This window comes from Cupressus sempervirens, chromosome 4, assembly GCF_028749045.1.
Source record: "Cupressus sempervirens isolate cs-2001-9-10 chromosome 4, ASM2874904v1, whole genome shotgun sequence".
Taxonomy (NCBI): Eukaryota; Viridiplantae; Streptophyta; class Pinopsida; order Cupressales; family Cupressaceae; genus Cupressus; species Cupressus sempervirens.
The window spans coordinates 730,945,355-731,016,219 of record NC_143121.1 but is presented as its reverse complement, the minus strand read 5'-3'; the positions used below and the strand labels follow the sequence as shown (position 1 = coordinate 731,016,219).

General features: G+C 34.5%; 1 pseudogene; it reads right to left on the bottom strand.

The window, feature by feature from the left end:
- Positions 1–10,923: 10,923 nt before the first annotated feature.
- On the bottom strand, positions 10,924–33,596 carry LOC149563434 (pyruvate decarboxylase 1-like; annotated as a pseudogene).
- Between the last annotated feature and the right edge of the window lie 37,269 nt (positions 33,597–70,865).

Genomic DNA, 70,865 nt, shown 5'->3' with positions numbered 1-70,865 from the left:
AAGATTAAAGCATAATTCAGATCTGAGATTGCGTTGATGAAGAGTGACATGATTGCTGAAATTGTGAGTGCTTTAGGTGGTGTACCTAGGCATATGGGTACTAAAGATGGTTATGAGAAAGTTGCTGTAGACTTTGAAATTATTGGATTTGGTGGTGAGGACAAAACTGATCATGTGAAGAGACCTATTGGAACTAGGGCTGGTTAGTTTGCTAGACCTGGATCTTAGTTGAAGTTGAAGCATAAGATGGAGGTTTCTAATTTCTCAGGTACTTTGACTCCTGAAGACTTGATTGATTGGATTGGTGAATTGCGAGACTACTTTGAGCTTGAGGGTATTGAGGATCCACTTAGAGTGAGGTTGGCACAAACTAAGTTGAAAGAACATGCTGCTCTTTGGGGGAAAGAGTTGCAAAGAGACAGAGAAGATGAAGGTGAAATGAAGATCACTAGATGGAGGTTGATAGTGACTAAGTTGAATGCTAAGTTCATTCATGCTAATTATGAACTTGAGTTGTTTAAGAGGTTGCAGAATCTGAAGAAGAAGGATATGTCTATGAAAGATTATACTGAGGAGTTCTACAAGTTGACTATTCAGTCTGGGCATAGAGAATTGTCAAAGGAGGAAGTAGCTTGGTACATTAATGGTTTGAAATTCAATATTCAAGATGAGGTTGGTATGTTGAATATTTATTTGGTTGAGGATGCTTATTAGTATGACTTGAAGGTAGAAGATAAGTTAAAGAGGAAAAGTCAAGGTAATGTTAGAGGAAAGGAGAAGCAGGATAGCTCGGCAAAGGCTAAATTGAGTGTAGAAGGTGAACCAAAACTTGTTGATCAGAAAAGAAGGATAGGCAAAGGTGGGTTTAGTGGTAGTTGTTTCAGATGTGGTGAAGAAGGGCATAGATCTTTTGAATGTCCTCATGGTAGGAAAGTTTCTATTGTGAATGAGGTTGTAGTCCATGACAATCAACCTGAGCAAGGAGACAGTTTGTTGGCTCGGTGAGTATTGTTTGGTCTAAGGAAACTAGATTCTTGTCAAAGGACTAGTTTGTTTAGGACTTTTTGTAAGTCTAGTTGTAATGTCTGCAAGCTGATTGTGGATGGTGGTAGTACTGATAACCTTGTTGCTAAGGAGATGGTTCAAAAACTTGGTTTGAAGAGAGTGAGAAATCCTTATCCTTATAGGATTGGTTGGTTGCAAGGTGAGCATGCTTTGGAGGAGAGGGAGCAATGCCTTGTTGATTTTTAGATTGGGCAGTATAAGGATCAAGTGTTGTGTGATATTGTGGATGTGAACAGTTGTCATGTGTTGCTTGGTAGACTTTGGTAGTATGATTGCAGGGTTGTGCATAATTGCGTCAAGAATGTGTTTATTGTTAAGAAAGGTGGTTGGAAGCATTCCCCAATTCCTTTGTATAATGAAGAGCTTGGTACAAGGAACCTAAGTATTGGTAGCCAAGTTGAGTTGAGGGATTCAGACAAGGTTGGAGATCAACATAGAAAGTAGACCTATAACACACCTATGATGGATGCAAAGAAGAAGAAGAGCAAGGGAAAGAGTGTGCAAGTTGAAGACTTGGATGATATATATGTGAAGAACTAGTTTAGGATTTCTGTGCTGAATCCTAGAAGATTTTCTTCTAGCTACTGAGAACATCTTTTCAAACCTGGGGTGTCTGATGCAAGAGAATCCTAGCATTTTTAGCAATCCTACATATTGGAAGTATTTTGGCTAGGAGTTGTGGACTCATTCACCAAATAGTGGTGCTTAGTTGCTGAAGGGTGTAGTTGTGGCTGAGGAGCTTGATCATTAAAGAGGCTTGGTCATTGAAGGAGCTCGATAGATTCAGATTTCTTGGCATTCACTGTAGTGCTCAACACGTGTTGGTTGCTTGACACTCTCTATGTGCTCAACATGTATTTGGAGCTCAACATGCACTGAGAGCTTGGTGATGCTTGTGGTTTGGTTGATGCTTGGCTTGGTTTTTCCTAACACTCAATCTAGTCTTGGTTCCTATAGATGCCAAGTTGTTTGTGAGCCGACTTTGGGTATTTAATTCATGTTGTAGTTGACTTTGGGTATTAAATTTGTGTTGTAGTCAAGTTGTGGCTCAACATATATTTAATGTATGGGTTTTAATTTAATTTTTAATGAACTAGGCCGACTGGTGGCTTAGTTGGGTATAAGTAGGGAGTTTTGTAGAGTCTTAAAGGAATTATTGTGATCCGTCTTGGAGAAGAGGATGCAAACTTTGAAGAGCTAGTAGCCGCAACTTGAAAAGTAGGAGATTTCTTAATGTGCTTGTGAGCACAAGTTTAGATTTCCTTGGAGGTTTTTACCAGAGTGTGGATCTGGACTAGCTGAGGTTGGGATTGTATGTTCGATCTTATGGAATCTTCCAAAATTGTTTTGTAATTTTGTTGTATTTTGCCCTAGCTTGGAAGCCCTTACAGTCGAGCATATTGCATTCAATCAATTATATATTAATAAAGAGTTGTGGTTTGGTATCAAATCTTGCATTATTGTTGTGTTTCCTCTATGTGGTTATTTGCAGGGATCTAGATTACCCCAATAGGGGTACTCTTGAATTCTCACTGCATGACTTTCTAGTAAAAAACATATCATCATTTCCATTGATGTACATGTTTAAGAGGGAGCTAACCTCTCAATTCAAAGGAGGTTTATCAATTTAATGACAACTTATCCTAGTGTTAGTGAAATTTGTTCTTCTTATTATTGAAGGAAAAATATGGTTACTAATATTAAAATAAACAAACTATGATTTAGATAGAAAATAAAAAAACTTTAGAAATACTATATGACAGATGAAAATACATAATATTCATTTTTTATGAATATTAAGAAAAACATAAAAAAGATAATAGATATGTTGTAAAATCTTGTGAGGTAGACAAAATATAATTTAATTTTAAGAAGATATGGTGATTAATTGGAGAGGTTTATAGACATGTATGTGAAGGAGTATAGTGGAATTAAACTCTAATAAACAATCATGGATTAAAGAAAAACACACAAAAATTGAAACTAATGAAATACATTGCACAAAATTAAACTTATGCACTATGTTGTTGTAGGCAAAAAGTAAGAAGACGTGATACATAAACTCATACACAAGGTGGAGAGGGTTCTCAATTATTATTATTTTGAAATATACAGTACATGTAACAATAAATCTATTTGTAATTCTAATGCTAAAACCTAAGGCTTAATCATAATTATAAACCCTAGCCTCAACAATAATATTAACTATGATATATTCCTCATCATAACAATAATCCTAACTATAATATGAATTGAAAAGCCTAAACCTTAACCTTAACCCCATTACAAATAAAAACTCTAATGACAATATCAATCAAAATAGGGTTATGATTATGTTTTTATTATTCTCGCATTGGAGGTGGAATTTTATATAAGCATAATGATTAAGATGTTCCATTAAAGTTCAAGGTTAAGATTATCAATGTAGTTCAGTTGTAGTTATGTTTACTGTAAAGATTATTTTTATAGAAAAACATAAGTTTAACCTTGCCCTCAACTCTAAATCTCTCTAACACTAATTTGTAAATGGAAAACCCTTATCTTAATCCTATTCTAAATTATGTTTGTAAATGGTAAACCCTAATCACTAACGTCAAACCCTAAACCTAGCCCTTATTATTGACTTGTAATGCTAAATATTGAACTTTAACCCAAATTCTAACATAATTCATACTCTAACCATAACTATAATACTAGTTATGATGTAAACCCATATCTTAATCCCAAGATTTATTTTAAACCCTAAATTCTAAATATTAATCCTAACCCTACCCATATGTCCTAATCCTAGACCTTCTACTAATCATAAATTGTAAACCCCAGTCCTAAATGCTACACCCTAAGGGCCCATTTGGTTGCTGGAATAGGACTGGAATAGGTAGAGAAAATTAGAATATGTTTTATATTTGTTGTTTGGTACGCTCAATCAGAATTGGGAATAGGAAGACATATTCCAATTTTGCCCCTAAAATGAGCATATGTCTATGCCAAAAAATAGTTGGAACTAGAATAGCCATTCCTATTCCCAATTAATTTTTTTATTAATTAAAAAAAAAAAAAATTCCATTTCCATTCCATTTTTCTATTCTAATCTTCAATTCCTATGCCAGCAACCAAACGAGCCCTAAATGATACACTCTAATCCTAAGCTCAACTAGTAAACCCTAATTCGAAATAGTAAACCCTTATTCCTAAGTCAAACTATAATCCTAAATGTTAAATCATAAATCATTACATAACCCTTATGTTAAACTCTAATCCTAAATGCTAATTCCTAATTCTAAATACAAAACCACTAATGCTGAATCTTAACTCTAACCATAAAAACTAATCTTAATATAATTCCTAACCTTAACTATGATGCATACCCATACCATAATTCCCTACCTAATAATAACCTTAAATCTTAAACCCTCATCCTAATCTTAATTCTAAAAGCTAAAACTTGAATCCAAAATCCTAAGATAAACCTTAAGCCTAAAAGGCAAACCCAAATACAAAATATCAAACCTTAATATCTCATGCTAAATGCTACATGCCTAATATCCACCTTGAAAGCATATTTCTATAATAGAAAATGGTTACTGTAATTATAAATATTAAATCTTAATAATAATTGATAAAACCTAATCCTAAATGCCAAACTCTTAAATCCTTACTATAACTCTTATCCTAATAAAAATCTTACCCCAAGAAAAATCCCAATAAAATATAATGATATATTAATTACTCTAATAGATAAAGTATTTAATAAGTTTAAATTAATTATTGTAAGACGCAGGATTATAATAATGAGGATTAAATACTTAAAAAATAGTATAAAAGGGAAAATGATTATTGTACATCAATCATTAATTAATTGCTAATATATGAAAATCAAAATAATATTTTATTCAGCCATGAAGGGATATTTTCAGTTCGTATGCCATGCGTGATATATTCTCTGCTCAATATCTAGAGACTGTTATCATGCTGAATGTGAGCAAGAATATAAGCTCCCCTATTTCGAGACTCATTGCAGCTAATTTCTTCATTACTACCGATGTTAATTCTGTATTCGTCGCTACCAACAGCTGCCATGGTACACAAAATCAATTCGAACCAAACCCTGAGAAAGATAGAGCAGATCCACCCAACCTAATTTGTAATGCTTCTTGGTCTAAACAGTTACAGAAGTGCTGAAAAAATCCAAAGAACCAAGGAACACCTTATAAATGAGCTCAATTGTAGTAAGGAAGCAGATCTTATAAATTCTAAGGATTGAGCAAACCGTTCATCACTTATATAGTGGCTTCATGTAGGAGGCTTTAATTTAATAATTATGGAGTGATAATTTCTCTATTACTGGTACCTTTAAATGGTAGTATCTACTACCTTTAGATTTGATAGGATGATTTACTTTTTCTCCATGTTCCATATCAAATTTCATGATCTATCATTTCTTTTCTTTATTTTTCATTTCTATAAACGAATCACATAGTTTGATCCAAAATGCTGAGAGAAAAAGCTCACGAACTCAAATGCATGAATACTAAATACAACTAATGTCTAGATTGTAGATTTTAATTTCTTTGTGATCCTTTGAGATATAGGGTCTGAATTTTTTAATTTACTATTTTTTATCAAAATATAAATACATAGTTAAAAGAAATTTTGAGTTTAAATATAAATAAAATTTAATTTGGTGTAATATAAATAAAATTTGAATCTACCTTTAACAATCAAAGATAATATAGTCCAAATTTACACGACTTATTCAAGCACTAACTAAATTATTATACCTAAGAAGGTGATCATCCCCTTTGCATCAAATATTTATCTTGTGGACAAAGAAGTTGTATACTTGGATATTACATTTGTTAAGATAAAGGAGATCATATTTTTTTGGAATTGACATTACACACATGTCCTAGCTATAATATTTTCCAAGATATATTAATTACAAAGCTCCCTTTCTTCTATGTTATTTTCTAATCTATAGCTTTAAGAACCAAGATAGGTGGTGCCTATCCTTAGACAGGTCACAAATGATATTTAAATTTTGATATGGTATAAAAGGTGACTGTAATAGGAGAGCCTATTATTAAAAAAAAATATTGATTCCAACAATTGTGGCCCCATAAATATGAATTGCACTTTACATGAAGAGGACATGAATACATTATTCATGAACCTTCTATTTCTTGATCCCTAAGAGTTAGATGCCTAAATAAGGGAAGTTAGGATATTTCAAAAGAGTTTGATCTTTTGCACCCTTTAATGAAATGACCTTTAGGGTTTTAAAGTCAATCATTCATTCCTAGAGAGGTAAAATGAGAAGGAATAATCTTAGTGAAAAAGATAAATTAGGAGATAAATTCAAGTAAGAATTTGCAATACTTTAAATTCTCCATAACCAAACTTTTATAACATCTCAAACTCATTTCATTTAGAGATCTATTTCCTTTATGATGAATAAATTTGATCCAAAATGAACAAGGATTTTCCTTAAGATTCCCTCATAGTGAATAGGTGGTGATTGATATTTAGAATGGTGCTAAATTAGCCAAGATGTGCATCATAGTAGTGCGGACTTTTAGAACTCCTCTATTATTGTTGGATATTAGATGCAAAATGGTGATCCAAGTCAACAAGGTAAGATTCATTGAGATGGCCTCCAGTGAGCACTAAAAAGAATTGGGTTTAGGAACAAGGATCTCTAGGAAAGGAAACACATATGGTCTCATGACTCAAACTATAGATTTTAAATGTTTCAGAACCCTTGTGACACTCTAGAATTTTTTGTACTTAGTTGATATGATTAGAATAATATCACTATATGTTTAGACATTGTGATTTCTAGAATTAGACATTTAGTGATTATTTTGGTTGGTAGTACAATCAACTTTTGATAATCTTATGTTTATATATCTCAAATTATCGTGTTCTTGATTTGTTAGTAAATACTTGCTAGGCTAGATGATCATATGCTTATAGATGATTTGATATTCATAGTGATGCTATAGTTTACATGATATGATGCTTTGATGAGATCATTTTTATAATTTGTGTGTTATGATATGGTCCCCACAGACATCATGTAGAAATTCTATGCATGATGATAAATTCAAAGTTCACACTTTTTATCATTTTTAATGAATAAATAAGATATTAATAAATAATTAATTCAATAATAATCTTAAGTGAGGAATATATTCATGATACTTTGTGTGGTCTTATCACAATCTTAACCTTACCTTTTATCGTGTGATTAGATGATATTTAATAATAAGGTTTATTTTTTCATATTCTTCAATTATTAAAGTTAACATCTTAGAAAAATAATCAAACATAGCATTGATTTCTTAAGGTTGAAAATAATCTTGATCAATTTAATAACATTAAAGTGCCTACAAAAATTTTGATTAAAAAAAGAAAAAAATTTGGTTGTTTGGGAAATATGCATTTACGTAGAAACTAACTTCTTGTTTTGGATGCGAAGAGTAGTGGACAGTAGTTTGAGTATTTTTTTTTCTATTTTCAGAAAATTAGAAGAAGCATCTTTCACTTTTTGTAATGTTTCCTAGAAGGACAATTCCTAATTTAGGGGTAGGAGTATAACTTACTTTTAGTTCTGATTATATAAAGTGGGTTAGGGCTTGAACCCTTAATGAACAAAATATAACATCAAGTCTAACATATAACTAAAAAATGGGTTCACAAGAAGTGAAACCCAACAAAATAGCCACAAAAAAGAAACTAAACTAAACTAGCAGAGACCAAAAATCTCCCAAAAGCACATAGAACCCAAATAATCTAGAATTATGACCACTATTTTCCAAAATCTTTGAGCTTCTCCATAAATGATGCCTACTTGAGAGGCATGGAAAAAGCTACATCCTTTGGTGTCACATCATACTTAGTCACCAATTGAGGAGTCTCTTGGATATATGCAGGATCATGGTGTGCTAAAAAGTGGCGATGTGAAAAAAAGAGAGTTTGAAAACGTCTAAAAGCATTTCAAAATCCACTCTGAATTTTTCCCACCCATCCTGATACCAAAGCTAAAAGTTAGGACCAAGCCTTATTGGGTATCTGATTTCATATCGGATACTCGATACCTGTCACATTGACTTAAAAAAAAAACCCAAGGGCTCTTTTCACATTGCAGTTTTTTTGTGTTTAAGAGTTCCCTCTATTCCGGTATTGGATCTCAGGATGGGTATATGATAATAGTAAGTTTTTTTTTTGTTTTTTTAAATGTTTTGAATGAATATTATTATAAATTGATTATTTTAAATTGAATTTGTTAAAAATTAGGTTTTTTAATAGAAATTATTGAAATTTAGGTTGTTTTTAATAGAAATGATGTTTTGCAAATTAATAGGTATGGCTGACCCAAATGATGATACTGAGGAAAGAAATAATGTTCCTCGTAACCCTCTACCAAATGATCCAATTCCCCCTCAAAATTGTCCACCAAACGATCCCTTACCCCCTCAAAACCCTCTTCAAATTGAAGATTTGATATTTGAAAATCTTGCCAAATTGAGGGTTTTGCAAACCACATATAATACTATACTTGCATTGGCTCCCACACTAGTAAATTTAGGCTTAAATTTTGACGCAAAAAGGTCAAAATTTCGACAAGAGTAGGTCAATAAGGTGACCAAGCTTGTCGTCAATCTTTTTTGGTTGATTTTTTGCCACATACATTCTGTGTTGAAATTTCAACTACATAAAGGTCGACTTACTGACACAAATTTCATCGCTTTCCTTGGTCCAAGCTGAAGTGATATTACCTCATTTGCCAGCGGTGCTCGTTGAAATTTTGATGTAAACCTTCATAGTAGTGCATCGAAATTGCGACGAATCCAATTCACATTTCTCCTCCGGTGGCATACACGCGATGCCAAAGTGGACCAGTTTTGCATCGAAATTTCGACCAAAATATTGTATTTTCGTCAAAATTGCGACGAAAGCGCTTTACATTTTTCTGCCGGTGCCATACTCGTGACACCAAAGCGCACCAGTTTTGCGTTGAAATTTTGACCAAAATATTGCATTTATGTCGAAATTGAGACGAAGATATGTACAAATTTTGATGAGCTATCCCATTTATTGTAAAAGCTTTGCTCTCATAGGAACCTTCTAAACTGCACAAAACTTGATTCTAAAGCATAATTGCCCGGTGCATGAGAGTCAGGGTATCGTGCATATTTCTACCTCCACACCATTGTTTTCTTTGTCACATGATTTATTTCATACAAAACAATGAGAAGGAGAAAGAAATGTGCACGATATCCTGAGTCTCCACCGAGCAATTATGCTTTACAACTCAAATTTTGTGCAGTTTAAAAGGCTCCTATGAGAGCAAAGCCTTTGCAATAATTGGCACAACACGTCTAAATTTTGGTTTCTATAGGGAAGAATAAAATTAGGAAAGAATTATTTATCAGGAATGAAAGCCAATAATTTCATCTATTTTTCAAACAAATAAACGTGACAAAAAAAACTTACAGTCCCAATCACATCATCATAAGAGCGCATATATAACTATAACTATGTCTAAAACCAACATAATTTACAAATATCCACAATTCAAATATTATCCTTTGATGTTTTCTTTAATGCAAAGTTTTAAGTCAACTATGTTATCGCCTTGGATGTAATACCAAACTGTCATTAGGCTAAAGACTGCAGCAAGATTTACGATTTACAAATGCAAGGAGAACTACCCAACCAAAGTAGAAAATGACATGAAAAGTTAACAATCTATCAATTAACAATCTAGATGAAATATTTCTAGCAATTGAACTGTACATTATAGATACAAAAAATTGCCTTAAAATTGACACCTCACCAGTTGTTCATTTGCATCCGTAATGGCTTCACAAAAGTTGAAAGCTTACAATTTGTCAAGAACACAAAAGGCACTCGTAGTTCAGCTGCATCAATAAAACTAAAGTAATTCAATTGCACGGTGAGGGCAAGAGACTGTCAATATCGATTGTGGAGTTGCAGATAGGTAAGCAATAAACATAAAAAGGTAGTACAAGATTTTAATAGCAATTGTGTTTATTTTATTGTTTTATTGGATGAAAAATTTAGTGCTAATGTGTGTCATTTTTCTTGTTAGGTGTGTTGATATTTGATTCAGTTTAGTTTGGATCACTTTTCAGTTCATTATTCTTGCATATAGTTATTGCATTTTTTTGCAACTAGAAAGAAAGATTTAGTAAACTAACTGAACCTTTCATAAAATTATGAATTACATGGATCCTTTAGAAACTCAATAATTACAATTAAATAGCTGAAACTTGGACATCATGTATCATTCAGGGATTGCAAATGGATTTAGAAATTATTCTAAAATATTGTGTTTGTAGAAAAACACAAGAAAAGATGTGCAGTCAATAGACACTTAATAAAACTGATGTAAGTGCAAGTACTATGCAACCATTGAGAAATCCAAGTATGCTTAAGGGTTGAAAGTAGTAGGGAGGAATTATGTACGTAGTTAATAGTAGTGCAACATAGACTGGTTATGAGGGGCACTATGTTATACAAAGTTCTACGTTACGAGCACTTTGTGGAATAAGCAATGACAAAGAATTAGAGCATCATTTAAGTATTCTAGGTGGTACTGCAAAATTGCTAAAATTGTTGCCACATGGTCTGGAGAGAGAAAGAAATTCCACATCCTTCAATCTAACCTTAGTTCTCTTATGAAACTCTGAGTGGATTTGTGTGTTAAAGCTTTGCTAGCATTGATTGTAATAGCAAGAATGGATATTCAAAGACTATTGCAATGAAGGAAGTATGCTAGTAGAGATACAAATGGTTTTGGGGAATATCAATGAAGATGGAATACAAGCCTTACGATCCTCTCAAGGTGATGGGATTGGGCCTTAAACTCATCCTGTACAATGCTTGAGCATATCCTAGTGTAGCTCCAACAGACCAACCAATTGATCCATAGTGCATCTGAAACTCATACGTACAAAATCAACATTAGAATGAATCATTCAACATTGACACAAGCCTTAAGAAAAATAATGTCACAAACTACTGATTCTTCAAACCAAGGGCTCCCGGTTCATAGTATATATTACAGTTGGTTATTGAACAAGATCTCCTTTCTAAGGGAAACAATGTCACAATATCATTATAATAGAATATTGACTTTCACAACAACCCCTAGTAGTATAAAGTGTTTTGTAATATGGACCATGGTGCATTGATTGAAGCATAACAAGATTATTGGGAATGCAAGGAAATTTTATTCTACACAAGACCTTAATTAAATTTTAGATTCTTAGTCTTCGCATTAAAAAATTATTCTATTTATTCTTTAAACTAAACCTGATAACCAATTCCAAATAGGGGCATAAATAATTGCAATAAATTGTAGGAACTATTTCAGCGCAAATTTGTGACTTACAGGTAACAAGCTAGTCAGTCAGACAAATCATGTATTATAATTTTATGAACTTTGTTGTTCAAAATTTTGTTGTTCAATAGTTTCTTGGTTAGATCAAAATTTTAAATCATACACTATGATCCATCATCAAAATAAATGAGTCAGAAATTTAAATATATAAGCTTTTGCAAGAGATTTTGCATTACCTGCATTTCTCTGGGAGTTTAAGCTTCTAGAAGTTGAACCAAGAGTCACCAATTTCTGCAATGACAACTGTCTCATTTGATAGCATGGCCTACAAATAAGAAGTGTTTACTTATTAATCTATAGGAACAACAACAAAACCAAGGATTGAAGTACCAACTGAACCATAAGTCATTTTATGATATGTAGCGATTCTCAATAATTTTACCTGGATGTGTTTGAATAACAATTTGACTCTAAGAGCCTCATTTGGAGCACCTTTCAAGGGAACATCGTGAGGCACAAATATATGCTAATAATTATCGAAGGCCATTGTATTGTGCTTCAACTTCTTTGTGATGGCTTCTAAGAAGTCTTTCATTAATATACACCCAAAAGTAGGTCCATTTGTGATAGTTACCAGATTAGGCTGCACAATTATAGCTTTCTCCTTCTTCAAGAGTAATGAATATACCATTGAGCTATATTCATTAAAAATGGGCCCTGCAAATAAGTAAACATCTACAGACTCAACTATTTCAACACAAAATGCAGTATCGACTACACCCCAGTAAGTTCTTATGAAATGTGGAAGAGTCTTTGAAACTTTACCCTTAGTCGATGGCATTGCGGCCACAACATAACCTAAAGCATTTTTCAATTCTATAAATGCATCTTTTGCCTTAACAACCCTCAGCTCTGGACCCCTAACCAACACTTGCTTAACTGTTGCATTTAGGAACTCTATAGTTGTTTCCACAGCTACTTCCAAACTTCTTGGATTGCTTAGCCTATAGTTCATTCCAGCCAAAAAAACTATTGAAAAAACAAGTTATAAGTGGCTTCAAATGCAATGAGAAATGCAAGAATTTCATGACATACAAACCTTGCTTTCAATTTAATTAATGGATTTTGTGACCCACCAAGACCTTTGCAAACATTGGAAAACTATAAGAACATGTCATGGTGAAACAAAACAAAAAGCACACTTCTAAATTCATTTTGCAAAGGGTACACACACATTAAGAAACAATGAAAAGGGAATAAAGTTTACACATCAACCCAATGTCTTGAATGATAATTTAAACCTTACTACTGTCAAACAAAGTATTGGAAATACTGTGTGTGGTGAACCTTGCATGCTAAAAGATATACACTAGATCAACTAAGGAAGAGTTGAATATAGTATAATGAGAATAATAGTAAGTCAGAGCCACATCTTGGATATGCAGAGATAAATCTCTCAGGGTTTACTACTATAAATTATCTCTGAAGCCAAGCATTGAACTCATGGACATACACGTCAATTAGCAACTTAGCTTGAGCCCTAAGCGTAACTAGGGGAAAACTAATCTAACAACATTAAAAATAATATGAATGAAAAAACCCTCAAAAGTGTTTCATTGATTCTACAAATGAAAATGCTGATCAACCAAACCAAAGTAAACCTACAGACATTAAGATCTTGAAAATACAAAAAAGATAGGAGGCCAAAGACTAAAAAATCTTGATCACCCCTCAAAAGAAAATTTTCAATCGAAAACCAGAGGCCAAGATCCACAACATGAAGAACTAACACATTTAATACTTAGACATGTAGGACATTGTACAAGTACAAAAATTAAAACTAATTCCAAACTAATCAAAATTCCATAGTCTATTTGAATATTATGTATGGCTTTTCTATTTTGATTGTGTATGTATTTTGTATTTTTTAAAATCAATGGTTTAGATCATACTATGATCCATTGTTTGAGCATACAAAATATGTAATATGAGAAAAAACTTGCAATCTGCAACTACAAAAATACATTTTACATATTTTTATGTTCTTACATTTTGATGATGGATCAAAGAGTGAGATTCTAAATAATGATGCTAAAAAAAGTAGAATTAAAACAAAAAGTCCATGTAGAAGAAACTAATTTACCTAAAAGGAAGAAAAAAGCCCACTTGGGAGTGAGCCATAATGGAATAGGCTCATCACAGAATGTATGGTGTGGAATGCCAGGGAGATTATAGCTAATGCTCATATAAACTGGCTTACTCTCAATAAGCACTATAGAAATGGCATGATCAGTACCTTCACAATTTTTCTCAGTAGTTTTGGGTCATTAAATTGGATAGAAAATTGATAGTAAAATGTGAAAGAGAACACACATAATGTCACATCAAAATAAGTTTGCATCCTACATATGAGTATGCATCAAAACTAAATTTTTAGCTCCTCAATCTATCTGTATCAATAAAGAAATAAGACATTTTTGTAATACAAAATTCTTGAACCCTCTTCGACCGTAATCTTTCAAATCTACAAAATAAAACAAAAGCCATAAGAACTAAAATAAAAGGATTTATTTCTAACAAAAAATCACATATGCTTTGTATATACCTTAGGACATGATACAAGCTATTTCAAAAGCAACAATAAACATTCCAATTTTTTTCTCGTTTACTAGAGTGATGATAAACTATATGCAAAGTAGAAATAGTGCAACATAATAGATGATTAGTATCTAGAATTTTTAATACTGAAAATTATAAAGAATGTAATACTCACAAGTGTCGCTGCCTAAGAGAATGCAACCCAAGTTTATCATGATCTCTACAACATTCATTGCATTGGGAATATCATACTTATTTGCAAACACCAGTAACACTGCATCTCGTAGTTCATCTTGCAAGAACAAGAAACTTAAATGATAAAAAAAAATTCTACGGATAACATGAAAATAATTGTTAAAAGAATGAGGCCAATTTTACACGTAATAACCAAAGTTTTCACCCATGAGAAAGACATGAAATCTTCTTGATCCATTTTCCAATTGTGTTTATACAATCCTAAAATTTCACTTTGATAGTTCTGACTAATTATTGTTGGAAGGATTTTATTTTCTTCATCAAATGAGTGTATATTGTAGTCTTGGCTTCTTGTATTTTTCAAGATAGTATCATTACTCGTCTAGTATTGTTCAATCTGAAAGGATGATATTGATATGTTGTTTTTCTATAACAGCCAAAACAAGGGGTTGTTAACCTTTACACAAACAAGGGATGAAAGCATAAAAATAGGGCATCAACAACACAACAAAATAAACCTTTTCCTATGCACTTGGACAAAAGTCTAAGCAACGCTATTGTTAGGATTGCAACAAAGGAAACCCCACTACAACTTGTCAACAAGGCCCAAGAGTGATTATTTAAGAGTCAGCATTATCAATAGAATTTTGTTCAAAATATAAGTGGGAGCATTAAATTCAACAACATAGGCCACAAGGTTAGCGGGCATCGCACCTGAAATACGGTCTAACATCCAAAATTGTGACAAGAATGGAAGTGATAGAAGTCTAGCTCAAACCAACAGAATGCGAAGCATCAATATAATAAAAAAAAAGTTTCTTCTTCATTAGAAAACAAGTCCTCAAAAGGAAAATCTAAAACAAAATTAGAAGCTCTAATTGCAAATGGTCATTTTCCATGACCCTCCATCAAGTGACAACACCTATCCATCACAAAATGGCAATCATTAGGCATGTATCCTATAGAGATGCCATCTCTACAACAAAATGGAAAACCCTCATATTCAATCCTTCACCCATGGCCTCTCATCAACCATGATTGAAGTGGAGAGATCTCTATTTCAACTAGAATACAAACATAGAATAGCCCAAAATTGTACTAGATCCATCCAATTTTAGGAACTAGCAAAGGGAATTTCCAATGGCCTCGGGCAAAACAACTCACAAAAGTGAAATGAAGATGAGGAAGGAAAACCAAAACATAACTTACATAGGTATAGCTCAATGTCACCAAACATTAAGGACTTCAAAGAATTAGTCACCCAACGGTGTAAATCTTAGAGGCACTAGAGACTTAAAAAATTTATAGACCATATTTCTGCACTGATAAAAGTTCATGTTATCACCAAAAAATAGGACAAACTTTGCATAAGACTTGGCAGCCCAAGCATAGCTCCTTCAACCAAAATTTGACAAACAATTATCTAGAGCATTCAGCGGGTCTAGAACCACCAACATGAGCAAATATCCTAGCATCTAGAAGCCTAGCTTAGCGCTACACCAGGAGAGTCAAACACCAACAAAAACCATCCAATGGATCTCTTCTGATGGGGTGTGTTACAAGTATATTAAGTTCCCCTCTTTCTCTAGAGTGGAAAACATCATGAGTTTTGAGTTCAGATCTACGTTATGTTACTGCTTTACTCATGTTTAGAGACCCTTACAGTATATTCAGAGATAATTATTATATCTACTCTATAATAAATGGTAGTGTAATAGCATACTAGCATTAGAGTTCATAATCCACATCAAAAGTGGTTAGTTAGACAAGAAGAAGCATCGAACATGGGACATGAGAAACAAATTCAGATTGATTTTTCATCTATTATCAGAGGATCATAGTAAGGCACAACACAAATTCTCAAATATAAATAATAGTCAACTTTCATTTTACTTAGATCCCTATGAAAATGTAGCACTGAAATACAATATACACTGGAGTTAGGAATTTGGTTGACAACCAAAATCAATTGAATTGAAATAAGAAACTTCCCCAAAGAATCAACTAAATATGTAATTTTAAGCATATTTTGCTACTCAAAATGTTACGACTTCTTCCTTCTTGACCTTAAACTCGTGACATTTTCTAGTTTTACAAGGGGAAACACGATATCTCCAACTGTTAGTTCTAAATGGCTTCCACCTTAGGCACATAGAGTCTTTGAAGATAGATCAAATACACAACCATGCTGAAGACCATGGAAATAGAGGATAACATGGAAAATACCAAACAACAAGTTGGATGATGATGAAGACTACAGTGAAGGTAGAAGATCCCATACATCATCAATTAATACCAAACTACCAAATGGAGTATACAAACTTGTAAAGATAAGAAACACCTTACAACTAAATGAAACTCTAGAAGCTACCATCAAATGGCATGACATTGAATCATTACCAATAAATGAATACAACATAGAGAAGCTACTAGATATGGTATTTCTATTCATTTTTCAAATGAAAGAGTGCAGTAGGTATGCAACCATGACTAAGGAAAGTGCAATTTCACACCATTTTCCATGTTGATGTTGAGATATAGACCTGTGCAATCCAATCTCCCAAGGAATAGACAGCACCACGTATTGCCATCTTTGCCAAAACAAGATTTGTCATAAAGCGATGTTAGAATAGTTACTAAAATGGTCATAAATTATGTTGTTATAGTAAAAGAATACTTTAACTTAAGGAAAAAAACTATACAATATTAAAACATGATATTGTGCTTTAAAAACTAAAAAGGTACCTGTAACGAAGAACTTCATTTCAACTTGCTAATTGGTTGTCACTATTAACTATAAGCTTATCTTTAAAGTTTGAGCTTCACTTGGTTTCAAGAATAGTTAAATATTCTCTACTTAACAGTACCAACCACGTGAAGGTGGAAACTCATTTGGGCCTCCCCCCCCCCTAACATCACTCTAAATTCCTTATTAACATTTAATAACATTCAATCCATCCATTTTTGAAATATAACATTCAATCATTATAATCACATGATAACATTCATTAACACGTAAAATTCATAAACACACAACATTCATGAATAATTCAAAAGTAAGTCATTCATGAATAATTCATTAACACCCAATATTAATGAATAATATTCATTAACACAATATTCATTAACAATATTCAAGAGTAAGTCATTCATGAATAATCATATCTTTTTTGCTTTCTTGCCGTATCTTTTTTTTCATAAAATTTCTAAGAGGAATATCAATGTCCTCATCATCCCCATTAACATTTAATAACATTCAATTCATCCATTTTTGAAATATAGCATTCAATCATTATAATCACATGATAACATTCATTAACACATAAAATTCATAAACACACAACATTCGTGAATAATTCATTAACACACAACATTCAAGAGTAAGTCATTCCTAAATAATTCATTAAAACCCAACATTAATGAATAATATTCATTAACGCAATATTCATTAACAATATTCAAGAGTAAGTCATTCATGAATAATCATTTCTTTTTTGCTCTCTTGCCATTTCTTTTTTTCATAAAATTTCTAAGAGGAATATCAATGTCCTTATCATCCCCCTCCTGTACTGGTTCTAACACATGTCTCCTCCTCATCCGTTCAGGAACATCATGAGGCTGTTGCACCAAAGGGGGGTCCGCTACAATAACAAGTACTCCATGAGTTAAATTCGCACCATTTTATATTAGTGAATTACGAGTTTTTATTTAAGTAAAAGAATTATAAATCAATAAATTAATTTAAAAGAACAAAACATAGATTTTCTTTGCCTGAATGTGCGACATGATCTACCTGCTGATCAATCTGAACATCCTTTGGCACTCGTTCAGCACGACATGATTCTATATCTTCAACACAAAAAGGTTACACCAAGTTCAATTAAAGATGTTAAATTGTATTAATAATTATATAATTAGTTTTAAATAACTAATGAGCACCTCCATCGATAGTACAATGCACATCAGGGGCTTCATGATGCTGCGTATGATCTGTGTCACGATTAACAGGCTGCATTGCAATGTCATGCACATTATTATCAAATAAATTTTTGCTCAAGTATTCAATTTCTAATATATATGTTGGCATATTTACCTGTGCACATGATATAGGAGACTGTTTGGTTGGGGCAATGGAAGTTTTCCATAGGCATTCAGCCACCGCTGCATAGCCTTGCTTGAAGGCAATTTTTTATGTTCTTCTGTGGCCTCCAAATTAAAATCAGTGCCCTAAATTTTTTTATTAATTAACAAAATTATTTGCATTTTATAAATCATTTTTCTTTTCAATTCATTTATTGCTACTTACAACGCGTGCTTTGATTTTCAAATATCCCCTAGAGCCAAGTCTATGTTGCCCAACCTTTTCCAGCCTCACCTTTGTTGCCTTTGATGTGTCCTGCAACCTATGAAAAGTTTGAAATATGTTAGATGATATAGATATAAAGATTAGTACTAAATAGTGGATTATTATATGGTATGAAGGTTTTAGCATAAAGTAGCATGTTCCACCAAAAATATGAAAAAAGGGAAGAAATTATAGCATCATACCTTTAATTGACATGTGTAATCATGCTATTTATCCATGGAGTTCATGCTAAGTATTTATCCATATTCTGAGATGCCTCTCCATAAAATTACACATCAATTTTGATAGTCTATATTATCCATTGTCACACAAAGTAAATGATAAGCTAAAAGTTGAAACAACTAGTAGATTTTATAGATTAAATTTTTATCCCTATGTTCCACACTCAAAGTGTTTTTATCCCCAAGGCTGCAATAGGTATAAACTTGAGGTCGAATGTCAGATTTCAGATTGTTTTAGTAGCATTCCTTTTTACCTGTAGCTGAAAAGTAAGTATTTTTTGTTTTCAATTTAAAAGACATCACCTTTGTGCATTAGGTGCTTCTTTAGCCTCCACATTGCATGGAACTGATTTTATAAATGGTGGTTGTAACTAAAACAAAATCCCCACTGATTTGCTAAGATAACTAGCAACTAACAGGAACTACCTAGCATTGTTCTAGCAGAAGACTCATGACTTAAGACTTGTCTTAATCTATGTTTATTTTGATTGCTTCTAGCAGTGGAGCACCATTCAGAATGTTTGAGAAGATAAAAAATGTTACATCATAGTTTGGAGGATGTTTCGTATAGTCTACATCCGGAAAAAATGATTTAAAAGCTGACACTTGGATAGAAAACTATTTAGATAAGCTTCAACTATTCTTAAAAGTCACACAGTAAAAGAAGAATTAAGGATAGAAAAAATAAAAAGTCAACTTTAACACTTTTACTGTAGAAATTAAGAAAATTAGTATGTGATCATGTTTAAACCATTTGCTTTAATAATGCTACATAATTTTGATCCTATAAATAAGGTATAAGAGTTTAAGAAACAGTAAATTTCATAGAGTGGAAAGAAATAGCAAAAATTATCAGCATTATTTATAAGAATGAAATTTGGGTTAGAGTTTTCCAAAAAAAAATTCCTAACTTTAAATGCTTGCAAACAAATGCTTTCATGCAGATTAAAATAACATAAATGCTTACACTTGTAGGGGATACAACCAATAATGGAGAATGCACACACAACTCCTCCAAATAAGGAAAGCATTGTAGAACTTTGACATTAGCAAAATCTTCATCATCAGAATAGGTGATTTTCCTAATCGATTTCACTTTTGCAAAATGTTTTAGAAGTTGAGTGTCAGTTTCCAAATAGAGACATTTAGGTAATCAGAAGCTCACCATTATCTTACTGGGCAAACTGCAATCAATAATTCTAATGCTTTCTAAGAGTGGACAATTCACATCTAGTGTCATATATATATCATTGACATGTTAGAGGGGTGATACAATCAAAAGATCAAAACTAAGTGTTAATCAGAGCACTATCAATATCTCAAGTCTCAAAATGATTCATCAAATATACAATGAATCTCATGATCAATATAAAGATACAAAAAGGAACAAAAGATAGCATGAACCTAACTATAGCCTTCCCCCTCATCACCAGGAGGAGGAGGAGGAGGAGTAAAATCTGCACGTGCAGGAGGTACTACACCATCAAAAGCTCAAGCATAATCAAAGAACCTTTAGACATGTTGAGCTAGAGGTACTACATTTTCATATACTACATAATAATGAGTAGCCTGAGAGGTATGATGACAGGTCTCATCTCGCTCTAACTACAAGTCTCAGGTACAATTATTATATTATATTACAATTATTATATATCATTATATATTACAATTACTGAATATCATTTATCACCTATACTGCTAACACATACAACTATGGTACACGTAGTTGAGCATTACTATATTTTCAAGACATAATATAGCTAAATGTGAAGTTATATATCATTGAAAATTCACATCCAGTGTCATATATATATCATTGACATGAGCAGCCCGAGAGGTATAATGACAGGTCTCATATCGCTCTAACTCTATCTATCTCTTTAGCTCTATGATCTCAGACCATAGATCTACTATCTCACAGTTCCCCTCTTCTAGCTAGTCATGCATCTCTAACTATAACTTGCACTTGTAACTTGCCCACCTACCTTTGAGAAGTCCTCAATCTCTCCCTCACATGTCATAGAGAATCTCGAGTCTGTGCTAATACATCTCTTATGGGTGAAACCTATGGAGGCTAATTTGGCATGTTATCATCCCCTCCTCCACCCACATCCTATTGTGGTGGCTCCTCTACCCTATGTCTCCTGGAATCACCTCCTACTACACCCATGGTGCTTATCTCTCTGTGAGTTCTCACATGAGTAGGCCTATGTGCCTATTCATTGTTGCTCGATCTAAGATCCAATCTAACAGTATGAGAAGGAATTTTCACAAGAACTACCAGTGGCCATTATAATGGTCTCTCCTCCCTCAAAGGATGTTCTTGTGGTTGCTGAACATCAGGGTGTGGTGCCTGACTAACTACCCCTATAGGATCAGTTATATGAGGAAATGAATGTGTGGCCAAAAGCTCAATGTACTAGGGAGTGACACCATCATTCACTACATCTAGAAAGTAGTCCCACCTATAAATGGTAAGGCCACTAACATCTTCCATACATCTAATTGGGTCCAATCTAGGAGAACAACCTTTCTTTACCTCCTTGGTGAAGCAGGTGTAACTACAATACTCCTATGATATACTATATTGATAGTTGAATTGTCTCTAGACATGGGTTAGCGAAAATCTCTCTATCTTCAATGAAGAATGACCATTCAGTGGCTAAGATACCAACATGAATCCTAGCTAGGAGAAGACATCATCTTATGGCTCTATGCCTAGCCATGGTCTATAGGTAACATACATAATGTCATCCAAATGAAGTCTCAAATAGTTTGTCTTGCCTAGTGTAGGATCGATCATCTCTCCACAATACCAATAAATATAAATCTACAAGTGTTGTTGTCAGTCCTCAAAGATAGGAACGTGATTGTTGTCATTAACTTGTGTTTCTGGCATTGAACGTGATGCTTATTACTTTTAGGAGATTGACCATTAGTAAAATTCTTGCAAAGTTTTTCAAATTTTTTTTACTTGTCATTACAATTACTGAATATCATTTATCACCTATACTGCTAACACATACAACTATGGTACATGTAGTTGAGCATTACTATATTTTCAAGACATAATATAGCTATATGTGAAGTTATAAGCGCACTATTTATATCTTATGCAAGATTTATGCCCAGATTGAGATATATACAGTTGTGTTAGCATTGAGATTGAGATTTATAAGCAATTGTGTCAGCATATGAATTTAGGATTTATAAGCAGTTGTGTCAGTTATATCTTATGTAGGATTTATGCCCAGATTGAAATTGAGATTTATAAGCAATCGTGTCAGCATATGAATTACATACCTTTCATCAATAGATAGATTAAATTGAGCTAGTTGAAATTGTTGATACTGAAGTTGAACCCTAAATTTGCTCTTTAATGTACTAGTAGTTAATACTATTGCATACCTTTTTGGATTTTCTGGTGTACTTTCTTCTAGATTTGCTAGTGTACTTTTTTTTGGACGTTCCCTTTTCTCCTTTGCATCCAAAATGAACTCATTCCAGTCCCTCACTGAAACAAAGGGAGGATGCTCATACTTTGGGTTTAGGACAAGGCTCTTTCTATATGTGTTCCTCACAACCTTAAGATGTCTGGAAGCTTTTTGTAACAATTTCTTATGATAAAAAATATTACTACCAAACTCATGCTCTATATCTTTGATGAGCTCATCTTTTAATTTTTGATCTTGGTAGTTCCATCTTTTAAGAAAAAACACAAAATTGTTAGATATAGCTAGTATAAGAAAAGACCCGAATGAAAGGAAAAATGTTGCACCAATTAATGATATGAAAAAAAAAGTGGGATAAAATTAGTTCAGTTATGATGTTCCACCTTTTACGTATGGTGGGCCCGAATCTTCACAGCATGAGGTCATAAAAACTCCTATAAAATGTATCATTTCCTGCAAAAAATGTCATGGGATAATTAATAGTAAGAACCATTAAAATGAATCATGTGAAGAATAATTTTTAGAGTGAATAAACATTACATAAAATTAGATACATTTCATCTTTTTAGTGATCTATTTCAGGGTTGGAGGATGAACTTGACCAAAATTGACCAAAAAAGAAGTTTGGAAAAAAATTTAGAATGTCTAAAACTAGTCAAACTCTACCAGGGTTTTGTTGCTGATGTTCTGAAACTAAAAAATGTACTGTGACTATATTAATCAGTATACCTTGAAAAAAAAATATAGTGCATAATACATATAACTTGCCATGACCTTCATTTTTTGTCATTCTTAATTGATGTTGTCACTGATCATACCTGGGATATTATGGAAAACAAATATTGCTAAAATAGACTGTGAAGCTGAAAGTGAGCACTCTAAAACTCTAATAGGCAACAACAATGATGTGGGAAATCATTGAAAACTAAACATTGAATATGAAAGAAGACTCCCACTTTTCGTTCTCTATACAAAAATTGGTTAGTATCTTCTACTAAAAGCATGAAATTGCAATGTACCGAATTACTAAACTAGAGAATTACTGGTATAGACAAAAGGTCATTGATAATTCAGATGATCCTACCAAACCACTTCCTATCATGTTCACGTCTTGCAAGAAAATCCTTATTACAATATAAAACAATATTGTTTAAAGTACCTGGAATCTTAGGACATTTCAAAGGCATTGATTCATCATCGTCAATCAAAAATGATGTCTGCATAGCTCCCGTGCTAGAAATACGGGTAGCTCCAGCAAATGACAGTGAATTATCACCAATACATGCACTATGATCCGCATTTGGCAGAGTACCAGACAGTGCATTTCCTACCACAAAAAAAACAATACACTATGTAATGCACCCAAGATTAAAGTACATCTTATCAACTCATAATTAACACAAAACCAAATATAGCAAAACAAGGATTTACCTGCTAGACATCCCCTTGTTGCCGACATTGCAGTCGGCAATCTCATACAGGCATCCGTCAACTTCTTAGGAGTCTCCTGCACTGGATGACTTGAACAATACATTGTTAGCAAAGACATTCTGAAATAATAAAAGTAAGAGTTAAAAAGTTTTGAATGTTTGAAATAAAAAATTCCTTCTAACTTGTCAAATAAAAGATTATTTTACCAGTGGCAGTCAGAGCTCTGCTACTACCGGCCTCACCGCGTTGTCCTTGACCAAGTTGTGGATCAGTTGCCAAAAGTTCCTGTATAACAAGAATTTAGTAGTTAAAGTTTCTTACAACTCTTTAAAAAAATTGCATCAATAAAGTATTTTTGCCAATATTACATATTTTACTTCACAATATAAAAGATTATAAAATACAAATCTTTATTAAACTTTTCTTATAACTAAATATTCATTGGAGCTTACTTCATAACAATGAGCTTATGCTCTCAAATCTGATAGCCTCTTCATCATCTCCTCGGATTCCATATTTGCCTCATCCAAAATTTTCATTGCTTCTAAATTAATTTTTAAAATTTTTTTCTTCAACATTTTTATGAAATCGGGAGTTTCAGCAATATCCTCATCAGAAGGCATAGCTAGTGGCTCGACACTTACTGATACTACTTTACCCTTATCTTGAACATCAAATTGTGAGAGAAATATCAGTAAAACTATCATAAAAATAAAAAAACCGTAAATAAAATAATGTAATAATATAACATTTTTCAACTATCTAATTTGTACAATTTCAAAAAGGTTTACCTTCGTTGAAGAAGGGGTGGGAGTAGCATCCTGGTGACCTCTATCATCTGTCGGATCCATATCGTCCTGTCACAAAGATTAAACATAAAAAATTCAGCTAACTGAAAGCAATAGACAGCAAAAAAAAAACTTATTAACAAAATAGTAAATAGTACTTACACCGTAAATAAAATAATATAATAATATAACATTTTTCAACTATCTAATTTGTACAATTTCAAAAAGGTTTACCCTCACTGAAGAAGGGGTGGGAGTAGCATCCTGGTGACCTCTATCATCTGTCGGATCCATATGGTCCTGTCACAAAGATTAAACATAAAAAATTCAGCTAACTGAAAGCAATAGACAGCAAAAAAAAAACTTATTAACAAAATGGTAAAGAGTACTTACAACCCTCATGATAGTAACTTTGTTTGTATCTATGCGATTTAAATGGTAATCGATTAGCAGTTCTTCGCCTGCACTTATTGATTTTATTGCACAAACAAAAACTTCATTCCCCTCACGTGCCTCAAATATGCAATTGGGTTGCTTACTAGTTGAAGAAAGTCGCATACTATTTATAAAACCTGCAATATTACCTATTGCTTTTGGTCTCCCATCAATGTACATAGCAAATCTTTTACTTTGATCATTTTTTTTTCTGTTGTATATAATTAGCTGATACCCCATACCTACGCAAACTTTTTTTATACCAAACAATCCACATCCAATCATTGTAATTGTAACATGGACCGACATACTTGAACAATTTGACAACTTTTTTGTAACCTACCTTTATCCCATCCATGGAAAATAGGCCCAAACCATGTAATGAGGATGGAGCAATGCGATATATCCTCTCATTAACACAAAAATCTATGTTAATTGGAGCTAGCTCATTGGGTACCCATTCTTTCTCAATGTGTGAGTATCGAAAGGGCACCTTGATGTCACCTTTGGTCTCATCATCATAAGAACATGACCCCCCATTAGCAAGGAAAAATTGCATGCGTTTATCAAATTTTTTTCTATTCTTTTGACCTCTAGTTGATCTCCCTATTTTAGCCATACTACATGTAGAGCTTTCATCTACCAGTTCCTCATTTCCCTCATTCGATGTAGATAGATCTGACAAGTACCTATTTGGTGGGTCTTGCAATCCATCAAATGGAAAGTGAAAGTGACAAATATAAAATGTAGTAAGTTGAAAGTGATTATACAATTATATTTCTATATGAACCTTCTTTGTCTATATATACATTATATGATTATATAATATGCCTATTTATAACATATGTTCTCAATGATAAACAAGAAGAATATAAGAAAATTATGTCTATTTATTGACTTATACCTGCTGATCCATGTCACTGTTCACAATCCACGCCAAACGGGTCAAATTTCTTGTAGTCAATTGACTATTTACAAAAAGGGTGACAATCAGACACAATATAAACATTGGTAATTATAAATAACATATGTTGTAATCATTAGAAATGAACACAATAAATATGTAATCAAATTTCCTGAATATGTTAATCATTTACTTTAAGTTAGCTAAAAATTAAATGATACACGTTTGCTACAAATAACTTAGAAAACATGAACAATAGGCAAAAACACAAACATGAACAAATTTCCCTTATATATGGAATGCAAGATCGTCAACAGAAGGGGTGAAGATGTACCTATAGTCAATTGACTATTTGCAAAAAGGGTCAGAATCATACACAACATAAACATTGGTAACTATAAATAACATATGTTGTAATTATTAGAAATGAACACAATAAATATGTAATCAAATTTCTTGCATATGTTAATCATTTATCTTAAGTTAGCTAAAAATTACATGATACGTGTATGCTACAAATAAATTAGAAGACAAAATGAACAATATGCAACATCGTAAACATGAACAAATTTACCTTAATATATGGAATGCAAGATCATCAATAGAAGGGGTGACAATGTTTGTAGTCATTGATTATCTTCATCATCATCATCATCATCATCATCGCCATCATCACCATCATCATCGCCATCATCATCGCCATCATCACCATCATCATTGCCATCATCACCATCACCATCATCATCATCATCATCACCATCATCATCATTATCATCAGCATTAGCATCATCATCATCATCATCATCATCATCATCATCTTCAATATCTTCTTCTTCCATAACATTATACTTTATCGGCCTTCCTCTTGGATCATGTCTAACAATAAATGACCAACCCTATTTATGTGGAACCTCTGAGTAAAACACTTGCTCAAATTGGCTTGGAAGAACATAGGGCTCATCTCCAACTAGCTCAAACAACCTTGTATTGATCATTGTAAATCCATCATCATGTTGAATAACCGTTCTATCTGGATCATTTTGATTTAATCGTAACCTATACCATTTGACTATGAATAGAACTACTTTGAAGGTGTTAAATTCACACTCAATTATATCATCCAAGATGCCATAGTATTGATTTTGAGATTGTTGAGGATGTATGTCATTTCTAGCTGATATATTGGTGACCTCAAAAATTGCAGTTATCCTAGAATCACAGGTTTTCTTTGTGTCATCCAACCTTTTTGTGCAAAATTTGTGGCCATGATAGTACATAGCTTTGTGGTTCTTGACCTGCAATTTTTGAAGTGTGTAAATTATTTGCATCGTGAGTTGATATGAAACATATGTCGAGTTATGATCATTAATAAATTTCTACGTACCTCTCCACCTCTTAAACCCTTTACTAGATCAACTACCATCGGCATAACATTGGAATCTCCATTACGATGAGCTTCTGTAACTAATGAAGCAATGCCTTCCCATGTTAATGAGCAACCATTTTGTTGACATCGTTCAATCCATTCCGTCATCCAATCAAGATTGTTCGCAATATACAAATGTATTGCATCCCACTCTCGACCACCTGTTTCAAAAAAATACACCAATTAAAAATAACTTATATTGAAGATTTATAATAATTAATTAATTACAATAACATCTTAGATTTACCTCTCACTTTCCTCGATCTACCTTTGTCCATCAAGTACTCCCCTTCGAATTTGTTAATTGAGTTGGGATCCTAAATACGATCTACATGGATCTTTGTTGCAAACTTAGGAAGATATTCACTAATGTACACCATGGTCTGGTATACCATATATCCCTCCACCATAGAACCCTTGGGATGTGCTCTCTGTCGAACCAAGCCTTTCAAAAATTTCAAGTGCCTCTCAACCATCCACATTGACCTAGTTGGTATAGGTCCACACAATTCAATCTCCTCAACTTGATGTGTGAGGTAGTGTTCTTGTGCATTGAAAAAACTTGGAGGTAGACACTTTTGCATTTCACACATCAGAAGAGGAATTTTTCTCTTTCAATATTTTATATCTTCTTTATTGATTTCTTTAGATGACAACCACCTCATGTATTTTCCAAGATCATATATAACCTGTTTGAAATTTTTGGTGAAGTGGTGTGGGAGAGATAGAGGTAGAACGTACTGCAATATTTGTAAAATGATCTTGTCAATATTTTATAAAAGAATGCAATTGAAACTACATACAATATATAAATATATAGTGAATACAAAATAACATGAATTACCTTAATAAGTGTATGCCAATCGTGTGTTTTCAACCCTGGCCCAAATTCACTTTTATTTGATATGATATTGTTTATGTTTGCAGCAAATCCTGTGGGAAATCATTTTTTTTTATGACTTCTTTTATAGCATTGCTCCGCTGCTCTGACAATAACCAACTAAGGGAACTTGTATCAATCTGGTCTCCATTTTTATTTCATCGAATGCCATTTTTCATTGCATGGTTGGATTCTTCAATGTCACTACAAGTTTTGACAATTTGATCTTTGTCACACCTTCCATCCAAGATTTTCCATAATGTCTCTGCTACATTCTTTCCAATATGCATAGGATCAAACAAATGCACAATTGGGAGTTGCTTGTAGTACGACAACCTAGTAAATTGCGTAGGATAAATTTTTAGTCCTTTTGGAAGTTGGTCATTGATGTCTTGATGACCTTCACAAGCATCAATCACATCATCAATAAACAAAACACAATATCGAAATATAAATTTGAAACAAAAACCATGAAATGAAATGACATTACCTTGACGATTTATTTTATTGTATTTCAACTTCCATAGGCGAGGTGTCATTCTTTGTGGCTTTGACGTAGTCTTTTCTAGACCATTGAAAGATGTTTTTCGGTAATTTGGTACTTATGATTTTTGTGCAGAAAGTGTCTATTCTCATCAAACACCTACTTTCTTAAACTTTTTGAATGATGAGATTTCGTCTTTGGACCACAAAATGGACATGCAAATTTACCCTTTGTTTGAAGACCTACAAGATCGTGTATAATTGGATTAAATGTGTTAACTTTGACATACCAAAAAAGAGGTGTCAAGAAGAGAACATACCAAAAAAATGTGTTAGCCCAGGGGCATCATGTATTGTCCATACAAGCATTGCATAAAATTGAAATTTTCTTTATCCTATTGGTCTACAAATGTCATACATAGTAACCCCATTTTATAACACCACCAGCTTGTCGATAAGGGGTTCAATATATACGTTGATATCTTTAACTTGGTACTTACCTAGTTGAATGAGCAAAAACATTACATAATTATTTTGACCATTTGAGGGATTAGTAATAATAAATTAATTTAAATGACCACTAAATAAAAAAATACCTGGAACAATCAGTGTCATCATTATGTGCTCTCTCTTTATGGACAACCAAGGAGGTATATTATTGTTGATAACAAAAATAGGCCACACCGAGTAAGTAGATCTCATCTCTCCATAAGGATTAACACCATCTGCTGCCAATGAAAGCTTGAGATTACGAGGTTCTTCTTTAAAGTGTGGCCATTTTTCCTCTATTTCCTTAAATGCTGAACCATCTGTAGGCATTCACATAATGCCATCTTGACTTCTATTGCGTGCATGGTAATCCATAAATTGTGCCAAGCTATTGCACTTGAATAATCATTGTAGACGTGGAATAATGGGAATATGTCGAAGAACCTTGCGAGGCACCTTTTTTGTTAATCGATCTGATTGATATCTATTGATATGACAAGTAGGGCATTGTGTTGCAAATTCATGTTGTTTATGATAGATAATATGATCATTTGGACATGCATGTATTGTTTGATACTCCATTCCAATATCTCTCATAATGGTAGATAATTCTCGGTACGAGTGAGGTAGAATGTTTGATGGTGGTAACAAACACTCACCTATCAACCTACGACCAAAAATATAATTTCTTAATTTAAAGAATATTAATTGCTACACGAACCCAATGTTAATTGTAAGGGAACTACAAGTAAAATAATGAAAGATGATGGCATACCTTAACATATGTGTCATTTCTACGTTGGATAAACCATTCATAACCTTCAAGTTCACCAATAGCAATACAACAACAAGAAGAGTTGTTTTGGAGCCTTCATATAGGGATTGTTGTGCCTTCTCAAGTAAAGGTACATCAAGCTCTGCGTCGTCATCATCATCATCATCATCTTGATCATCGTGATCATTTTGATCATCATGATCTTCATCATCCTAGTCTTCTTCCATGGTATCATTACCTTCTACTTCAATATTCATACCTCCATGTTCGCTCGTTTGGAAATCCGCATTCTCCAAATTGTCATGGTCCATAACATGAAACTCAGGGATGTTGACCTATATGAAAATGATGACCTTATATTATCATCAAATAATGTCTTATGTAATTTATAAACTATTAAAATACATACCAATGGGTGATACTCGTTTCCCCCTTCAATGTGACCATGTTGCCTACAATGTTGCTCAGCTGTTGTGATTAGATATCTTCGAGTCTTTAAGCCCTTACACATTTTGCAAAGAAAATAACATTTTCCATCACCTTTTCTTTCTAAGTTAGACCACAGTCTAGCAATTGTCTCCCTATTTCTTTGTGCGTTGATATCGTCAGACATGGTCTTTCTTGAATGGAATGACTCGTTGGTGGAAGAAGGATGATTTGTTTGCAACTTACAGATGGAGCAGTAAGAGGAAGACACATATAAAAAGGAGTTAGGTCTCTGAACCAAGTAGGATTTAGGACATGCTAGAGTGGGGTTAGCCCAAGGTATTTTGGAATCTTGAAGAACCTGGTAAAGGGTACCTGGAAAGGTGAAAATAATCAAGTATTTTTATAGCTAAAAAGGAGGAATCGAGAGCATTATAAATAATGAAGAAGAAACTTAAATCTATACAACTTCACCTCTATTTACAATTTGACCTTTCTGCAAGTGAAATATAACAACATACAAAATTTCCAATCACATTTTCACTTAAAAAAGAACAACAAATATACCTTTGCTACAATATCTTCTTCAAATTATTCGCTATTAGATTCTTCAGAATTGCAAGCTCCTGTGCAGAAAAAAGATGAGATGTACTAAGTAATTTTTGATGGGAAATATTTAAACAAATCAACTATCAAAAAAAAAATTTATGAAATTTAGTTGCTTTATTATGTACTGAAGACTTGGCAAGATGTTCCCAAGTCTATCTATAGAATGCCTATCTACATGGTTGTTTGCAAATAGTCTAGTATGGTGCCGCTTTTGAACAACAACAAATGTCACTGGGGCTGGTAATTTGGCTCAAAAGATGCACAAGCCTGTTGACACCACATAACTTTTAGTTCATATAGCATTTAGCTGTCTTCTTTAACAAAATCCAAAGAGAATACAAACAAACTAATGAGCCGTGTCTATCTCAATTAAATAGCAAGTACTATAGTGAGTATTAGGAAACTGACCTTGCGAATAGCATCCCATTCATAAAGTATTAGGAAAGTGACCTTGCTGATTAGTATAACATAGATTGGTGAACAGAAAATTCATAATAAAAATTTGATTTTTTTCCACACTTGTTCAAACTATATAATGAAATGACAAAAAATGAATTATATATGAGTCACTCCAAACCCTTAGCTTTTAATACGCTTCATAGATGAGATTGCATTATATGGTTTGAACAAGATGTGGAAAAAAATCAAATGACATAGATATAAGCATTCTCACATCATGAGTGAAGCAACAATTGCATATAGCTTTATTGCAAAAAAATTGTCAATATTATTTACATTGTACATACTTGTTTATATAATGCTTCAATTCCTAAACTAAGAAACTATAGCTAGTGTTCTAACCATGCATAAAAATAAAATTACAGTGCAGATGTATGAAATTATATGCACAACTACTCCTATACTAGTTTATAATACTAGATTATGATACAAAAAATCCTCATCTGAGATTTAGAATACTACTTTGATGATAAGCCCCAGGCTTTTGTGACCTAGACCAACACACAAGCTGATGGAATAAGATGGTCACATAATAAGGAGAAGAAAGAGGATCAAAAGTTCAGAGTTACTAACTCAAAAAACTTAAAAATGATCCCCTTGAGGTCTTCTATGAGGGACTCTCATGCACATTAAAAACTACACATGCACCCATATAGGTAAAACTTCAAAAGATGAAAATAAAAAGCGTGCATGCAGTTTGGCAAGCACTACTCCATGTGGGAACTGTTAGTTAAATGGCACAATTCCCATCAAAACATGAAAAATTATCTACTAATTATTAAGAAGCAACACTTTCAAAACAAAAATCAAGGGGCATATGGGAAAGTGATGAGAGGATTGCCATTACTAAGGGAAGCCGACTCTTTTTTCTCATCCATATTGGATCTAGTGGATGAGATCCAACTTTAGGATATGTCCTAAGAATTTCTACTTCTCATCCACCGAAGAAAAGTATGTCTGATAGTAACAACGTATGTCATTTGGTAAGCCAATAGAATTGCTAGAAGTCTTCACAATCTACTCCTTCCATGCTACAAGGCTTTTGAATGATCTCTTTCAATGCCTTATCAATGGCTTCTCTTGCCTATTTGCCCTTGGATAGTTAAAAGTTTGATGGTGAGTGGAAGATACAAAAATCTACTATTGCTACTCTAATAACAAGGTTAATAAATGATGCCCACAACCATTTGTTGTCTATTTCATAATCCTAAATATAATTAAAATTGGTTCATACAAACTTCCATTTTATTTATCTATTTTCAATGGTCCAATTTTGAAAAAGCTGCTCTTGGTTCGATTGAGAAGTTCAAGAGGTCATAAAGTGTTTTAAGCACTTTCTAACTCTCCAACACACATCACAAATATTGTAATGTAAACTTCTAAAATTAGTTCATCCAGACACAAAACCAACAAATGTTTGCCAAATCTTATGAGAGAGAACAAAAAAAAAAGATCAGGAAATTGAAGTGGGTTATAGGATCAAACATTTCACATACATTTCCATGTAATTATTGGTCTAAAAGGTTGAGCCCTATCTTCCTTATGAGAGTAGTTTTGGTTAGGATAATAGTTTATAAAGCAAAAAAGCTATGTTGTGGACTGAATCCTTTGGTAGATACATATCCGAATTAGAGAAGATTATAGTGCCAGGTTTTATTATAAATGCTTTTTTTGTGATTTGACTTCCACATCCTTGAATCTTGATCTTAATGTTTTGTTTTAATTTGTATTTTGATGATGTAGGTATAATGGGAGAGAATTGGGGTATGTATAATTTCTTTTCTTCCTCGTAAAATTGAGCTTCAAATGAGGTTCAGGGGTGGACCCAATATCCATTTGCATTGGATTTTCTGTAAGGTTTACAATTTTGACAGGTTCGAATTGCATTTTGAATGGGTGCCATGGATGGTGGCGGCATTGCTCTATTCTAGCATTGCTTCAAAAATCCAGAGGTGAGTCATTTTATCTAATTAGATTGGATTTGCTGAATTTTTTTAACATTCTAGTTGATTGGAATATTATTTTATTCTTTTAGTTGTCTTCTTTTCTTAGTTTTCAATCTTATCCTTATTAGACATGGTTTGTTACTCCTGTTAATTGAGACTTTCACTCCTTTATTAATATTGAATCTCTAGGTAATCATTTTGTGTGTCATTACATTTTGCAATACCCCTATCCTCGAGATGTTTTGGATATCCAGGCATTATATCAATCCTGGCCATGCATCCACATGGAATTTCATTTTAAGCCACTAAAATCTATATATTCAATGATATACTCCTCTCTAATTAGTTTCTGAGAAAATAGATACTAACAATATAATTACGCCATGGGATTTATACTTCTATGAAATACATAAATTCTGAAATCTTTGAACTTAGGAAAATTTGACATATCTATCTATGAAGTCTTCAAAGATAACTGAAAATATCATGACTTTATCTTTGATGGCTTCACAAATCACACAAAGTGAATTTTTTTTTGAAGCCCTTGAAGATTACTAAAAATATTGTAAATTAATCTATGAATCCTTCAAAGATCAGTCAAAAATAATTCTAAATTTTGATCTATGAAGCCTCCAAACATAACTGGGATCTCAATGCCGAAGAACAATGTGGCTGCATCACAGATCATCTGCTGCAAAAAAAAGACATGTTAAAAAGGTTATAGTAGTATATTAGTTCATGTTAAGGGTTCCAATATCTATCTTCATAAGTCACACAATATGATCATATCCCCCTTATTTCCTTAATTTTCTATATCCATTAGGAATGATTTTTGGATTTTTTATGTGCATTGATGAATTTTTTTGTGCATTGACTCTTTTCTAACAAAATGAATACATTGAGAAATCTTTTCTAACAGTGCCTTATCAACCATGAACATGGTTGTGAGGTAATATGTTTGGTGTCCAACCTCAACAAAAATTGGTTCCGTAGAATAAGAGCATAGCATAATTTCATAAGCTATGTCAGCTTCTTCCCCTGCATGCTCCAAGAGGCTTGAAAATTATATTTGGAAAATAAATGTTGATGACAGTCCTCGTTAATTATAATCCACCTTTTCCTATTCTATTTAGAATAATATTTACTCTATTAGATCTAATCTGTTAGTATATCAAATAAGATTTGGGGACATTGCATTGTGATAGAGGAGTGAATCTAAATAAGAAAAAGACTAAAACTACACTAGCAACCAAAGTAGGTCATTGAGTTACAAGCTCAATCACAATCACAATCACAAGAACTAGCTCATGGATAGATGAATGAAAGGGGGTATATTTTTTGGATGATAATAGCTCACAGAAACTGTAAATCAGACTTCACAATCCATCAAGCTTGAGTTCCCTTCTAACATCTCAATGTATCATACCTTGAATACATAGGATTAGCAGCACGTAGATCAGCAAAATGGAGCAATTCCAATTGACAGATGAATATTTTTAAGTTCATTTCCATCATCTTGGTATATTAGACCCATGATGTACAACAATATCAACTCATTCATCATGACATATGCTTGCAGTTTTGCGAATTGACTATTTATTATTTATTCAATATTTTTAGGTGTCTATCCCAATTGATTTTGTAGTTCCAATATCTCTATTCTTTTGCATTACTATTTTCTGTCTTATTTTTAATTCTATGATTTATTTCAATACATACATAGGCTATTGTCTTAAGATTTCTTCCTTTTGTCTATTTCTTACAGGTAGCCGAGAAGTGGGTATTATAATGGGCTCAGATTCTAATCTGCCAGTCATGACAGCTGCTGCAGAAATTCTCAAATAATTTAGTGTCTCATATGAGGTTGGTGTGAATCCTATTTGAATTGCACACAATTTCCTAAAGAATAATTTTAAGAAATGCTTAAGTGAATGGAATGCAACAATATTTGGTATCACACATTTTGATAAGATATTTGAATTCTGGTTGTGTTGCAGATAACCATTGAATCTGCTCATTGAACACCTGATGGAATGGCAGAATATGCTAACGAGGCCCATGGAAAAGAAATTAAAATTCAATTCTTAGGTGGGTACACTATTCAACTGTAAAGATTAATTTTCGTATACTGTTAAATCCAAAAACTCAAATTTCAAAAGTTAAATCTCTTTGCTATGTTTTGCTTTAGCACTACTTAGGCTCCATAGCATCAACTCAATGAATATGAAGTTTTTAAAGAAATAATGAAATTAAAAAATTGGGTACATGAAAGATGAATTAGCATTTCAAACTCCTAAAGTATTGATAGTAGGGTGTCCATTTCATCCAATGATGAACCTTTAACTAGGACACCAAGTGTTAGATTGTGGTGACTGATTAGGAAATTACTGTACATACTTCATAAAAAAATTTTGGGCCGTGGCCGACATGGTAGCCGACATATTATGGCCGACATATGGCCGACATGTTATAACCCTAAAGCAATTTAATACTTGTATAAAAGGGTTTAGGTTTGGGTATTTTTCACTATGTTGTGATGCAAAATTGGTTCTTGCGGCGATATTGAGCTATAAGGGATTACAGATTGTAATCAGGTTGTAATCACTGGATTGTAATAAGATCAGACTTGCTGTTTGGTGGATGTAGCCCGGGGATTGGGTGAACCACGTTAAATCTTGGTGCCTTGTGTTCTTTTCTGTGTGATCTATTATTTTCTGTTATTGGTTATATTTGCATGTATTTTTTATTTCTGCCCATGGTTTATCCTAACAAGTGGTATAAGAGCGAGGTTGTCTTTTAGTTATCCTCTGCAGGAAAGTCTCACGGTTGAGTGGAAGCGATGGAAGATGAGGTAAGCTGAGGGTTGACAGGTTTAATGGGCAGAACTTCCAGTTATGGAAGATGCAAATGGAAGACTATCTATATCAGAAGGATTTATGGAAGCCGTTGGAAGGAAAAGCCAAGAATCAGGGAACTATGTTAGAGGCTGAATGAGATCTTTTGGACAGAAAGGCACTCATAAGAATTCAATTATGCTTGGCACCATTGGTGGCATTTAATATTACAAAAGCAAAGATGACAGAAGATTTGATGAAAACCCTAGCAACACTGTATGAAAAGCCCTCTGCTTCAAACAAGGTATTTCTCATGAAGCGTTTATTTAATATGAAAATGGCAGAAGGTGGATCTGTTACAGATCATTTAAATGAGTTTAATACTATTACTAGTCAGTTATCTTCTGTGGGTATCAATTTTGATGAAGAAATTAGGGCTCTCTTGATTTTGTGTTCTTTGCCTGAAAGCTGGAATGGCTTGGTAATGGCGGTGAGTAATTCTGTTCCTGGATCTAGTACCCTAAAATATGATGATGTGATCGATGTTTTTTTGAGTAAGGAAAATCGTAGGAAATCCTTAGGTGGATCTACATCAGGAAGTGCTTTGAATGCACAAAGCAGGGGCAGAGCAACTAAAAGAGGAAGCAACTCTGGAAATCATGGGAAATCAAGAGGAAAGTCAAAGGGGAGGAGGTCTCAATCGAGAGGACCAAATGATTGTTGGTACTGTGGGAAACCAGGGCACAAAAAGAAAGATTGTTGGAATCGAAAGAAAAATGAAGGAGATAAATTAGATGGAGACAAGGAGGCAAATGTGGTAAGTAACAAATCCGAAGAGGATGCTTTGCTTCTGTCTTTAGAGAGTGTTGATGATTCATGGGTTTTAGATTCTGGTGCTTCATTTCATGCTACACCTCATAGAGGTTATTTCATTGATTATGTCCAAGGGGATTTTGGGCTTGTTTATTTGGGGGATAATGAACCCTATCAGATTGTTGGAAAGAGAAAAATTAAGATTAAGTTGCAGAATGGGAATCATTGGCTACTACATGAGGTAAGACATGTTCCAAAACTAAGTAGGAATTTAATTTCAGCAGGGCAACTCGGTGATGAGGGTTGCGTAGTTACTTTTAATGATAAAAATTGGAAGGTTTCAAAAGGTTCACTTGTAGTAGAAAAAGGTGTGAAAGTAGGCACTTTATATCTTTTTACAGGTCATATTGTTCCTACTACTTTGATTGTTTCAGAGAAAAATGAATGTTCAGGAACAATTGCTACAGTTGAGCAGGGAGAACCAATAGTTGCTGTAGATTCTGATACAACACTATGACACAATAGACTTGGGCACATGAGTGAGAAAGGTATGAAAGTACTTCATTCAAAGAAAGTTTTACCAGGTCTGAAATGTGTGAATATGGATTTCTATGAAAGTTGTGTGTATGGAAAACAAAAGAGAGTGAGTTTTGTAAAGACTGGGAAGGAAAACAAAAAGGAGAAATTAGAGCTTGTGCATACAGATGTATGGGGACTAGCTCAGGTATCTTCCCTTGGTGGCTCTCATTATTATGTTACATTTATTGATGACGCAACTAGAAAACTATGGGTTTATTTCCTTAGATAGAAATCTGATCTATTTCAGATTTTTAAGAAATGAAAATGCTTGGTTGAAAATGAGACTGGTAAGAAATTAAAATGTCTCAGATCTGATAATGGTGGTGAGTATTGCAGTCATGAATTGTAAGATTATTGCTCCACTAATGGTATTTGTAGACACAAAACTGTTCCAAGGACTCCACAGAAAAATGGAGTGGCTGAACGCATGAATAGGACTATAATAGAGCGCGCAAGGAGCATGAGGTTGCATGCTAGGTTACCCTTACACATGTGGGCAGAGGTTGTCAATAATACAATATATTTGATTAATAGAGGTCTCTCTACTCCTTTGGGTTGTGGTATTCTAGAGGAAGCATGGACTAGTAAGAAGGTGAGTTATTCTTTTCTCAAGACCTTCGATTGTGAAGATTTTGCTCATATAGACTCTGAAAATAGAACCAAGCTAGAAGCTAAATCAAAGAAATGTGTCTTTTTTGGATATGACATTATTGAATTTGGTTATAGGCTTTGGGATTTTGAAAATCTTAAAATTGCTAGAAGTTAGGATGTCATATTCAATAAGAAAGTGTTGTACAAAGATCTGTTGCAGCAACATGAGAAGAAAGAAGACGATTATGTAGTGCTGGATGATACTCCAAAAGCTGATGTTCTAGCCATTCCTCATGATGTGCAACAACTGCAACAAAAAATACCACACACAACAGTGAATGTTAGATGGTCAACGAGGCAAATTAGACCTCCACAAAGGTTTTCTCCCTCTTTGTATTCTATTTTAATTACTGATGTTGGTGAACCTGAAAGTTATGATGAAGTTGTGCAGGTGGATACTAAGATTCAGTGGGAGTCTGCAATGAAAGATGAAATGGGCTCTTTGCTGAAAAATAAGACATGGGATTTGTGCAAGTTGCTTGCAGGTAAAAAGGCTTTACAAAATAAGTGGGTTTACAGGTTGAAAGAAGAGGAAGGAGGTAAGAAAAGATTTAAAGCTAGGTTAGTTGTAAAAGGATTTGCATAGAAACAGGGAATTGATTTTGATGAGATATTTTCTCCTGTTGTTAAAATGACTTCTATCCATACTGTTTTAAGTCTTGTAGCTACTAAAGATTTGCATTTAGAGTAGCTGGATGTTAAAACAACCTTTCTTCATGGTGATTTGGATGAAGAAATATATATGGCTCAGCCACAGGGTTTTGAGGTCAAAGGTAAGGAGAACTTAGTGTGCAAATTGAAGAAAAGTTTATATGGCTTGAAGCAAGCACCTCGGCAATGGTATCTGAAATTTGACAGGTTTATGCATGAGCATGGATATAACAGGTGTCATTTAGATTACCGTGTTTATTTTAAGAGGTTAGATGATGATAGCTACATTATTTTATGTTTATATGTTGATGATATGCTTGTAGCTAGGTCTAACATGGATCATATTAAGGGGCTAAAATGCCAGTTAGCACATGCATTTTTTATGAAGAATTTGGGGATAGCAAAACAAATCCTTGGTATGAAGATTTACAGAGATAGGAAGAATAGAACATTGATGCTATCTCAAGTTGATTATGTTGAGAAGGTGTTGCAACGTTTCTCTATGGAGAATGCTAAAGCTGTCAGCACACCTATACCTGATCATTTGAAATTGACTAAGGAGATGTGTCCCAAGACAGATGAAGAGGAGGATAAGATGTCCAAGGTACCCTATGATTTAGCTATAGGAAGCTTGATGTATGCTATGGTATGCACTAGGCTAGATATTGCACATGCAGTGGGAGTCGTTAGCAGGTATATGAGTCATCCAGGATTTGAGCATTGGAATGTTGTCAAGTGGATTCTCAGATATTTGAGAGGAACATCCAATAAGTGTTTACATTTTGGGGGCTCTACTATTGATTTACAGGGCTATGTTGACTCAGATTTGGTTGGGGATATTGATACCAGATGGAGTACTACAGGTTATGTCTTTACTGTTGGTGGGGCAGCCGTGAGCTGGGTTTCTAGGTTACAGAAGATTAATGCTCTATCCACTATAGAGGCAGAGTATCTTGCTGCTACAGAGGCAACCAAGGAGATGATATGGATTCAGTTCTTCTTGGAAGAATTGGGACATCCTCAGAAGGATAATAATTTGTTCATAGATAGTCAGAGTGCCATTCATCTTGCTAAGAATTCAGCTCTGCATTCTAAGACCAAACACATACAGTTGCAGTACCATTTCATTCGGTCAATTTTGGAGGATGGACAATTAAAGCTGGAGAAGATACATACCAATGACAATCCAACAGATATGTTGACAAAGGTTGTAACATGGGAGAAGTTGAACTCCTGTTCAGCTTCGGTTGGTCTTTTAGACTGAACATGAATAAAAGAACAACATAGTCCAGGGTGGTTTGATCTAGTGGGAGCCCCATGTGGTAGTGGTATTGCTACAGGATCAGTCTCCAAGTGAGAGATTGTTGTTTAGTGTGGAGCCTGATCAGTCCCCAAGTGGGAGATTGTTAGATTGTGGTGACTAATTAGGAAAGTACTATACATACTTCATAAATAGTGGGGTTCGGGCCGACATGGTAGCCGACATATTATGGCTGACATATTATGGCCGACATGTTATAACCCTAAAGCCGTTTAATACTTGTATAAAAGGGTTTAGGGTTGGGTATTTTTCATTATGTTGTGATGCAAAATTGGTTCTTGCGGCGGTATTGAGCTGCAAGGGATTACAGATTGTAATCAGGTTGTAATCACTAGATTGTAATAAGATCAGACTTGCTGTTTGGTGGATGTAGCCTAGGGATTGGGTGAACCATGTTAAATCTTAGTGCCTTGTGTTCTTTTTTGTGTGATCTATTATTTTCGGTAATTGGTTATATTTGCATGTATTTTTTATTTCTGTCCGTGGTTTATCCTAACACCAAGAATAGTAAGTGTAGTCATTGAAGCTATCATACCTGTGTTATAACTTAATTGTTTCTTTAACAAAGATTCAAGAACCTATCAAACATTTTGTTTCTTTTTAGAGATGTGAACCACAAATGACTTTATACATTATTATTTCATTCATTAGAGGATCATTCACTAGGCAGGGGTGCTACTCCACTTGCACTTTCTTTTATGACACTGCAAACATAATCATCAAATCTAGCTATTTCCATTCATGCAATGCATCAACAATCAAAGCATTGATGCCAAGGAGGCTCGTTGTTGGATGGAATAGACTTCTTGCCATCAATTGTTTAGGTGTTTGAAATGCCATTTCATTTTTCATGTACCAAATTTTCTAGTTAAAAAATTTAACTCATAATATTTCATATTCATTGAGTTGACGCTATGTGACCTATGTGGCACTAAAGCAAAACATACCTAAAAGATTTGATACAAGAGTTTTTGGATTTAGTTGTATAGGGAAACTCATCCCTTCACTTGAATAGTTTAACCCATCTAACAATTAAATACTAAAAACATAAGCTTCAAATATAACTACTATCATTTGTTCCATATATCAACTATCAAAACTTTAATGCCTAGTGGGCGTCTCAATTGTTCAGGCTAGAAACCCAGATGATTGAAAAAGTGACTCGATGGGTTTCAAACCTTTCCTTTTTAGCTAGAATCAGTGCCCATTCATAGAAATATCTAGGAAACAAAAGGATTTATGTGTTTTATGAAGAATTTTGTAGATATTGTAGTACTATAGAAAGGCAGTGGGTATGATATCGGAAGGCAGCACAACCGTCCAAAAGTGGAGTGGTCCAGTGAGCTCAAGCAACATAGCTATTCTGAAGGGGCCGCGCTGAGACCCTGGGATTCAATCAGATTATGACAACCAGAAGCTTATAGAATAGTAGGGGGATGAGAAAGCATCAAGAACACTATTCTTATGTATCCATGCTATACTATATGGTGCTTCCCCTACCATTCTATAGACTATATGGATGGTGCTTCCCCGCTATACGACCAGGCACTATTGAAGGAATAAGAGTTCACCCCATAGAATTGCAGGGGACACTAGCGATTGGTTCTGATTGGCCCCCTCATGACTCCAAGACTCCATAAATGTCCAAAATGATATAGGAGATATTTTTGTTCTTCTCAACCATACATGAGCTTGGAAGAGTTAGCAAAGTTTATGCAGCAGGTTGAGTAAGCGAATTGGGTGCTCATACATAGGAAAGCATCAATTGGCAATGAAGCGTGATATACATGTGGCAGAAATTGCTAAAGAGATTGTAGAGAAAAACTTTGTTCAAAATGACCTAATGAGTGCCATGGCTAAGATTGAACAAAAAATGGTAGAAAAATGTGATAAGCACCTTGATTCCTTGCCTCTTCCTCAATTTTTGCCTCTTCTCCTAAATTGTTTATGCAGCTCCCCTGCGCACACATATTAACACATCCAAATTGACATGCACACATGCCCTATGAGTGATATACCTCCCACCCTCTGCGCTAATCTATCGCCTCCCAATTTAACAGAACAATGAAATGGGTGGCCGTTAAACCCTATTTAATAAAACAATGAAATGGGCGAGCGCAATGCCCTTTTTCATTTTGTCATGTTCAACTAAGTGTTGGTCAAAATTTTGACCAAAACATTAAATTCCCTATTTCACAAAATAATGAAATGGGCGAGCACAATGCCCTTTTTCATTTTGCCATGTTCAACTAAGTGTCGGTCGAAATTTTGACCAACACAGGCATGGATTTAAAAAAAAAGAGATTTTTCCTTCCATATTGCGACCAATCTAAAACATTTTGATAAATGGTCGCAAATTTTGGCTGCAAAATCACCTCAAATGTACTAGTGCCATGTTATCCACGTTAAACACCATAGTGGATAATATTGAAACACTTACTAATGAAAAAAATGCCACTCTTTCCTAGCATGACCAAATGCATGACATGTTTGATAAGGGGTTGGACTATGATGAGGTTTTGGCCCTAAATAAAACTAAAGATGATTTGGTTAGCCTTTTTGCAGACCCAACAATTGGTAAACAAGAAAAAAACACAAAGCCCAAACTATCAATTAAATGGTGCACAAATGAGGCTATGTGTACGAACTTTTGGGATTGTTGGTGGATGGTTTTTGACATCCCTCTACACAAAAATTTAGAGGTGCCATTTTATTTCCTTAGAAAATTGTATGCAAAATTTGTGTTGGGCCTCAAGGTGAACTATTGCAGTATGAAGCCCAACATTGGTGTAGGAGGAGGAGCTCCTCAAGATAGACTCTTTTCCCAGTGGAAGAAAGTTGGCACTTTTGTCCCCCCTATTGATGTCTTCCCCCCTCCTTGAGTGCAAAATCCTAATATCATTGCAGAGGCTAGCTCTCAGAATATTAGAGCCATCCATAGATTGAGTAACCTATTGATATCCTAGGTTAGGTTAGTGTTGCCTCCCCGTGTTGATGATGCTGGTGAGAGTTCATCATTGACAAGCTCATCACATGTTTGTGTGCCCCATACTTGCATAACGTGCAAGAATATCTGTCTAGGTCCCATAGGTGATCTTTTTTAGTATCAGTTTGTATTTAAGGAGGATACACCAGATGTGCATATAGAGGCTACACAACATGGCATAAGAGAGAGGGGCATGCAAAGGCATGGACTCCTGTGTTGGTACATTTATAAATTTTTTTGTTACGATATAAGCGATTCAAAGTTAATAATTTTTAACCCATACTGACTTATACATGTATGTGATCTTCATTTATGTTTAGTTGATGATTGAGGAGGAGCTTAGATAGGTTGATAATTCATGCTCTCGACTATTTCGTTTGGCCTTGAGACATCTATGGTACATTATGTTGTATTCTCATTATTTTTTATATTTGATATTGTAGCATATATGGTTTATAATCTTTCTTTTCTCTTGTAGGTATCACCTATCAATGGGGGGCAGAGTGTAGGGGATGAGGCATAACCCATTGACAAGGGAAAGGTAATTATGTGCTTTCTATTTGATTAAATATCAATGCATTCTTGTAAAATGTTTGTGGTTGTGAAATTTATTTACATTCTTTATTGTATAGGGCATGGCTACTGGTGAAGAGTCCAAGCAGATTCCACATCGCAGATGCTCTGGCATTTTCATTCGCACTGAGAGCCCCATCGTATGTATAAGTATCATTTATTATTTTTTTCCTTATTTTTAAAAATAAATTTAAAACTAATTTTCGTGATATTAAAAACTAGTATTTTGTGTCTCATAGGAAACACCTAGTGCACAAGAGGTTGGATGCCAAAGTTTTATATCTTTGCTGACACAACTGTTATATCCAGAGGAGGATTTGATATAGGTAAGTTGTAGTTTGAATTCTTGATTATATGTTATAAATTTAGCATGCTATGAATTATAATGTTATAGTTTAAGTTGTAGATTCATCTGAAAAACATACTTGAACATACACAGGCCACAATCAACGAGGTTCAAGCATTGCCGAGGACATATGAGAGGAAGCTTGACTGGCACATGAGGTTTGTTAGTGAAAATTTTTTCCCATGCATGTTCATATATCAAAACTGAGATAAGAATGTAAACTAACAAATGAACTCCTATTCGAAGAACCTAGAAATTCTCTTCTTAAAATTTCTTCAAATGAAACAGGTGCAACTACCTTTATTGCATTGAAAGTTTTAACTAAATAAACTCAAAAGAATAACTTTCCAAGAATGTAATCTGCTGGAGATGTTGAAACAACTTATTTTATCTCATCAATATGAAAAAAATCTTAATGTAGAAGAACCACTCGACTTTAATTATCAAAATGATCCACATAGTTGAATAATTAAATAATTGAGCAGGAAAATTTCATGAACTAATTTCCCACAGAATTTTCAAATTCAAAGTTCACAGTTTCAAAATCAATAATAGATGTAGCTAAAAGCTTAAATAGTATCTATAGAAATACAAAAAATAAGTAGACAATAGTATCCACTTACAAAGCTTTCAACCCAAAATCAAATTATAGAGTTTCAAGTATCTGCTGAGGTTTTGAAATGTTACTTGTAAACTGGAAATAAAACCATAAACAAAAGTAGTTCTATCTACCGGTCTTCTGGAGAAATTTGAACCCCCTAAACAATACTAATTATTAAATTTATAGGCATGGGGCTGGACTTAAGCCAAAATTACCCTGTCAGGAGTTAATTGTCTTTTGGAAATAACTGATAACTGAAATTGCAAGAAAACCAAATGGTAAAGAAACTACAACTAAGAAGTTCTTGATCAGGTTGCACTGTCGCCACCAACCGCTCCTCTTGCCAACTTCCACATTTTTTAGGTAGTTGAAAAGGCAGAAATAATAGATTGATGTGGAAGACCAATGTAGGCAAGCCATTGCTTCCAAATTTCCTTCATCTTCTTCAGTTCAACAGCCTTCTCCTCGTGCATCTCCAAGTGCTTCAGATTGATAATCAACATAGCTTCAGTGTGAGCCACGTTGGAGAAATCCTGCTTGGCTGGTGTCCTCTTATCCTGCCATTCCTAAAATTTCTTTTGGACTTCTTTGATTATTTCATCTGATTGGGCAACGGAGTCATCTTCTCTTTCCATGAACTATTTTACAAACCACTTAAGGTTATTTGGAATAATCTAATGTATAACCTTAATTTCTTGTAATGCTTTTTTGATTTTAGATACTCCTTGTGCTAGTGCTTCATTTCATCATTCAATGCAATCTTTTATGACAAACAGAGTTTTTTCATCAAGACTTGCTACAGGACATTCAGCTTGAAATTTTTGCAACCCAAATTCTTGCACATCTTCTAGCGATATTACCACTTTTGCCTAGTCATTCTTCTCTTTTTCATATCCATCATTACTTACCTCCACCTTTTAAGTAATATTTGATATCTCCTTTGAGGCGTGATCTAAATGTCCAATGTGTTTTATAGTATTAAGCAGAACATCTTGTACCCATTCACCTGCTACTTTGGCTATTGCTTTTCACTTGTGTAGATTCTCCAACGATTGCTAATTGGTTGCAGAGGATACATCAACAATGGCTGACATCTCATAGATCGGCTTTGCTTTAGGATGCAAGATAGCGTTAATGTATTGTGCCATATTCTTTATTGTCTCCTTCATTTCTTGCTTGTCTTGCCCATCTTTTCACACTCTTTCCGTGATCTTCTTATTGGATACCTCAAAGAATCTCATATCAACTTCACGGTTTCCTTTTCCCAAATCAACCATTGTTATTTGGAAATCTTGAGGCAATTGATTTCTCAAGCCATTTAGGAGTAGTTTGATCCTTTGCAGTAGCAGGGGAACATTTAACTAAGGGGAGATTACTTTCCTGATTTCCTGTATCCATTGGAGAATTCTAGGATTCAGGTACATTATCTGCCATAGATAGGTCTTCTGCTGTCTCCAAGTCCACCGTTATGGTGCTTTTACTTTTGATGGCTAATGCCTTCTTCGTGCTTGAGTGGGTTACTCTCCTTCTTTTTGGAATTTCTTCTTGAACTTGAAGTTGAAGTGTTTCTAGAACAGCTTCAAGTTCAACTTCAAGTAGACCTGCAATAGAATCAGGGATACTTCGATTAGTTTGCTTATGAGTAGTCCTTTTACCCTTGCTTTTTGAAGACTTCTCAGAAAAGCTTGGAGTAGCCACTACTTTTGATTTTATCCATTTGGTAGTTCTTACTATTACATCCTTGGTACGGGCATATATATCATTTTCTTCCCTTTTCTCCCAATCAATTTCAAGGATAGGCATGCATTCAATCTGATCCATGTAAAATTGATCAAGCACACCTTCAAAATCATCATCTTTCAACCCATAAGTATCTAACTCCACATTGAACATGGTGACTTGTTTAATGGTCAAGTGCAACCATAGTCTCTTCCTTACTTCAAATTCATCATGATTGTTCACCCAAAAATCCTCTAGTTGCGGGGAATGAAAGAGAGAAGCTTCATTTTTGACATTATTTCTAATAAAGTCGATGTAGTCAAAATCTAACCAAGAGGTGAAAGATTTAAGACATAAGCGGGTTAAAGATTTAGCTGACAATATGGCTTCTTTCAAACTGGGGCACCTATAATGTCCAATTTCAATCAGGAAGAATACTGAAGAGGATTTTTTAGAAATTTGAAAGGACTCAACAAGGGAAGCAAACTGCCAACACATTTCTGACAACACTAGAGAATCTGAGCAATAGCGTGGTAATTTCAAATGTTCACCAGGAAAACCACCCACTCTAATATAGGTAAATGTGGGAAATTGGATGAAATAACAACCATAAATTTGCATAACCTGCATGGCCTCCTCTGACATCCTATCATTTTCTCGACCCTGTAGTTCAAAAACCAGTTTCCCTAGAAAAACATCATTGACCTTCTTGAACTCTTTGAATGGTATATCTTCTTGAAGATCTCTGTAATATTGGTAGATAGGCATATCATCTACCCAAGGTATATGTGGAAGATAATCCCAAGCTTTGGACGCGGCTAGGGTGTAAATCAAGTAAGAGGACAAGAAAAATGGACCGCAATTGGTAACATCTATCAAGCCCTTATGTAGGATTTCTACCATTAGGTCTGACCAATCGATGAATTTGACACCTTCAACTATCTTTTGTATGAAGAAGTACATCCGAGACTCCCAATGGAAAGCATGTTCATTTCCCTTAATTCTATTCAACAAGAATACAATATCTGCAATCTCCTTGATGAAGTGCTCGATGGTCAATGGTTTAGGCAACTTAGAACCTCCTTCTGCAGGCTTCAAGAGCCAGGACTGAGCAATCTTGGTGTCATAGCTATTTTTGTTTGCGGCATACATGTGTTCAACTTCTTCAAATGTCCATGGCTCATAGGGTTCTTTATGAGGAATCCTGAGGGTGGAATTGACACCGGTCCTGTTAATTTTGACAACTACTTTCCCTGAGGCTTTCTTAATGCATCTTGAAACAGGGTCATAGTGGTTTGCACATTCGAGGATGAGCTCTGGGCATGGGATTGTAGCGATAAAAGTGGCGGCTTCTAATAAACCACTATCAACTAGCCTCGGGTAAATGGGACTTGACAAAGTAGTTTTGGCTCTTTCAACAACTTCAGACAAATTTCTATTAACCAAAAATGTATCATGAATTTCAGGCAAGGAACTGAGTAATGGCGGCTTCTCTAATTTGGGCATTTTTCGCCGAAAAAGCGTCATGATTATTATGACAACAAATCTACAGGACCAGGTTTTAAAATACTTTCAAAATGAAGCAAAACACAACCAAAATGCAAAGGGGAATGGAGATGCACTTACAGTTTGACAAAGACACAGCCCAAAATTCGCCTTTCTTAGCTACAAGCGCCAAGATTTTTTTGGAGAAAATGAGATGAGTGGGAAAGGGTAATTGCATGCATTTAAGGAATGACATGGATAGAGAATCGTGGGACAGATTTAGCAAGTAAAAATCATGATTTCTCATTTGTGTGAAATTCATCGGAAAAGGTGCCGCGGGTGTTCTTGTTTTAAATACCCTGTCAAATCCGCACGTATCTTCCCATAACAAGTAATCATGAAATGACATTATTAATACTCCATTAAGTATTGCCCAAACTGAATACGTGCTGCCTTAAATTTCTTTGCATATGACTTCAGGTGCTTTGGAAGAATATTATGCTGGGACCCACTTTGGAATGGCTCGACAATCTTTAATCTGCATACAAAAATCATTAGCGGACAAAATCAACACTGAAATTGAAGTTGAAGTTTTGAGTGATCGGCTTCAACATCAACTTGGACTTCAAGTTTACAAAGGTCGACTCGATAAACTAGTGCCCTTATCATATGGTAGACCAACAAGACTTTGAACCTAAAGTTGAAGTAAATTACGACTTCAAGTTCAACTTCTAAGGGAAGAATTGGGACCAAAACCTATTAGGGGACGACCAAGATTACAAGCTCTAACAAGGTTGATGAGAGAGGTATTTATGATGAAAGTTTAATACTATAAATATTCGTTAAAAAAAAGATTATTATGCATTTAAGTAATTCAATATTAGATACATAGAATCATATAAATTTAGTAGTCTAACTTTGGGTTTTTCATTTTTTTTTATGTAGGAGGCATCCGATCCACCTAGTGCAGCTTAGAGGCTACATTTTGATCATGCACCAGTAGCCTAGGATAGTATAGTTGTCATAGGATGCGTCATGAGACATTTTGAGATAGCATATGCCACATTGTTTATAGAAACATTGATATTATACACATTCTGATGGCATGGTCAGCCACATTTTGTATATGGATCTATGTATTTTGATATATATTTGTGTAATTTTTCTATGGATACATGAACTTTGATATATATATTTGTGTAATTTGTCTATGGATACATGTATTTTGATATATTTTTGTCATTTATGTACACAATGATATACATATTAATTTAGTATTGTTCAATTTATCGTGGATCATGTGTATTATTCATATTTATGGAATATCATTCATTTTGATAATGTTTGTTATATTCAATTCAAATAAAATAATTTGTGAATAACATTTTAACAACCTTTATTATCAAATTTTGATGCAATGCTTAATTTGAAATGCTATCATATATGTTTAATATGAAATAATCTCTACAATCCCTTAAGTTGTCACTATGGTTCACTCACCCAAATGCACTTAGAGCACCTTGAAAATGAGATAGGTTATTTTAGGGCTTGACATTACCATCTTGTAGCATTTGACATCTCATCGATAGCCCCCATGAGCTTTGAGTTACAACCCTTAGAAGATCGACCTAGAGACACACTTAGAGCACCTCAAAGACTCTTTGGTACGAGGTGTGATGTACTACAAGGATTGCTCACACTGACTTGTCCTTCTTAGGACTTCCAAAGGTCAATTTCAAGACCTTTTTTTTTTCTTCTTGCTTCTTTCAATTTGGATCCAACTAAGATCCACTTCCTTCACCTTGGTACATCAACTTTACAAAGAAAAATGAGAACACGTGCTATTATGAGACTTTACAACACATTCGGCTTACCAATCCCACATGAGATTTTGGAAATGCAAGAAAGATTCAAGGATTCCAACAACATCATGACATTGATATGTATGAGTTTGGATCAACGAATAACTCTACAATAACTAAAAATCAATATCTCAAAAAAATTTCAACTAGATGTTGTTAGCACATTAAAATCACAGTTATAGCATGGTCATTTCACATCTTATATAGGGTTTTCCAACCTTGTATGGTCATGCTAAAACTTGTAACTAACTCTTTGCACTCATTTTTAACTTTTCAAGAAAAAGTTGCAAAAGTTGCAAAATTACAATTTTGCAACTTGCAATTTTGAGCAATTTTTGCTATAACTTAAAATTCTTAATTAGACGAGTTCAAAAAACTTGGTAAGGGATCTTATTAGGTTAATTTATACATTCCAAGATGGTTTTTGACCCTTAGTAAACTTTTCTACCACTTTGGTCAAACTAACTCCTATTGAGCAACTTATAGGCATAACAACAACCTAGGAGCAAAAACTCACTTAGCAACTAAGTTAACCTTACATAAGGACCTAATAGGTATTATTAAACCACTAGTGATGTGGCTAGAATAACTACAAGCCAAAATGACAAGAAAAAAACACTAAGTACAAACTAGACTACTTAGGTGCTCCTGCACTAAGGTGGCCGTGAATGATGGAGGCTCTTCGTGGTTGGAACAAGGGTGTCAGTAGGATTCACCTACCCATTCGGAGCTAATGGTGCTGTTGATTCGATGCCAAAATTAGTGGTTTCAAAGTTACACTATGATGCACCTATGAACTGAGGCACACTGCAAGTTTTGACATCAAGTGAGATCGTTGTACCGAATCCAAATGGAATGTGATCTCTCAAAAATGAGATAGGTTATTTTAGGCCTCAACATCTCCATCATGTAGCATTAGAAGTTTTATCAATAGCCCCCATGAGCTCCAAGTTACCACCCTTGGAAGATCAACCTTGACACAAACTTAGAGCACCTTAGAGACTCTTCGGTACGGGGTGGCCATGGATGATGGAGGCTCTCTATGGATAGAAAAAGGGTGTAAATAGGGTTCACCCACCCATATGGAGCCAATGGTGCTGATGATTTGATGCCAAGATCAATGGTTTCAAAGTTATGCTGTGATGCACCTATGAATTGAGGCACACTGTGAGTTTTGGCATCAAACGAAATTGTTGTGCTGAATCCAAACAGAATGTGATCTGTCAAAAATGAGATAGGTTATTTTAGGTCTTAGCATGATTGTCATGTACCATTCAAAATTTCATCGATAACTCTCACGAGCTTTGAGTTACGACCCTCAGAAGATCAACCTTGATACACACTTAGAGCACCTTGGAAACTCTTCGGTACAACGTGGCCGTAGATGATGGAGGCTCTTCGCAGCTAGAACAAGGGTGTCACTAGGGTTCACCCACCCATCTAGAGATAATGGCACTGATGATTTGATGCCAAGATCAACTATTTCAAAGTTATGCTGTGATGCACCTATGAACTGAGGCACACTGCAAGTTTTGGCATCGAGCAAGATCGCTATTTTGAATCTAAACAAAATGTGATCTCTCAAAAATGAGATAGGTTATTTTAGGCCTTGGTGTGACTGTCATGTAGCATTTGACATTTCATCGATATCCCTCTCACAAGCTTCAAGTTACTACCCTCAGAAGATTGACCTCAACACACACTTAGAGTACCTTGGAGACTCTTCGGTACAGGGTGGCCATGGATGATGAAGGCTCTCCGCGACTAGAAAAAGGGTGTCACTACGATTCACCAGCCTATCCAAAGCTAATGGTGCTGATGATTCGATGCCAAGATCAATGGTTTCAAAGTTATACTGTAATGCACTTATTAACTGAGGCATACTACAAGTTTTGGCATCAAGCGAGATTGTTGTGCCAAATCCAAATGGAATGTGATCTCTCAAAATGAGATAGGTTATTTTAGGCCTTGACATGACCATCCTATAAAATTCAATGTTTCATTGATATCCCCCACAAGCTCCAAGTTACGACCCTCGAAAGATCGAGCTCGACACACACTTAGAGCACCTTGGAGACTCTTCAATACAGGGTGACCGTGAATGATGGAGGTTCTTCATGGATAGAAAAAGGGTGTCACTAGGGTTCACCAACCCATTCAGAGCTAATGGTGCTGACGATTCGATGCCAAGATCAATGGTTTCAAAATTACACTGTGATGCACCTATGAATTGAGGCACACTGTGAGTTTTGGTATCGAGTGAGATCACTGTGCTGAATCTAAATATAATGTGATCTCTTGAAAATGAGATAGGTTATTTTAGGCCTCAACATGATTTTCTTGTAGCATTTAACATTTCATTGATAGCCCCCACAAGCTCTAAGTTATGACCCTCGGAAGATCAACCTTGACACGCACTTAGAGCACCTTGGAGACTCTTTGGTACGGGGTGGCCATGAATGATGGATGCTCTTCACGGTTGGAACAAGGGTGTCACTAGGGTTTACCCACCCATCCAAAGCTAATGGAATTGATGATTCAATGTCAAGATTAATGGTTTCAAAGTTACGTTGTGATGCACCTATGAACTAAGGCACACTGCGAGTTTTGGCATTGAGCGAGATTGCTATACTGAATCCAAATGGAATGTGATCTATCAAAAATGAGGTGGAATATTTTAGGCCTTGGCATGAATGTCTTATAGCATTTGACATTTCATCGATAGCCCCCATGAGCTCTGAGTTATGACCATTAGAAGATCGACCTCGACATACACTTAGAGCACCTTGGAGACTCTTTGGTACAGGATGGCCGTGAATGATGGAGGCTCTCTATGACCAAAAAAATGCTATCACTAGGGTTTACCTACCCATCCAAAGCTAATGGTGTCAGCAATTTGATGCCAAGATTAGCTGTTTCAAAGTTATGCTATGATGCACCTATGAACTCAGGTACACTACGAGTTATGGCATCGAGCAAGACTGCTATGCTGAATTCAAATAGAATGTGATCTCTCAAAAATGAGATAGGTTATTTTAGGCCTTATCATGTCCAATCACACTGAAAACAACTAGGATAAAAGCAAGCTAGTTATCATGTCCAAATGGTCCATGTACTAGAATTAGAGCTTCAAAATGAATACATTTTTGATGAGTCTCTCACTATAGAACAATCTGATCTATCACCTATGAACCCTTCCTCAAACAACCAAAAGAACTTGCACACTATTGAATCAAGAGTCTCCCCTTGTGATAATGCTGAACTACACCAATCAACAATGATATGAGCATCAAGAAGCTCTACTCCTAAAATCTTCAATTGCTCCTTAACTAGAGCTTTCTTCACACATGCCCCTGCTCCATCATGTTCCCCTTTCCCATGGTCAGACTCAAAAAAACTCAAAATATGAGGCACCCACCTCTCTACATGCATCCTACACAACCAATAAAACATACGAGCATTCTTGAATTGACCTATACAATTATCTGACCAAATGATATGTCTATCCATAGCAATTGCATGCTCCTATAAGAAATCAAAATAATTTTCAAAATAATGTTGTACAAATTCCTGAGAGTGAGATATATCATCACTCATATAAATATGGTACTCTCTAATAATCTTCTGCACTATCAGGGGCATGTCTAAATGTTGTGGACAAAAATAACAATTTGAATGGAGTTTTAATACTAAGATTGTTTCTCATTTTGAGGCTGCAATGTGTAGTTCTCAACAAAGTCAATAACTAATATAATAGTGCTAATGGGAAAAGTCTCTTTACACATTCTAAATTATTGATCCAACCACTGAGACCTATGACTATGTCTTGCATACTTGTAGAAAAGATTTGTCTTGAAATTTGAAATAAAACTAGCCACACTAATTTCTTGTGCAACCAAATCACATCTAAAGCCCTCACCCCAACTCTTTAATGTGTATTTCGTCATTTCATATACCATTTTTTTTACTGTTGTCTTCCCAAGATCTTGTTCGCACCCCTCATGGAAACATGTGTCAAACATGGATAAGCCAACACATTCTGAACACTTCTCATTTAAGCAAGCATTTCTATAAAAGAAACAACCACCAACTCTACAACATAAAAGTTGATCTAGCAAGTCTCTTAATGATTTTGGAAGACCACTAGCACTACAATTCTCAAACATTTCTTTACTATGCAAAATAGAACAGATGGAGCATAATAGTTCATGGTGCATAAAAAACTCAACATGATATTTGCAACAACATATATTTCAAATTTTAAGTGGTACACAATAAAATGGCTTCAAAGATTCAAAAGCCCTTTGTGATATATGAAATCTTGGATGACTCTCTAAATTGTTTGAACAACATAGTTTGACTTACCTCCAAATAATGTTTAGGATGTGGCATGCAGTCTCTGATGCTAATTCTCAACTTTAACACATCTTTAGCATTGGGTGATACTCTTGAGCTAGAGTGCCAAAATTGTGTAATTTCTTCCTTCACATCATCGAATAGCTTCTTATCAAAATGTGAAAATCTCCCACCAAAAGCCCATGTTTCATTTTGAAGAGGATCATCAATTCTCTCTCATCTACTAAGTGCTCTTCTTAAAGTAGTATAATTTAGGTTCAAGTCAATACAAATTTGTCTCATATATAAAATCTTTCTCAAATGACCACTTACCAAAGAGGTTATAATAACCCTTCAAGAAACTTGCTTATCCTTCTCCCTGCTATTTTCCCAATGTTACTGAGAGCACTAAAAAGATTCTTCACAATAATGACATTTCTTTCCAATTTTTTATTGACACAAATCTTCAATTTGGAAAGCATAGGTCTCATTTTTTTCATCTTTAATAAGTGCATAAAAAGTTGATATTGCTCCACCACTATCTTGTTGTCGAAAAACATCTTATATAGTCTTGAAGCCCATAATTGAATGGTTCTTTCTAATTTTTTCCCTTCCAAATTGATAATAATCATTTCATCAATTTCAATTATCTATTTTGGTGTACTAGAACCTTCATGTCGATTATAATTAGGAGATATGTAACATTCTTGTGCATTGTCATTTTCGACATGGTCAATCATGCAATTTACATTATGACCTAGTAGCATTTCATTCTCTAAATTTTAAATCCCGATGTTATTGTTATTAATTGGTACATTTTCATTCCCCAACAATATATATTCATTATCTAACTCTATGATTTCACCTTCGATCAATACATCGTCAACTTGACTCACATTTGACATACCTTGTCTCTTCCTTCAGTGATTTAGCTTGTCCCTTTCCCTATATGCTGCAATGTCTCAATTCGATACATTCCTTTTGTGTTTAGCCTTTTGATGAATACTGCTCCCCATTCAGAAAATATTATCAGACACCTAACCATATATTATAGAACCTTTTTTGATCATATGGGCCCCAAAAAATCAATTTTCTCCACACCTGTGACAATGGCCCACAAAAAATGTGATTACGTGATTGTCGGGTGTGCAATGATAGGGAATATGTTGGGAAAAGCATGCCAATATTTTAGGTACCCGATCTCATATCAGGTATTCGATCCCAAATTGGATACCCGATATGAGATTGGGTACCCAAAATGGATGCCCAAATTTTGGAGGGAAGTGCAATGTGAACAAATTTGATTATAATATGATTAAAATATGATTATTATTATATACGATTATTATATATGATTATTATATTATATTATTATGATCTTGCCTATTATTATTAAATATAATATAGTAATATATATTATTATTGTTGTTATTATTATTATTATTATTATGACCTATAAATATAATATATTAATATATATTATAATTGTTATTATTATCATTATTATGACCTATAAATATTATATATATATATATATATATATATATATATATATGATAATTATATTATATTATTATGATTATTATTATTAAATGTAATATAGTAATATATGTCATTATTGTTCTTATTATTATTATGACCTATAAATATAATATATTAATATATATTATTATATTATATTATTATGATTTTTACTATAATTATTAAATATAATATAGTAATATATATATATATATTATTATTATGACCTATAAATATAATATATATATATTTTTTTAAAAGAGGGGTAAACGCTTTGACCTGGAGCTATGAACCAGTGAGGCCACAAATGGGGACCTCATCCCCATGAGATTTGAACCTTGATGGCAAGGATATCAACAAAACAACTTAACCATCACAAGATGCCACTATTGGCTATAAATATAATATATTAATATATATATGATTATTATATTATATTATTATGCTTTCTACTATTATTATTAAATATAATATAGTAATTTCATGAGAACATATGTCCCTAGGGGCCTTAGGACCCCTAGGGACTGATTTGGTTGGTTCAAATGCGTCAAAAGGGGTCATAGGTTAACCTATACCCCCCTCGACATATTTCATGACAACATATGTCCCTTGGTTGGTTTGATTGCATCGAAAGGGGTCATAGGTTAACCTATGACCCCTTTTGATGCATTTAATGAAAAAATATGTCCCTAGGGCCCCTAGGGACCCATTTGGTTGTTTTGAATGCATCAAAAGGGGTCGTAGGTTAACCTATGACCCCTTTTGACATATTTTATGACAACATATGTGCCCCTAGGGACCCATTTGGTTGGTTTGAATGTGTCGAAAGGGGTCATAGGTTAACCTATGACCCCCTTTGATGCATTTCATGACAACATATGTCCCTAGAGCCCCTAGGGACCCATTTTGTTGGTTCGAATGTGTCAAAAGGGGTCATAGGTTCATAGGTTAACATATGACCCCTTTTGATGCATTTCATGACATCATATGTCCTAGGGGCCCTAGGGCCCCTAGGGAACAATTTGGTTAGTTCAAATGTGTCGAAAGGGGTCATAGGTTAACCTATGACTCCTTTCGATGCATTTCATGACAACATATGTCCTTAGGGGCCCTACGGCCCCTAGAGACCCATTTGGTTGGTTCCAATGCATTGAAAAGAGTCAAAGGTTAACCTATGACCCCTTTCAACACATTTCATGACAACATATTTCCTTACGGGCCCTAGGGTCCCTAGGGACCAAATTGGTTGGTTCAAATACATTGAAAGGGGTCATAGGTTAACCTATGACCCTTTTTGACGTATTTCATGACAACATACATTTGGTTGGTTCCAATGCATTGAAAGGGGTCATAGGTTAACCTATGACCCCTTTCGATACATTTCATGAAAACATATGTCCCTAGGTGCCCTAGGACCCCTAGAGACCCATTTGGTTGGTTCTAATTTGTTGAAAGGGGTCATAGGTTAACCTATGACTCCTTTTGATGCATTTCATGACAACATATGTCCCTAGGGGCCCTAGGGCCCCTAGGGACTGGTTTGGTTGGTTCAAATGTGTTGAAAGGGGTCATAGCTTAACCTATGACCCCTTTGGACACATTTCATGAGAAAATATGTCCTTAGGGGCCCTAGGGCCCCAAAATATCCATTTGGTTGGTTCGAATTCATTTCATGACAACATATGTTCCTAGGGGCCCTAAAGACCCATTTGGTTGGTTTGAATGCATCAAAAGGGGTTATAGGTTAACCTATGACCCCTTTTGACATATTTCATGGAAACATATGTCCCTAGGGGTCCTAGGACCCCTAGGGACCCATTTGGTTGGTTCGAATGCATCAAAAGGGGTCATAGATTAACCTATGACCCCTTTCAATGCATTTTATGAACCCATTTGGTTGGTTCCAATGCGTCGAAGGGGGTCATAGGTTAAGCTATGAAACCTATGACCCCTTTTGATGTATTTCATGAAAACATATGTCTCTAGAAGCCATAGGGCCCCTACGGACCAATTTGGTTGGTTGAAATGTGTCGAAAGGGGTCATAGGTTTCGATGCATTTCATTACAACATATGTTCCTAGGGGCCCTGGGCCCCCTAGAGACCCATTTGGTTGGTTTAAATGCGTCGAAAGGTGTCATAGGTTAACTTATGACCCCTTTCAACACATTTAATGACAATATATGTCCCTAGGGACCCTAGGGCCCTTAGAGACCCATTTGGTTGGTTTGAATGCATCGAAAGGGGTCATAGGTTCCCTTTCGATGTATTTCATGACAACATATGTCCTTACAAGCCCTAAGACCCCTACGAACCCATTTGGTTGGTTGAAAAGGGTCGAAAGGGGTCATAGGTTAACCTATGACCCCTTTCGATGCATTTCATGACAACATATGTCCCTAGGGGCCTTAGGGCCTCTAGGGACCGATTTGGTTGGATCAAATGCATTAGAAGGGGTCAGAGGTTAACCTATGACCCTTTTCGATGCATTTCATGACAGATAGTTTTGGTAGGATCAAATGTGTCAAAAGAAGTCATAGTTTAACCTATGACCTCATGACCTATGACCCCTTTCAACACATTTCATGACAACATATGTCCCTAGGGGCCCTAGGAGCTGTATGGACTAATTTAGTTGGTTCAAATGTGTTGAAAGGGGTCATAGGTTAACGTATGACTCCTTTCGATGTATTTCATTACAAGATATGTCCCTAGGGGCCCTAAGGATCCTAGTGAACCATTTGGTTGGTTCAAATGTGTCGAAAGGGGTCATAGGTTAATGTATGACTCCTTTCGATGTATTTCATGACAACATATGTCCCTAGGGGCCCTAGGGTCCCTAGAGACCCATTTGGTTGGTTCAAATGCATTGAAAGGGGTCATAGGTTTATCTATGATCTCTTTCAATGTACTTTATGACAACATATGTCCCTAGGGACCCTAGGACACCTAAGAACCCATTTGGTTGGTTCAAATGCATCGAAAGGGGTCATAGGTTAACCTATGACCCCTTTCGATGCATTTCATGACAATATATGTCCCTAGGGGCCCTAGGGCCCCTAAGGACTAATTTGTTAGGTTCAAATGCATTGAAAGCAATGCATTCCATGATAACATATGTCCCTAGGGGCTCTAGGGCCCCTAGGGATTGAGTTGGTTGGTTTTAATGCATCAAAAGGGGTCATAGGTTAACCTATGACCCCTTTCGACGCACTTCATGACAACATATGTCCCTAGGGGCCGTAGGACCCCTAGGGACCGATTTGGTAGGTTCAAATGCATCAAAAGGACCTATGACCCCTTTTAATGCATTTCATGACAACATATGTCCCTAAGGGCCCTGGGACCCCTAGGGACTGATTTGGTAGGTTCCACTACTTTGAGAAGGGTCAAAGGTTAACCTATGACCCCTTTCGATGCATTTCATTACAATATATGTCCCTAAGGGCCTGAGGACTCCTAGAGACCGATTTGGTAGGTTCCAATGTGTTAAAAGGGGTTTTGATGCATTTCATGACAACATATGTAGGGCCCCTAGGGACCGACTTGGTTGGTTCAAATGCATCTGAAGGGTTCATAGGTTGACCTATGACCCCTTTTGATGCATTTCATGACAAAATATGTCCCTAGGGGCCCGAGGACCCCTAGGGACCCATTTGGTTGGTTCTAATACGTCGAAAGGGGTCATACATTAACCTATGACCCCTTTCAACCTATTTCATGACAACATATGTCGCTAGGGGCCCTAGGGCCCCTAAAGACTTGTTTGGTTGGTTCTAATGCATCTAAAGGGGTCATAGGTTAACCTATGACTCCTTTCAATGCATTTCATGACAACATATGTCCCTAAGGGTCCTAGCCGATTTGGTTGGTTCCAATGCGTCGAAATGGGTCATAGGTTAGGGCCCCTAGGGACATATGTTGTCATGAAATGCATCAAAAGGGGTCATAGGTTAACCTATGACCTCTTTTGATACATTTCATGACAACATATGTCCTTAAGGGCCCTAAGACCCCTAGGAACCCATTTGATTGGTTCGAATGCGTCAAAAACCTATGACTCATTTCGATGCATTTCATGACAACATATGTTGCTAGGGGCCCTAAGGCCCCGAGGGACCCATTTGGAATGCATTGAAAGGGGTCATAGGTGACATATATTGTCATGAAATGAGTCGAAAGGGATCATAGGTTAACCTATGACCTCTTTCGATGCATTTCATGATAATATTATATTTAATAATAATATAATACTGTATATTTTAATATAATAAAAATATATTACTAGATTATATAGTAATAATAATCATACATTACTATATTATATTTAATAATAATAATAACCATATATATTACTATATATAATAATAATAATGATATGATATTACTATATATAATTAATAATAATAATAATTATCGTATATATTACTATATTATATTTAGTTATGATAATTATTATATATATTACTATATTATATTTAAGAATAATCATAATAATCATATATATTACTATATATAATAATAATATAATATTACTATATATAATAATAATAATTGTTGAAAATAATCAAGACTAGCTAGGTTACTGAGAGGGGAGGGGTGAATTAGTAACCTCAAAAACTTTAAATCAATTTAGCACTTAACCATATAAATCATTCACCATTAATTTATCTGATCTACTACATGCATGAGAAAAGATAAACATTCATAACACATGAACATAGTATTTTGGTGACCCATAAACCTTCCAAATAGAAAGTAAAACTAGGGTGGGGATGATACCCACAAAACTTCACTATTGTAGTATAAAGTTGGCCTGTTAGGGCTTACATTGACCACTTCTGATGATCTTGTTAAGAGAAATTTGGATTGCTAGATCCACCTTGTTAGAGGTTTTACAAACATACAATGAATTATGCATTCTATTAGGAGATTTATACAAAGACTGTTAAGTCTACCCTGTTAAAGGATTTGGAAAATTGATTCACCTATTAGGATGAAACAATAGATCTCACTTACAACTTAATTGTTCAATAGATCTTGAAGTACAGATCACCTCTTGTGACTGATATGTCTTTGTTGCTCCTTAATGACCTTGTAGAATACTTTGCTCTGCTGCTGATTCGTATTCACTCTTCTCAAAACATTACATGTACATTCCTTAACATACTCATAATACTACATTTCATATGATGCATTACATTACATATATACCACTTCAATATTTACAATTGCAAGGTCGGCTAAAACACAAGTAAACAAAACATTACTAAGTCAACCAAATAGTAGAAAACTCAAGCTCTTCAAGCTAACTTGGTGACCTTTTGATACTCAACATCCATTGCATTACTCGGCATCCTCATGCACTCGTTAGAAGTAGAAGCTCGGTCCATACTAATCACACAATGTAGCTTGGAACTCGGTAACTATTGGAGACTCTAGTAAATATAGTGTCACTCTGTAAATACTAAATCCTTCGTTTACCTTGTTGTCACTCGGTAAATACTACACATCCATCACTCGGTAGAAACTTGCTTCATATCATGCAAACTGATGACGCGGTAGATACTGTAAAGCTCGATAAATATTATCGGTTCGGTGAACACTATAAGCTAGGTAAACACTATTGAACTGCACATTCACTTGGTAGCTTCAAGAATACTTGGTGTGAACTGCTTAACTACTAAACTTACAATGTAACCATTGAATGCTCGGTATAAACTGTGGATTGAGTGATGAGCTCGATAGCCATTTAGAATCGAATAAGTGTTGTCACTAATGACAAAAATAACATAATGCCAACAAATAATAATCATAATCATAATAATATATAATAATAATAGCTAATAATAATAATCATAATCATAATCATATGTAATAATAATAATGCCCACACTTCCAGAATTCTTGTTTCCCTCCAAAATTTCAAAAATTGGAAAATTTAGAGTTTTTAGGTACCTGATTTCATATCGGGTATCCAATCTAAAATTAGATACCCAATTTGAAATCATGTACCCGATTTGACTTAGTATTTACCAAAATTGTTTGGTCAACTCAACAAATGTGTTTGAGAAAGGTTTCACTAACATTCAGATTTCAAATAGCCATTTGACAATATAATTTTCATTGAAATTCAATGAAATGAAAAGGGTTTTTTTATAACACTCTCAAGATTCCATCGATATAATTGCTATCAAATTATAAGTTTGATAATTATTTATTAGTTAATTTTTAATGAAGATGATTGTAAAGTGCTAATTGACATACCGATTGCAAAATAGCTATAACTTTCAAATTGTATAATATTTTTGAAATCCAAAAGTTGCGTCACATTCTATGCTTCACCTAGTATAAGGAAAAAAGTAAAAATAATTTCGTAAAGTTTTCAATTAGTTAAGGTGGTTAGACACGGGAGTTTTTTTATTTTGGAAAAGTTATAGTAGAAAATTGAAATTTAATAATTTATTTGGAATAAAAATACCCAAAAATATGTGTCATATCCAGGCATGAGTCTAATTTTTATATCTATAATCATATTAAAAAATATTATCGTTTGATTTTGATTAAGTTGGTTAGACATACACCTACTTTTTATTTTCAACCTGAAATTTTTGTAGTATTGCATTAAAATCCAAACTTTTGAACAATCAAATATTTTTTTCTCTAGATAAGGCCTAGTAGTTTAGAAACTAAATTCAATTTACTATAGATTATTTTCTTACAACTTTTTGATATAAAGTGTAGAACCACTTTAAAATTATGTGTCAAGTTGACATAACCCTGATTTGCTGGTTTTTCACTGCCACTTAAAGCCATAGTTTGGTTGAACATGATCTTGCACATACCCTCTTCTTTGTTAGGACTTTCCTCTCTATGTTTCCTCTTTTTATTTCTCTCCTCCAACTCAGACCGAATTCCCCCAATATCTTTCTCCATCTTATCCTAAGATTTATTTTTTTGAGTATCCAAATGTATAACTTTTTCAACCACTTCATCTAGGACTCTTACCTTAAAGATGAGGCAGTCAAAATCTCATTATTTTATTCTTTTTAGGGAACCTCATCCCTAAGTTTCATGACTTATTCTTATAGAATCTTCCAATTATGCATCTTCTTAGAGAAATATCTCCTAACCTCTCATAAGGTAGCATCTCTCTTACCTTTAATCCAATCTTCTACTTAATGGTTAACCTTCATCAAGGTTTCCAACTCAATTTGATTTTTCCTTCTAGTATTTTTGTGTTAGAAGATGAGTCATGAGGTTGTTGTGGAAAATGCACAACTCATCCCCTTTTTAGGGAAGGGCCTTGTGATCAATACCATCAATTGACTAAATAATTTGGACAGAGATAGAAGACATATGAATTTGAGGGTCTTGAGGATGATTAGGGTAGCTTTTAGGGGAGGTAGGAAGAAGGTGGTCAAGGGTTTATTTCAAACTAAGTTGGGGTTATAATTATTAGAGGTCTAGGTATACTCTATAGATGAAGAAGAAGGCAAAGATGAGTTGTCTAACACTTACAATGTCTCTTCTTGTTGAGAAGAATTTTTAATTTGAATCTATGGGAGGGGTTAACTCTCATGCTACAAATAGAAGGAAAAAAGGATTAGATGAGGATGACATAGGGGTTAAGATCAATTTTTTAATTTTAATAGAAAGGTTAGGGGATAATGCAATCTAGGGAGTAAAATTATGGTGAAAATCATAGAGCCTAAAAATTAAGCTATGGTAAAGAAGGGATCCACCTTTTATTTTAACATTTTCAATAGAAAGTGACAGATTGGTCAATATCTAGAAAAGAAATCAAAATTTAACATTCCTTTATAAATGATTTAACATATAAAATAGGTTAGAGTGAAAATTCTTGTACCATCCTTCAATGGTCATGAAATGGATGATAATATCTATCACAATTTTTGAGTCACCTAGGTGATACTTGTGCTTGACACCATTTTAAATCTTAGGGGTTCTTTCACCAGGGTCCAAGAAGAGCCAAAATTCCTCCTTGAAAGATACTTCAATAGTATTTTGAGGGATTTTTGTACCCTTCATGTTAATCTTAGGTAAAATTGCAATGATTTCTATTATAGCCATGGAAGTATCACTTTTAATTTAAACTTTACCATTTTCCCAAGAATCTTGGAACTTTTTAGATTTCTCTAGGTTTAAATTTTGCATAGCATTGGCATACTTATCTATATGGCCATTCTAGATGATTTACCAAACTCTGGTGTTATTCTTAAATTGTCACATTTATTAGACTCAATCTGGTTCAACTCACCCCATGCTAGCAAGGAGTCAATCCCCAAGCTTCAAAATCTAATGACAAAGGCAAACAAAATAGTTGATTATAGAAAATAGTACATTAATTTAAAAGAAAAATTTCTTTAAAAAAAAAGCCACTTGTAATAGCCAAAAAAAGAAACCTCTAAAGAAATAAGAAAAAAGGGACAATGGCCCAAATCCCAATTTGAATACAAATTAATTAAAACTCTAAGTATCATTGATAACATTTCCATTTTATGCATAAGGAAATATCCTTAGAGATCATTGCACGAGCCTCTAAAGAGATGGATTTAAAATCTTTCCAAAATTTTAATAATTTGATATACTAGCCTTCTTTTGACAACTTGTCCACAACTCCATTACCTTTTTGTAGAATGTGTTGGCATTTTACTTCCTTTGCATTATTAAGAAAATCTCTAGAAAACTCTCCTTCTTCTCTCCCAACACTCCTTTATGGAAAAATCATGGTGCCAAGTCCCCTCTTTTATTTAGGGACATATACATATTAATCCACCACTTTTGTTTATTCATAAGTATAGAAGGCCCCTCCTTTTTTTGTAGCGATTAAAATATTTATTCTCCAACAGTGAATCTTTTTTGAGAAAAAATATAGCTTGAGATGATATGTATCCTAATTTTATCTTCTTTTATATTATCTAAATCACAAATATTTTATTAATTCTTGTAGTTGAGGTGTGTTGTCATTATTAGATGAGTTATTTGTATGTGCTTAAAAACTGACAAAAATGTGTTTTACATTTAGTTATTATGATATCTTTATAATTATTTTTTTAGATCAGTAAATTACTTTTACCAAATAATTTTACTAAAATTTTCTTACAATACAATATGTTTTTTCCCTATTTAAAGTGAAGATACCAAGGGCAAAATAATGGGGACGAAAAAATCTAGTCTATTCGAGGAAGTTGAAGTCCTGAATAGAATGAACCATATATTTTTCCTTGTTATGAAAGGGGTCTTTAGAAGGGCATACCTTTCTTCACATGAGACTATAAAATACATTTCCCCTAGAATATTTTAGATGGGGTCTTGAGAAGGAATTCTCTCTCTTATAAATTTGACCAATTTTCTCATCTTTTTAATTTGTGGTGAATCATTTTAATGTTTGATCTTTAGGCTTCTTGTACAAAAAACTCAACTTTAAATAAAATAAATTTCTTAGGGGATGTGATTAACAAATTAGTGTTAAAAAATAGAGTGCATAAAATAAAGGATAATTTTGGAACCATTTGAATTATTATAACCTGCTAATCTCATTTTGGATATGTAGAAAGTGATTATGTGGGTTATAATGATTTTTCATAAAAGAATTGAAGTTCATGGACTAAAAGTGATTGAGAATAAATTAATAAATAAAAAGTATACCCAAACATGTATGATAAAGGTAACCCATGAGAAGAAAAGAAAGGGGACCAAATAACTAAGATAAAGAAATAGTAAAAACTAAATTAATGAGACGAGAACTAACCTTGATAATGAAGAACCTTTAAACCAGCAAATTACCAAAGACAAAATCTAACTATATAATGAATAGAAAAGATGAAAACACATAAAAGGTGCAAAAATATAGAGCTAAATATCTAAGAAAGGATAAAAACACATTCTACCCTAAAAACATGAAGGAAAAAATAAAACAAAGTAAGAACCTCAAATAAGATGAGAGAGATTAGCAAACCGAAAGACAAAGAAGAAAATAAACAATAGAAGAAACAAGCTACAAAAGAGGGGGAAGAAAGGAGACCTCCAAGAAGGAAATATGGTTCATCCCATGGGGGTATTGTGGTCTTGAAGACTACTTGGTGGGGGGATATTATCAAGCCAAAAATAGCCCCATAACATTCATTGGTGAGAAGAGGGATAAGGAGAGAACATAGAAAAAAACAAGAAAAAAGGAGGGGTAGCTAATATCCTCCATATAACACAAAAAATAAAATGCAAAAAGGAAAGGTAAGAGAGAGACTTGTGTTACTTGAAGAAGCTTGAATCACTATATATAAACAAATGCTAGCTATAGACAATAGGTTGGACAAAACAAACTAAAAAAGGAAAGGAGTGAAATAACATCCAAATGGGAAAAAGGTCAAATGAGGGAACATAAAGGTGAAAAGGAAAATAAGGAAAATGTCAGAAAGGGAGGAGAAAGGGAAGGATATGTCTAAGTTTTCCTGACATATGTCATAACTGAATCAAATAAAGATTGCCTTGAAATAGAAAAGTAATATCAATTTAGAAATAGAATAAATATGCTTATGTTTAATCCATTTTAAATTTGTTAATAGGTTAGATTTAAAAAGCCTAACCAATTGGAAAAACAACATGATTAATGAAGAAAAGAGAGAGAAAATCTATAGAAGAATTCTTTGCAACTAAAGCCTTCATATGTTAGTATTGATTGTTTACCTTAAAATGGAAAATGCCATGGGGGGTTTTGATCCTAGAACCCTTGATTTCTTTGCTTAATAGCTTGTCATTGATGGTGGAATCCTTGGGTTTTGTTGGCTACATTGACATCCCTCTTGCTTCTGGCCCGATGTTAGGTTATATGAGTGATGATTTGTTTTTCTGTAATCTTCCCTATCGAAGGTTCCATGGGCTATTAGGAAATAGGTGGTTATTGGTTTGGAGGGATCTAAAATATTCCTCCCTAACTCTTTGGCTGGAAGGATCATTTCCTCATACAAACATTGATTGGTCATAAGGTTCCAATATTTTAGACCATTGATTGAGATGGTAATAAATGGAGTACCCATTGGAAACTCAAAGGTAAACACTTGGTTGTTTCTACATTACTAAGAGGGCTCTTCTTGTTTAAGTTCACTAGGGAGAGTGACATAAATATTGTGCTAGTACAGTCATGAAGCTATGGAAAGCATGCTCACCTACTAGCTAGATGGAAGCTAGCCTTTGACCCAATGTTGGATTTACACCACTTGGCTTTGGTATAGGTAAGGCTCCCAGGGCTTCCCCTAGAGTTTTGGGATGAAAGGGATCTAAAGGGAATAGGAGACTCCTTTAGCCATTTTATCACCTCAAATGAGGTCAACAGAGCTTATTCCAAGCTGGTATTTCTAGGCTCTTAATCAATTTTATTGTTAACAGACCCTTTTTGAACCTCTATCTACCTCAAATTAAGTGAGGTAACAAAATCAAGGTGTTGATTTATGAGAATGCTACCCCATTTTGTCAAAGCTTCTTAAATTTTGGGCATTTGGGCTTAGAGTGCAAATCCTATCATTAGAAGGACAAGGAAAAATTCTCTTCCCCCAAGATAACCAAGGTCAAAACTTTAAGGTGGGTACCTCTTTGTTATTCCCTAAGACAGGAGTTGGCCCCACTTAGGTGGCCCTACCTGAGGTGAAAATTGCCACAGGTGAAGGTGGAGGATACCCATTTATCAAATAGATTAATGAGTTATATTAATCCCCAAAAAACACCTAGGGACAAGGACAAATAACCACAAAGGAAGGGGAAATTCCAAAACAATCCCATATTATGGTTATAGATATTAGTGAGAAGGATAATGATATTCTAATTATAGTAGACACCCCTAGTGGGAATGGTATAATAAAGAAAATATGGGGAGACTCGCCTCCTAGCTCTCCTAGTAGAATTATAAAGGCCAAGGAAGAGATGTTCATTGGAGAGGATAACTTTGGTTGGGAAGAGAAAAAAAGAAAGGAGCAGGGGAAGCCAAAGGCAAATGTTGGAAGTGAATCCAAGGTGGGAAGACCTAATGGAATAATGGTGAAAACTAAAGCAACAAATATAGAAATTACTAGTGGAAAGTACAATCTAGTTTGGAAATATCACAAAGGAGAAAGAATATGGAATTTTTGACTGTATGAAAGAGAGAAGACAATCGGGAAGCATGTAGAATGCATGATTGTGCAGAGCATGAGGGGGAATGAATTTTCCTATGATTAAAGAAGGGTGACATCCTCATCTCAGACTTGGACCATGGCAATTAAACATAGGGTTTCATGGCATATTCACTGTATAACCAATTCACAACCAAGAAAAAAAATCAAAGCAATCTTGGGTTAATTATAATAACCAACTAATTTTTGAATCCAAAACATTGTAGCTCTTACCAACTTCTCCGAAAACCTTGTTAAATCATTGACAACTTTTACTCTTAACAGAAACAATAACATAATAATTTTATTTTAGTTTAATAAAAGATAATGAATTTTTAAATAATTCCACGTGGCAATAACAATAGTGATTTATTTGGTTAAAAAGAAATGGGTTATGACAAAAAAACAAGTACCAATGCTGCATTTGATGCACATCTAAGTTTCATCATTTTATTCCAAACTTGTCTTGGGCCCTTCATTCAACTTCACTATTATAAAATATGCAACATTTCTGTCCATGGGACAACCCTCCACCTCCAAGACACTTCAAGGCCCATTTGGATCGTGGATTTGAGCAGGAATTAGAATTCGGAATTCTTAAAAAAATTTAATCCACTGTTTGGGTCACAAAATGGGAATTGGAATTTGGGCAAAAGTGGATTTGGTATCCATTTGACCCCCAAAACAAGAATTCAGTATTCCTCAAAAATACTTGTTATTTGGGATTCCCATTTTAAATCTCTTTAGTTTTTTTTGAAAATGATGATTCCAAATAAAGTGAAATTTAATTGGGTTTAACATCCACATGCCTATTTTTGAATATCAAATATTTGCAATTCAGATGCTTTAGCTATTAAGAAATTACAGTCAAATAGAGGAACTTGTAGGTGACTGTGGAAAGCTTCCAATGGCCTCAGTAACAAATGCAGATCTGTTTGAGATAACAACAGGCCCTAGAAAAATACCACACTGACAGATGTAGGGGGGAAAAATTCAATTGATCAAGAGTATCGTGCACTTTCCTAGTAGTTTACACTTCTATTCTCCAGCCATGACCTGGTCCAGATGAACACACAAAATCAGAGTTCCTCCCATGCCAACAATCAGCTGCTGCAAGCATTACAAGTGGAAATGCTGATGCCAAAACATGGCATGAGAAATAATGCCCAGGCAGGTACTACGAAGAGTCAAATTGCAGTTTCAAACCCATGCCAAACAATGGGCAATATTGGTGTGAGAAACCTGTGAGTCCTCACCCCAAATCAGTAATGCTAGATGCTAAATATAGTCTCCCAATGTTGCAGAACATAAATGCCAGACAGGAAATATTAAGGACGTTCCAAATTAAGGCATTCATCATATAATTTTTCCATATCAATTTGCTTTCCAGTCAGAGAACATACAGTAAGGAAAGCACATTAATTCAAAATTCTTAATTTGAACTAAACAGTCCCAACATAAATCCAGAAACCGTAATGTAGATTTCAAGTTTCAGAATCCCAAATCAAGAATTCCAGATTCCCATTGTATTCCAGCAACCAACATCTCCTTGCAACTTTCTCCTTTAAAAATTAAAAAAATTCAAGATACTCAGTTGTAGCGGCTCTAAAAGTGTTGCAATATGTGGCCTTCTCTGAGAACAAAAACAATGTGGCATCTCCATATGATCAGATGGCGTCTCCATATCATCTGCTAGTTCTCTTCTATAGACGACGGAGAAAAGGCTTTATGGTAGATATAGTCTGGGCTGTACAGAGATTAATATTCCCAAAACTGGTTGTCCTTCTATACACATCACTGCCAGATATGCTAGCATCTCACACCAGGCAAAATCTCAATGAAGAACACCAACGCAGGGGAATTTGATTGGCAGAGGTTAAAGCTCAGAAAGCCAGCACTTTCAACGACTCATTGAATACTGAGTCTCACCGCATTCAACAACCAAGCCTAATCCCTCTCACTACATAAGCCATGGGCTCCTGCAGTAGGCTAATTCCGTCTCCAGCAATGGGAAGTCAATTGAACTATTTGCGGAGATGAAACATTCAAATAAATGGTAGGAATCAATATCCAAACACATGGAAATGAATCATTTTGCTATCCTTTGTAGTCTTCTTTTAACATGCATCTCCTTGTCTTGGGATCTTATAGTCTGGATCTTACACACTCTGATACTAATTCTTAATTTAAGAGATAAATTGAGAACACACAAATAGGGACGAGACTAGATATATCGTAGTTCGCCACAACTTGTGACTACATTCACACTAAGAACAGAGCTAATCATTTATTTAGTCATTGCAGCTTACACACAGAAGGCTTTGCCCTTTATTTATACAATGGTCTTCAACAGTAGACGGAGAGTCAAACAGAAATAAACAATCAGAGAAGATGAGATGAAGAATTCTGACTTCACATCCAACAGAGAAATCAAGACAGTTTGCAGATCCTTCATCACCGACTCCAAATCACATCTTCTCATTTGTTTGATGTTGCATGACATTTCTGTCAGTAATTTGGCTGCTTTGTGGCCAAGGTTGGTGCATGGCTGCAGACAATATTGAACGAAGGGAATGAGGGGTCTGTAACATATGCCAAAAAAATATATCATTATCTATACTGCAATGGCATAGAAGAAGATAGTAAATTTATGCTGATGATACCACAGAGATGTATATTTTTATGCTATATTTTAACAAGTTATTCCTCACCAGCCGAGTAGGGGAAAATCAACAGTCCACATCCGATAAGTATGATGGCGAATATATTGTCCACTCATATCCAGAGACCGTTATCATGCTGAATGTAAGCAATAATATAAGAACTCCATAATCAAATTTATTCTTGGTGGAAGGGAAGAAACGAGCATACGTGGCAGCTGATCAGCCTACAAAGGTTACAGAAAAGCACAAAGACTCTGCAAGATAGTAAACTAAACTAAACTGATTCATAACCGGATAGAATTCAAGAACGACAACAACTGTCATGACTTCTCAAATTGCATATCTCCAAATCCCAGAAACTTATAAGAGAAACCGCTGACAATGCCAACCCAACTTTGAGAAAATATCTTTCTCGGATCTTCTATTCCCATCTCAAATATCTT